This window comes from Lutjanus erythropterus, chromosome 12 (assembly GCF_056507025.1).
Source record: "Lutjanus erythropterus isolate fLutEry1 chromosome 12, fLutEry1.hap2, whole genome shotgun sequence".
Taxonomy (NCBI): Eukaryota; Metazoa; Chordata; class Actinopteri; order Lutjaniformes; family Lutjanidae; genus Lutjanus; species Lutjanus erythropterus.
In genome coordinates this window covers 10399165-10470166 of record NC_139328.1, presented here as the reverse complement: position 1 = coordinate 10470166, position 71002 = coordinate 10399165, and the positions used below count along the sequence as shown (strand labels likewise).

At 40.5% G+C, this 71002-nt stretch overlaps 6 protein-coding genes across 10 annotated transcripts in view; 5 read left to right on the top strand and 1 right to left on the bottom strand.

The window, feature by feature from the left end:
* Positions 1-18542, top strand: part of ptch2 (patched 2) — a 34072-nt gene extending 15530 nt beyond the window's left edge. The window contains exons 6-23 of the mRNA XM_084731499.1: positions 1386-1494; positions 1607-1693; positions 1807-1928; positions 2866-3013; positions 4178-4309; positions 4404-4559; positions 4725-4817; positions 4926-5051; positions 5865-6252; positions 6697-7221; positions 7744-7886; positions 8067-8247; positions 8570-8850; positions 10539-10676; positions 11246-11388; positions 14982-15387; positions 15489-16059; positions 16445-18542. Of these exons, the coding sequence (XP_084587625.1) occupies positions 1386-1494; positions 1607-1693; positions 1807-1928; positions 2866-3013; positions 4178-4309; positions 4404-4559; positions 4725-4817; positions 4926-5051; positions 5865-6252; positions 6697-7221; positions 7744-7886; positions 8067-8247; positions 8570-8850; positions 10539-10676; positions 11246-11388; positions 14982-15387; positions 15489-16059; positions 16445-16479 (3784 nt within the window). The 3' untranslated portion in view covers positions 16480-18542. The remainder of the gene's footprint in view (positions 1-1385; positions 1495-1606; positions 1694-1806; positions 1929-2865; positions 3014-4177; positions 4310-4403; positions 4560-4724; positions 4818-4925; positions 5052-5864; positions 6253-6696; positions 7222-7743; positions 7887-8066; positions 8248-8569; positions 8851-10538; positions 10677-11245; positions 11389-14981; positions 15388-15488; positions 16060-16444) is intronic.
* Positions 18543-40897: 22355 nt separating this feature from the next.
* Positions 40898-48067, top strand: kif2c (kinesin family member 2C). Of its 5 annotated transcripts, none has more exons than XM_084732855.1 (23): positions 40898-40961; positions 41167-41247; positions 41338-41432; positions 41617-41721; positions 42049-42097; positions 42184-42222; positions 42914-43057; positions 43147-43263; positions 43512-43609; positions 44013-44108; positions 44204-44258; positions 44350-44512; positions 44766-44856; positions 44946-45009; positions 45257-45348; positions 45464-45606; positions 46008-46221; positions 46432-46542; positions 46680-46747; positions 46844-46922; positions 47005-47085; positions 47179-47272; positions 47907-48067. In XM_084732855.1, exons 2-23 carry the CDS (start codon positions 41187-41189, stop codon positions 47966-47968), a joined length of 2121 nt encoding a protein of 706 aa, XP_084588981.1. In that variant the 5' UTR covers positions 40898-40961; positions 41167-41186; the 3' UTR covers positions 47969-48067. The 5 variants fall into 5 exon arrangements, with proteins under 5 accessions (XP_084588981.1, XP_084588979.1, XP_084588984.1 ...); XM_084732853.1 differs by having other exon boundaries at positions 42046-42097; XM_084732854.1 differs by having other exon boundaries at positions 40940-40957; positions 42046-42097.
* A 1008-nt stretch (positions 48068-49075) lies between these two features.
* On the top strand, positions 49076-56423 carry selenot1a (selenoprotein T, 1a). The gene is made up of 6 exons (XM_084732701.1): positions 49076-49247; positions 51491-51601; positions 53508-53634; positions 55238-55325; positions 55581-55744; positions 55887-56423. Exons 1-5 carry the CDS (start codon positions 49108-49110, stop codon positions 55700-55702), a joined length of 588 nt encoding a protein of 195 aa, XP_084588827.1. The 5' UTR covers positions 49076-49107; the 3' UTR covers positions 55703-55744; positions 55887-56423.
* Positions 56424-57701: 1278 nt separating this feature from the next.
* Positions 57702-61451, bottom strand: LOC146317628 (uncharacterized; the record flags this gene model as incomplete). The annotated part of the gene is made up of 9 exons (XM_084732482.1): positions 57702-57969; positions 58306-58531; positions 58688-58849; positions 59021-59103; positions 60320-60501; positions 60606-60667; positions 60793-61004; positions 61090-61194; positions 61296-61451. Coding segments are annotated over 9 exons (1455 nt in total), but the record flags the coding sequence as incomplete, so codon positions are not given.
* Positions 61452-63591: 2140 nt separating this feature from the next.
* On the top strand, positions 63592-65762 carry LOC146317627 (uncharacterized). Its single transcript, XM_084732481.1, has 4 exons — positions 63592-63874; positions 64003-64143; positions 64229-64347; positions 65175-65762. The coding sequence occupies exons 1-4, from the start codon at positions 63592-63594 to the stop codon at positions 65760-65762; spliced, it is 1131 nt and encodes a 376-aa protein (XP_084588607.1).
* Positions 65763-68530: 2768 nt separating this feature from the next.
* Positions 68531-71002, top strand: part of LOC146317626 (uncharacterized) — a 3188-nt gene continuing 716 nt past the window's right edge. Inside the window, exons 1-4 of the mRNA XM_084732480.1 lie at positions 68531-68826; positions 68944-69090; positions 69191-69309; positions 70137-71002. The exon at positions 70137-71002 is cut by the window's right edge and continues 39 nt beyond it. Of these exons, the coding sequence (XP_084588606.1) occupies positions 68535-68826; positions 68944-69090; positions 69191-69309; positions 70137-71002 (1424 nt within the window). The 5' untranslated portion in view covers positions 68531-68534. The remainder of the gene's footprint in view (positions 68827-68943; positions 69091-69190; positions 69310-70136) is intronic.

The following is a 71002-nucleotide window of genomic DNA, read 5'->3' as shown; positions in this document are numbered from 1 at the left end:
ATTCTTTTATTTCCCTCTATTTCTGTCTGTCTTCTTTCTTACTGTGTCTCAATGCAGAAAATTGGTTTCCTTGCACTAAATCACAAACTGTTGGCAATAATGGAGCATTTTAATTTTTCTTTTCTGTATTTTAGTGAAAAAAGTCACATGTATGAAGTGTCTGCCACTGTGTGGGTAAATGTTTATTTCCCAGTGACTTGAACCAGAAACACAGTTAGCTTAAGCTATTTTACATCATGCCCTTCTTAATGTAGATGAAGGTCTTTTAAGTAGCAGCAACAATATAAACAAATATAGGTTTCCAAACTACATAAGTATAGGCCAAAACAAGAGTTAGCTGTAAAATGCTAGCTGCAAGTTTTTGCTAAAACATAAAACTAACCTACAGAAAACTTGCTAGACTGATGCTAGTCTGGTTAACTGCTAATGCTAAGCTACAGTTGTAACAGCAGGTGTTTAGCAAGAAAGGCTACCTTAACTTAATTAACTTTAGTAGTAGAAATATTAGTAGGAGTTATAAATAAATACTTTTAAATTGGACTGATTAATTTTGTGAAAGATAAATACAGTAAAAACAAAAGCACATTTTCAAACCTTAGAAAGCTAGGCCAAAGCAGGAGTGCTAGCTGTAAATGAATGCTATAACAGGTAAGTAACCTCCAGAAAACAGTAGTTTAGTACAGTAGTAGATCAGATGAAAGCTAACGTTAGCTGCAGTGTTTTTGCTGCTAACTTGAATGGTGTGTACCGTCATGTTAACGTATTTAGCGAGCTAACAACTGTCACCTGTGTAAAAGTCTTTTGACAACTATCTAGCTACCTTATGATCAGAGGAAATTATAAATTTACCTTGAAGAGAAGTAGGATGGAGGCACAGGTGAGGCTCAGAATTAGCTTATTTACAGCTTATTAGCTTTTTGTTGTGCACCAGACAACAAACAGTGTTAGAGCTCCTCCTTTGCTTCTCCTCTCCTCCCTTACCTATTCCCCTCCCATCCATCCTCCAAACCTCTCCCCTTCCCTCCCTCCTTATCAAGATGTTTGGGAGGCAGAGGTAATCGTTATGACTCAGTGCAGGACATTGAGGAATGGAAGTGAGCAGGCAGCCACCGTGCCTTTTCCCTGGGCATTGTGGCGGCGTGAAACAGGATAATAAACGCTATTTTATCCTGTATCTGCAGCTAGCCTCCTGCGTAGCTGCGGCACAACGAGGGAGAGAGTATTAAACTGAACTGAAAGAATCATAGTTTCTCTGCACACAGGAATGCAAAGCCGCCTAGCCTCACAGACACAAAGTGATAAAATCTATTGTGCAGTTTCTTCTGTAGGTTATTGTCGAATATGTTTGGACTGATGTTCATCATAACTGTGTTTTTGCTCTGCAGAGGTATGCCAGATATCCAGTGGATGAATCTAGATCCAGTCAAGCTGATGGAGGAGCTGAGTCAGTTCACTTCACTGGAGGGATTTAAGGAGATGTTGGACAAAGCCCAGGTGGGACACACCAAATACACACTGACAGATTTACTGAATGAAATATGAACAGCCGTTTACTTGTCTGGTTGCACACTTGCTGAGATTTTTCTAACCTTGTTTGATTCTTCAGGTGGGACATGCCTACATGAACAGGCCGTGTCTAGACCCCTCAGACCCCGACTGCCCCCTCAGTGCACCCAACAAGGAGCAAGGAGAGGTAAACTCACACTTCAGCCATCTTACACAACAAGAAGTTGCAGGTAAATGAAAGTTGAGCTCACAACTACAAAAACACCTAACGTATTTGCCTGTGTTTTTCCGTCCATTCAGAGTCCTGACATTGCTGGGCGTCTCCAGGGTGGTTGCCATGGTTTCAGCCGGAAGTTCATGCACTGGCAGGAGGAGCTGATCCTGGGAGGGCGGGTCAAGAACAGCCAGGATACTCTGCTGAGGTGTGTGTTTATTACTGTAAGACATGTAAGGAGCAGTTTCAGGTGATTTTACAGAGTACGTCACAAGTTTTGGAAGACTGAACATTAAGGAGGAGGTTGCGAGCAGGCAGCGATCACAGCCCACCAGCTTGTGAGCCGCCGTGACTGTGGAATCTGTGTAACCCCTAATAACCCAACAGACACATGCTAGGAATGCCTCGTACCGAGAGGGATCGGTTTCCTGCATGACCCCAGTCCAGGATAGGCCAATTAAAGATGATTGACAGCCACATAAAGCCCCCCCACCCGGTTACACATTTGTTGTGTGAGGGACCAAAGACGAGCAAGATATAGAAGAAGGGGGAAAAAAAATCACTTTCTTTCTCTCTTTTTATAAGACTTTCTCCCAAGTTTTGTTTTTTTCCCGTTGACTTCAGCTGGATTTAAAAGCATGGAGTGACAGCACTGGGTCAGAGCCCAGATCATGACCCACATGAGCCCAGCAGAGCCTTGAATGAATGAAAGAGGATTCCAGTCCCATCTGCGAGAGCCACACTTACTCACGGGCGTGATTTATGATCATTTCTTTCACATTTTGAGCAGCACTGCTGTTCGCCGTGGCCGTGCCAAGAAAACCTGAGGACATCTGGGATCGCAGCCGAGAGACCAGCAGACAGACAGACTAGATAACACCTGCTTTTGGCTGTTTACATTGGCAGACAGACAGGCAGGCAGGCAGACAAAATCCTAGAAGAAACGGCACCTGCCTGTAACCATTCGCAGACAGACATGTTCCTGTATAGGTAGAACATCTAAACAGTCTGACTGGATGATTTTTAATGTGCTAGTTCTGAGATGGATGATGCAGTGGAGGTTTCAACTCAGTCGAACACACAATAAAGCATGTCTGCTGTCATGGCTGATGTTTTCTAAGCTTACATTTGTGGGTGTTTTTCAGTGCGGAGGCTCTCCAAACCATGTTCCTGTTGATGAGTCCTAAGCAGCTGTACGAGCACTTTAAAGACGACTACGAGATCCACGACATAAACTGGAATGAGGAAAAGGCCACCGCCATCCTCGAGTCCTGGCAGAGGAAGTTTGTGGAGGTGCGGACATACACACACATATTTAATGTATAAAAGAACTAAAACAAGACATTACTTAGGCACTGAACTATTGCTAGGATTGCGCAAACCAATAAAGGCTACGAGTATTAGCCAATCAGAGTAGTGCAGGTCATGACATGCAATGCTCACATACATACACACACAAATAAAACAAATGGACACATAAAGTTGGACCTAAGCACAGATTTTTATTTAAACCAACAAGACAAAGTAGGTGGTGGATGAGAAAAACGAGGAGGCATTTCCTTGTCCCTGTGCAGTCTTGTTTTGCTTTGGTTCACACACACACACACACACACACACACACACACACACACACACACACACACATACTGCATGGGACTTATTCTGCAGTGTCTGAATTCCATCAGTCTTCAGCTCCCTTGTAAAGTGAATCGCAGGGCAGACCAGGGCAGTAGGTGTGTGTGTGTATGTATGTATATATATACATATATATATGTGTGTGTGTGTGTGTGTGTGTGGTAGGCCAGCCATCTCTCTCTGTCAGAGCCCTAGTTATAGGAACAAGCTGTTGCTGTGATAGCTGACACCCACCACGCTGAGGGTAAGGAGAGAGGTAGGGAGGGAGGAGGGGTAACAGTCTCCCAACATAAACAGCCAGAGATATGACGACACTCATCCTGACATGTTAAACAACACGAACAGATCTTTTTGAGATTGCAAACGATGACTGAATATTGACAAGTAAATAGTTTTGGGCAGCTTTGGTCCATTCGTGGCAGAGATCGGAGTGGAGAACAGCCTGCCTCCTGGGTCATGTGATCCCATCCCTTTCACCTTTGACCTCACAACCTCTGGCATCTGTGCTCATTACTCCTCAGTTGTCATACACACACGCACTCACACACATGCTAGCACATGCAAAAACACACACACATTCATGCTCACTTTCATACACATGCACATTTCAAAGGGACGGGGGGCTTTTCTCTGTTAGAGGGCCATAAAATATGGGGCTGGAAGTGTGTTTTCATGTGGAAACTCAGCAGTTCGGTCCCTCTGAATTGCTTTCAGACTTATTTTTGATAATCTAATTGTTAATTGTGTAGGTAATTTGCTCAAGATTGTATATTTTTAAATTTAGCTGGACTTGTTGATGATTAATCGATCTTAATCCTTCAGGAGGTCCACCAGAGTATCCCAGACAACTCCAGCCAGTCCATCCACGCTTTCTCCACCACCACCCTCAACGACATCATGAAATCCTTCTCTGATGTCAGCGTGATCCGCGTCGCCGGCGGATACCTGCTCATGGTGAGCATAATGATGGTTTATCGCTTCTAAATTCATGAAAACGATTGAACTTCACCATAGAATATAACTCATTTTTATAATGTGTCCTCTCTAGTTGGCCTACGCTTGTGTTACCATGCTGAGGTGGGACTGTGCCAAGTCCCAGGGGGCCGTGGGGCTGGCCGGGGTGCTGTTAGTGGCTCTGTCAGTGGCTGCAGGACTGGGTCTCTGCTCCCTGCTCGGACTCTCCTTCAATGCTGCCACCACACAGGTACAGTGCAAAGGAAACTGCTTACAATCACTGTGCTACATTACTGAAAGTAATTTTAGCTTACTTTTTACTATTTATTGCTATATTGCCTCCTAGGTATCCTGGGTATTATTATTTTTAAGGAGCCGCCTCAATTGTTAATTCTGACCCTTTCTTTCATCCCAGGTGCTTCCCTTCCTGGCACTAGGGATTGGAGTGGATGACATGTTTCTGTTGGCTCATTCGTTCACAGAGGCTGGAAGTAACATCCCTTTTAAGGTATGTTCCTTTTCTTTTCTTTTCCTTTCCTTTCCTTTTCTTTTGTTTACTTGTGTTTCCTTTCCTCTCCTCTCCTCTCTGAACATTTGTCTGTGTTTTGTTTTCAAGGAGCGGACGGGAGACTGCTTGCGTCGCACCGGCACCAGCGTGGCTCTGACTTCCATCAACAACATGATTGCGTTCTTTATGGCCGCTCTCGTACCCATCCCTGCCCTGCGAGCTTTCTCGTTGCAGGTATGTTTTTCACACATACACGCATGCGCGCAGACAAAAACACATGTACACAATCGCACACCGAGAGGCCTGAGGCTCCTTTGAAAATGAAAGAGATAACTTAAGAGAGGTGACACTTATTCAGAGCGAGGAAAGCCTTTGTTCCCTGTTTTATTGCTGCTGCACCTACAGGGCCAACATTTTTTTGTGTGTGCGTGTCTCTGCGTGTGTGTATGTGTGTGTATATATATATGTGCATGTGTGTAATGTGGAATAATCAGAGTAAAGAGGGTGATGAACAGACAGAGAGAGGCAGACAGAGAGAGGGAAGGAGAAGGAGGGAGGAGTGGATCAGTATATCACTGGCCCGTCAAGGCGGTTTGCTCTGATCTGTGACTAACCGTGGGTGGTCTGAGAAACACACAAGCACACACACAAATACACACATGCATAGATGTACACACACTGGAAACCACAGCCAGTTAGAATGTCAGCTTCAGGGGCTGGGGTGAGTGAAGGGTGATGGTTTTGCTCAGACTCGCAACATATATATTCCCCTCCCTTCTCCTTTCTCTCAGTCTTTCTAGTAGTTCTTTCATTCTGGCTCTCTTTTCTTTCTTTTCTCTCCGTCTCCCTCTCCCCTTCTGGCTCGCTTAGTATTCCTGGCTGGTGATTTAGAGTAAGGCTTTTCTTCACTTTCGAGGCTGTGGTCTGAGATACTAAAAAAAAAAAAAAAAAAGGAGCCCTGACTCTCCCCAGCTGGGGTACGCTGTCTGTAATTTCACTGCTCTCTGCCTTTTCTCACATTGCTTTTCTCTCTGTTTCTCTCCCTAGGCGGCCATCGTGGTCGTGTTTAACTTCGCAATGGTGCTGCTCATCTTCCCTGCCATCCTCAGTCTGGACCTCCACCGGCGCGAGGACAAGCGCTTGGATGTCCTCTGTTGTCTGTACAGCCCCTGCTCAGACCGCGTCATCCACCTCTCCCCCCATGAGCTGTCAGACGCTGGAGAGCAGCCGCATACGCCCACGACAGCAACGGCGCACACGCACCAGTACACTGCCGGATCGACAATCACCACCAGCACCCAGATCACCACCACAGTGCAGGCGTTCACGCAGTGCGACGCAGCGGGACAGCATATCGTCACCATCCTACCACCTACCTCACAGATCTCCACCAGCCCGCCGTCCATCATCGTCTGTCCCACCTCACAGCCTCAAGGTAAGCTGTAATAAGTTTATGACACTTGACCCTTCCTAAGTCCCACCCCTTTTTGCTCTGTGCTCCAGTAATAGTTGAGCAAACTTGGAACTGAACTAAATGTTTGATAAGAACATTAAAACAAAACATCTGAAAGTTAATTTTAGTAAAATGTCTGGTAAAAACAATAAAACAGCAGCAACAAACATCTGGTAACTAATGCTAGCGAAATCTCTGATTGCTAATGTTACCGAAATGCTAGCTTACTAGCTAGCTAATCTACATCAACCATCAGCATTAGCTAACCTAAGATGTGAATATGTCACTTTTTCAGGTCCTCCAGCAATATATTCTAACCATTTTCAGCATAAGAGCACGGAGCAATGAGGGGTGTGACGTAGGAAAGGGCAGTTGTTATTTTGTCCAAAGCCTTCCCTAAACTCAGCTTGTATTTCCTTCCCTTAGCCATCACACCTTCCCCTACCACCACCTCTGTGCCAGATCCCTACGGCTCCCAGCTCTTCACCCCTACCTCCAGCTCCACACGGGACCTCCTCGCCCAGGTGGAGGATTCCAAATCTGGAAAGAAGTGCGTCCCGCTCCCTTTCCTGCACTGGAACCTGGCCAGCTTTGCCAGGGAGAAATACGCCCCTCTGCTCCTCAAGCCCAAAAGCAAAGCCATCGTTGTGGTTCTTTTTCTGGGCCTTCTGGGCCTCAGCCTGTACGGGACCACCATGGTGCACGATGGCCTCTACCTGACCGACATCGTGCCGCGCGACACCAAGGAGTACGATTTCATCAATGCCCAGTTCAAATATTTCTCCTTCTACAACATGTACCTGGTGACTATGGACGGATTCGATTACGCACGGTCGCAGAGACTGCTGATCCAGCTGCACAACGCCTTCAACTCGGTCAGATATGTGGTCAGAGACAGTGACAACAAGCTGCCCCGCATGTGGCTGCACTACTTCCAGGACTGGCTCAGAGGTACGAATCCAGGCTCAGGGATGTTATTTTTTTTTTGAGTGAGTCAGGTAATAACTTACCCTCTGTCCCCCTGAGGGTTTTTGATAATGATGTCAGAATCCGGTGGAGGGTGCAACAGGTTTTTTCAGGTGTGCTTTTTAACCAGTGAATGGACTAGTGTGTGTGGGGTGGGTGAGAATGTGCAAAGGGTGATTGAAAGTTCAGTCAGACTGTTTATCCTCATCCACCTGGGCTCAGGGGTGGTGCAGTACACCGGTTGGGGGTCATAGGTTATCTTTGCATGTGTGTGTATATATCCTCAGGCTATGACATGTCAGAGGCCCAGTCAAGAGGAAGTGATAGCTAAAAGGTCAATCAATGCCAGCTGAAAAAAGAGATGGAAACTTGATATTTCACATTTTCAACATCACTGCCCACATTGACAGACGTGCTGGAAATTTTATGATAATAGAAATCATAATATTTATAAATTACAACCGCAATAATCCTTTCTTTTCTGTGTGTGTTCTACCTCACACGCAGGTCTTCAGGCTGCTTTTGATGCTGACTGGCAGGCAGGCAGGATTACCTCTGACAGCTATCGTAACGGTACAGAGGACGGCGCTCTGGCGTACAAGCTCCTCATCCAGACCGGCTCCAAGAAAGAGCCTTTTAACTACAGCCAGGTATGTCCATGAACTACATAAAATACTTTAAAACAGAATCCACATGTCAATCCTACGTAAGACTCTGTGTGTGGCCATGTGAACAACTACATTATCAGCTGTCTTTTGACCATTTATTCTCACAAAAATTCCCTGTACGAATTGCCATTAAATCAGAATTTTTGAATCTCTTCCCTCTAGCTGACGTCGCGTCGGCTGGTGGATGCCGAGGGTTTGATCCCCCCGGAGGTGTTTTACATTTACCTGACAGTTTGGGTCAGTAATGATCCTCTGGGCTATGCTGCCTCCCAGGCCAACTTCTACCCCCATCCCAGAGAGTGGATTCATGACAAGTATGACACCACAGGGGAGAACCTGCGCAGTAAGTATGCTTTCTTATAATACTTTATTTGGCCAAAGTTGATACCACTGCAGTACAAACAGCAAACAGAAACTTCCTATCTTAACTATTTGGTAACCATGGTAATACAGTATAAAAAAGTATATTACACAAGCATCCTATCTTCCCATAATCTTAAACAAACTCTCCAAACTTGAGGATAACTGTTAAGCTGTCCTAAATTTCACTTAACTTAATGGTCGATAACAGTAGCTAACGCAATGTTTGCTAATGAAGCGAAGTTTCTGTGTTTCTGCTTAATGTGGCCCCTGATATCAATGTTCCTTCTCATCCTTTCTTGCAGTCCCAGCTGCAGAGCCCCTGGAGTTTGCCCAGTTCCCCTTCTACCTGAACGGCCTTCGCCAGGCCAGCGACTTCGTGGAGGCCATCGAGAGCGTGCGGGCGGTCTGCGACGAGTTCAGCCGCAAGGGTGTGTTCAACTACCCTAATGGATACCCCTTTCTGTTCTGGGAGCAGTACATTGGCCTCAGACACTGGTTCCTGCTGGCGATCAGCGTGGTGCTGGCCTGCTCCTTCCTCGTCTGTGCGATTCTCCTGCTCAACCCCTGGACAGCCGGCATCATTGTAAGCCAGAAATCATCTTCTTTTCCACCCTTGCCTGTTCCCGTCTTACATTTTCCACCTTGCGCTACCTCAACAACATCATTAGCCCCTTCCTCCCTCTCCTCTTCCTCTCACTTTCTTCTCACCCTTCTCAGCACAGCTCAATAACGCTGTCTAGGGGGCCCCTTTTTCTCCGTGGAGGGCCAGTACGCACACACACACATGGGGACCTTTGTCATTCTAATGTAGGCTGGGCCGGCCTTAGAAAAGGAAATGCAAAGGAGCAAGAAAGGCTTTGCCCTCCTGAAGCCTCTACCTCCAACTCCCTCGCTGCTTTTGTCAGAAGCAGAGGCAGAGACTCAGGGACAGGACAGATCTGCCCAGTTGCGACCTTGGCCTGCTCAACCCATCCATCAGGGATATGTGTGTGTGTGTGTGTGTGTGTGAGGGAGAGAAAGAGACAGTCTTGAGTGTTCAGCAGTTGGAAAACATTTCACACACAAGCTGGTGGGACCGGTGGTCCTTAAGGGCCCCCCAAACTCTGACACACACACATACACAAATCCACATATCCGCAACCACTGGGGGGGCTGCAGTGTAGCTCAACAACAATGCCAGTTGCAGTTGGAATGTGTTTAATTTAAGTCCCTTAGCAGCACTGATTGAGACAGCAACACAGTCTCAACAGACAGAGAGAGAGGCTACATGCATGTACGGTTTCCAAGCATCAGCCCGCCTGTGAAGGTCTCACCCAGCCTGTATGTGGTCGAGCAGTAAAACGGCTTTTATCATTTCCAATTTAACCGTGCCCCAACTCGGAGCCCCCGCTGAGATCAAAAGCACCCGTTGGCCGGGAACTGTTTTCTCTTTCTTGTTTTTTAAGACTTGTTGTTGCGGTTTACAGTCACATCGCTCATTCACTCTTGTAAGACATAGGTAAACTGACTAAGATGTTGCATTAAAAAATCGGAAACAATAAAATAAGCAAACAGGCTGCTATCTAGTTAAAAACAAGAGAATTTGTTTTCCGCAAACGGAGACAGATGTGTATGAATATGGTGACAGAGTGCCCACACTCTGTTGTCTTAGGCGCTGTCAATCACTTCAATCTCCTCTGGGAAGGACGAAGAGAAAGAGAGGGAAGGAGGGAGAGGTATTAGCCTCGGGGTGGGTAATTTGATGCCATGTGGTTGAGCTCCTCAGCACAGGGTCAAAGATTGTGTGGGGTGAAGAGGAAAAAGGGCTCAGGAAAGACATAGGGCTCCACAATATGCTAAAAAGTCATATTGCAATTATTTTGACAGATATTTGGATTGTGACATGATTCACTGGAAGCTGGAAGGATCATTTTGCATCACAGTTTTCATTTTCACAGCTCTTGTGATTTGGATATTGCACTCATGCTCATGCTTTTATTTTTGTTTTATTGTTTACTTGCTTGTTTCTTTATCATCCTACTGTTTCTCAAGCACTGTACATTATCCCGCTTATTACATGGTTACTTACCAAAAAAATTCAGTAATTTGACACAGGGATTTTATTGATTTGGAAAGGATTTTATTGCTCCTCCAGAGTCTATCATCAGAACTGTGTCCATAACAGCAGCCTGTTATACATAGCACTGTTCAGAAATAACCTGAGAGTTTAGAGCTCTGTAATTGACCAATCAGAACACTTTGTAACACTTTCTGTCCGTGTCTTCTCTCCAGGTGTTTATCTTGGCCATGATGACGGTGGAGCTGTTTGGCATCATGGGTCTGATCGGCATCAAGCTGAGCGCCATCCCCGTGGTCATCCTGATCGCCTCCGTGGGCATCGGAGTGGAGTTTACAGTTCACATTGCACTGGTAAGGCAAGACTCAGCACAAAGCGAGAGCACGCACACACATGGATTAACTGTTAGCCCCTGCAATTAAACACCTACTTTACTCGAAACCTGATGCTCTGGTCCGACTTCTATGTGGATTTACCTACATCAAGCACAAATTATATTAAACCAGTAATATTGTCACAACAAAATAATGGGAAATACAGGCAGAGGCCTGGTCATAAGTGATGATTGAACGAGATTATGTTTCTGAGTCTTTAAATTGTTTTTCTTGGAAAATCATGCACATTGTGCCTTTAATTATTGATTAAATGTATTTTTATTGCAATGAGCTGCACTTTTCAAAAAGTTTTAGTTGCTTTCTGTGGCTTAATGCCTGAAGTGGAAAGTGCTAAAGGTAAAATAAGTGTGATTAAAGATTTACTAGGAAGCTTGTGTAGCGTAGTGATCCCCAACAAAACCCAAATGCAGGAATTCTCAGGCGTGCCAAGCCTCACCACAAGCACAAGTTTTGTGTGATCGGCAAGATTTCCAACTCATTTCTCCTCTCCGCTCCCCTCCTTCCCCCCTTCTCCTCCGCCGCCGCAGGGCTTCCTGACAGCGATTGGCAACAGAAACAAGCGCTCCGCAGTGGCTCTGGAGCACATGTTTGCCCCGGTGGTTGACGGAGCGATCTCCACGCTGCTGGGCGTTCTCATGCTGGCAGGCTCGGAGTTTGACTTCATCATGAGGTGAGACGCTGTGTGTGCGTGTGTGTATGTGTGAATGCATCTGTGTTTGTGTGTGCGTGAGAGTGACAGGACTCACTCTTCACCCTCCACAGCCCATTTGTTACCTTCAGAGGAAAAAGCAGTGTTTTGGTTTTACGCCATCGGTGTGTGTATGTGTGGAGCCAGTTGTCTAGCCTCACTCGGGGACAGGGAAGAAGCCTTGTGGGGGGTCAGCGATGCATGCAGGTGGAAATGTTATACCCCTATTTATGCACACACACACTCACACACACAGAGTGACAAATATGCACCTGGTTCTGTCACTCTAAGCACACACACATCCGTCTACCCCAACCTCAGAGCACAACAAATGGGGAAAACATCAAGGGTGTGTAGCAGCTGCTCGTAAACATGGAAGTGTTCTGCTACCCACTGGGTGATGTCTCTCTCTTTCTCACACACACACACATTTACACACACACGAAGGGAATCTGTAAAAATTCCTATCATCCGTTTGGCATTCTCTGCCTCCATGTTGGGTGCTGTAGTAAAAAGTCGAGCTAAATTTGAACTGGTCAGCCAGTCAGATGGTCTGAAGCCCACCAACAGACACCACTGTAACTTGTGTGCGCTCGTGTGTGCGTGCGTGCGCTTTCTACCACTGTTTCATGGTCAGAGTGGAAAAAAGGCGAATAGCTCGATGTTTTTCAACCGAATGTGGTCCAGGCCCAAAACCCGAAACCACAACCTTGAGCTCACAGACTGCAGCAGGCCTCCATGACATAAAAAGCAGTTTTTCTGCAGAAACAGAGACACAGGCAGAGGCGGAGAAGTGCTCTGAGGGTGGCTTCCTTGCAAGGATATTAGGTCCTGGTGGGTGGGTGGGTGGGTGGGTGGATGTTAGATCCTCCACAGTGTTGAATTGGAAAGATTAAGAGGTGCAAACATGTAGGAAGAGAGAGAAATTGAGAATGAATAGGAATGAGCATCTTGTTTTTCTTCTTTCTTCTCCCATGCCTGTGCGAGAGATCATATTCAGAGGATGAGGGTGAGAAACAGAGACAGAAGAGGCTAGTATCTCTGTTGGAGGTCTTGTTTAGCTGAAGCTGTAGCTGTGGTCGGGTGAATGGGGCAAGCCAGAGCTGGCTAGCTGGGGAGCAGCATAAATATACTGCTGTAAACATCTCCTGGCCTTGTAATGCACTGAATAAACAGCAAGCCTGATTCAGCTCTGCTCACAGCCCTCGCGTACACACTGCATGCATGCACACACATGCGGGACACACATGCATGCACACACATGGACACACACACACACAAGGAGAAATGCACATATGTACAGGCATGTAAACACTTATGCTGTCTTTCTCACACACGGCTCCCCAGGCCCTGACAACGAATGGAAAAGATTACAGTTTATATAAACAACAGAATTCCTAACAGTGAGACACTGTTGGAGGTCCCACCAACGTCTCACTCTTTTCGCTCTGTCTCACTCTTCTCTTGTTTTGTTTTGTTTTTTTCATCACGTTGAAGTGTAGATCTTGAGGAAAACACGGTGATGACCGATCTGTGATTTCAGCATCTGCATGTGAACATGCTTTAATTCAATAAAGCACGGCGATTAAATATCTGCGTGTGGTTTAAAGACAGTCACGGTTTGAGCAGACAGCAAGAAATTGGAAATATCTCCCTGAAGTGTTTTGTCAAAAGCAGTTAGGATGACATGCTTCTGATAAAGGAGAAAACAAGGACAGCGGTTAAAGGGATTGTTTAGATTATTTGAAGTGGGGTTGTATGAGGTACTTATCCACTGTTAGTGTAATGCCCTCAGTAGATGCCGGCCGACATGCTCCCAGTTTGGTGAAGCAGACAGGAGTGCCAACACGAAAGCTAATGTGGACAGGGTCAATAGGAAAACAAATCAACATTGCTTTAAGAGTGCGCTATACTTAATATTTTCACTGCTTTACCTTGCCATCAGACTGCTTTTTCTAATGGAAAACTGCCATTATATAAATCAAATATTGCTCTGGCTCGCTGAACCAGACTCCACTGGCAAAACTGGCAAAAACGATCGAGGCAGTTGTAGACCAGCATCCGCCATGTTCTGTGAGGTAAAATTACTGAATTTGCGTATGGAGTTTGGTCGCTTTGGAGAGAGCAATATTTGGCTTATATAATGGCAGTTTTCCATTGGAAAAGGCTGTTTGACAGCAAAGTAAAGCAGTCAAAATATTCTAAATGTACACTTACACTGATACTGACTTTTTACGTGTCTAAAATGAGCTTTGTTGCTGACGCCGTCCACAGCAGTACATTGCTTATCTTCCATGCTGGTATTTCTCTCTGCTTTGCCAAACAGGGGCCATGCTGACCACCATCTACTGTAGGTACTACACTGACTATGAATAAGTACCCCATACAACCCCACTCAAAAAAAACCCCTGAACTATCCCTTTAAAGAGAGAAGAAGAAAATATACCAGAGAGAGCTGGCATGTATGCGAATAAGTGTTGTGAAATTATACCTAACATGCAAACCATGAACTTTTTCCTGCAGAGTGACCTTTGTCAAGAGAAGTAGTAGTAATAATCATCTATTCAGAGAGAAGCATGTTTCCAGAACACTACGCAGCTATTATCCCTGTCCTTGTTGGCTTTTTTTTTTCTTCATCATTCCAACAATCATTTTTTTCTTCCTCCCTCTTTCCTTTTACCTCTTTAAGTCTGGCTGGTGGTTAGCATCTCACTGTCTCTCCCTCTCTCTGCTTTCTGTTAGTGTTTAAGTGGAGTCCTCTCTAATTTTCTTGTGGAGCTCTTTCTTGTGGCCTGCCTCCACCCCTGGCCTCCTCGGAGCTCCACTGAGATGCACGCACACACACCAAAAAACGCACTCGCACACACAGTGTGAGTGAAAAACAGAGCAAGAGAAAGTCTTGTAGCAGCAGCAGCAGCAGTGGAGGCATCAAAGCATGTTTTAGTTGGACTGAGCAGGGAATCAGATTTGCCCCCCCTGCCTTTGATACACAAACACTGGGCTTTCCCTGACTTCTTCCCCTGAGCTACTTCCCTTCCTCGTGTGCCAGCTATGTGTGTTTGGGACCGTGCACATGCATGTGTGTGTATGTGCGTTCCCGTCCGCATAAAACATCAGGCCACTTTCGTCACATTAGGAGAAAAACTGAACAGAAAACTGTCAAATGTTAAATGTCGTCCAGTTTGTGTTTAAGCGTTGTGAGTTTGGCTGACGATCGAAATCCAGCTGAACTGTTGCCAAATCCCTAAAAACCTTAAGATGCAAAAGAAAATAAGATTAAATGGATTGTGGCTGTGTGTGACCATGCATATGCACTTACCAGTGTGTGTGTGTGTGTGTGTGTGTGCATGCAGGCCAGTAAACACAGATATGCTTTGGTATTGCCTGCAAAATCCGACGGATAAGAAAGCCAGAGCTGCAATGATTAGTTAATAATAATTTATAAGTCGATCAAAAGAAAGTTAGTTGCCAACTATTTTGATAATGGATTAATAGTTTCTGTGATTTTTTTTAAGCAGAAAAGCCTTCTTAAATGTAATGATTCAAACTAACATCTTCATCTCTCCATCCTTCAGGTATTTCTTTGCTGTGTTGGCCATCCTGACTGTTTTGGGCATGCTGAATGGCTTGGTTCTCCTGCCCGTCCTCCTGTCCATGATGGGCCCTCCGGCCGAGGTCACCCCGGTCGACAATGCCAGCCGCCTGCCCACGCCTTCCCCCGAACCCCCACTACCCCCACCGATGACCCACCACGGGTACTACACGGGCCACCACAACCCACGCTCATCTCGTCAGCAGGCTTTCTCGGAGTCGTCGGACTCTGAGTATTACTCAGAGATGACCACCACATCAGGAATCGGGGAGGAGGATTATAAGTACTGTGACCGGAGTGCGTACATTGCATCGCATACCAGCGCTCCACCTGCAACATCTCACATCTTGCTGGAAGCCAGCAAGAACCCCAGCTTCCCTAAGCTCACGGTATGTCACACAGATATCTAGAAACCCTTCCTGTTTGTTCAGATTTTCTTCACATTCTTGTGTTTTTCTGAAAGTAAACAATGACATCTTATATGTTGTAGGTGGTGAAGCCATTCAGAGAAACAGGCACAGGTGCAAGGATAGAACCGTTGAATGAATCTTCCCACAACGCACAGTCACCTCTGGGCTCCCAGGTGACATGCTGGGATGGGAACAAGCGGGAGCAGCAGGGCCTCCAGAGGCTCCAGGGGCAGCCCGGCCAACACTTACCCAGCGACAGAGCTCACTTCCCTGGGAGGACTTGTCAAAGCGGCCCCAGGCTGCAGAACGGCAGAGGGCCTCAGCCAAACAGGACTAAAGGGCCCAGCTATAATAGCAGTAGCAGCTCCACCCTGCCAACGCAACAAGGCGGCTCCGCCGGGGGTCCCGTTACCATGGTAACGGCCACAGCCTCCGTGACGGTGGCCGTGCATCCGACCTTGCCGGGGGCAGCATACCAAGGCTACATGCATGAAGGTTTTGACACGGACACCGAGTCGGACTGTTTTGAGGCTGCTAAGAGGACTTGTAGTGACAAAACAAACTTTTCTTCATGTAAGAGAGACTCTCTAGAGCTCCAGGACTTGGAGGCAACTCAGAGCCAGGCAGAGCATCAGCTCAGCAAGACACAAGGTGAGTTAACAACCAGACAGTCTCAGGTTTGTCTGACCAGAGCATTTAACATTTAAGAAATACATGTTTTTCAATGATGATACAATTAGTCCTTCCTAAGTCCTGCCCCTTTTCACTCTGTGCTCCAATAACAGTTGAGCTAGCTTAACAGAACCTCTTTTTTTGCAAATGGTTAAAAGATGTTGCCGTCATCTGTAAAAGTGACATATATATTAAGTTAATTAATATTAGCAAAATGCTTGCAAACTGCTTATTTAATGATTGATGTAGATTAGCCAGATAGCTTCAATTTCCAGTCTTTCTGCCTTAATTTTCTTTAATGTGTTTAAATTCCCGTTTAGCAACGCCTAATCATTTTCCTCTCTTCTCCGTTTTTCTGCTGCAGGTGGTTTGAGGATCCAGGCAGCCAAAGATTGCTAGACTCTCTCTCACACGCTCTGCCTTCTGCGGCTGCTTCCCAGAGCACCTTGGCGCCCGCGTGGCGTCACATCACGTCTTGAACTCTCAAACTGTACATAGACTTCACACAGAAAAAAGGAGAGGATTTATTTCAAGGACATATTAAGAAAAACAAATGACATTTTAAGAATTATATAAATCTATGAGTATATATTTTAATACTAAAAAAAGAAGGAAGCTATTTAAAAGAGTACTGTATAACTTGGGTATACTCTTGTGTAAAAGTTCAGATGTAAAAGATTATTTGTTTTTGTGGGGTGGTTGATGTTTTTTTCTCCCCCCACAGTGTATAGAATAAGAAATGTGCTATATGTAAAAAGTGTCCACAAAAAGTGAGATGTTATTAAGATATTAGAACATACATGTCAGTGTCAGTGTTTCTATTTGTATTGTTATGTTCTTTTTTTTTTTTTTTTTGCTGCTACAAAAAATAATTTTAAGTGATTTGCCTTAAAAAATGCAGTACCCCCTCTTCCCCCTCCGGTCTAAGTCAGTATAACTTTGTGTCCTGACACACTGACACACACTCTGTTGTATTTTTAAGCGTAGAACTTCTCTGTCGCAGTGAGTACTGTAAAAAAAAAAAGAAAAGCAGAGAATTACACAGCAGATACTGTTTTCTTAACAGTAGTAACCGTCGTGCCTTCAGTTTGTCCCCTTTTCCCTTGTCGTCACAGCATTCAGAGCTCAGTATTATGTTCTCACTTTACCTGTTGTGTCTTGTCCAGACGCAGAATGTTTGTCACAAAGCAGTAGCAGACCGATGTTTGTCAGTTATCACCATCATCTGTCCACCTGATTCATATTCCATGTTCAAACTTTGTCCTCTGCAGTTTTAAACTACTTGAAGGAGCTGTGATAAGATTCTCTTTTTAATTCTGCAGTTTTTGTAAGCTCTACAGCGGGTGAAGTTCACATTTGTCACTTTGTGTCTGACAATTGTTCACCTTCTTGTTTTATTTTGAAAGGGAATTATAAAATCCAATGCAAAGGGAGTGATTATATTTTATTTTATTATTATTATTATTATTATTATTATTATTATTTTCTCCTTTTTTTCTTTGCTGGCTGCTTATAGGGTTGTTACATGTTCAACCTGCTGACTCACTTTCTAATCTCACTCTTCTCGCTAATACAAACCTCATGTATGCCACATTATCTTTCATTCTTAGGATTTTCATGTAATTTTGCTTTACAAACTTTCCGTTGTTTTTGTTGTTCAGTATTGGTCTCATCACTGCCAGGTTAAATTGCAGGGAAAAACTCGCAGATCTATGTTTTAAATGTCATTTTGTCAAAGTGGCAGCTTTGGTTTCTTTTGTAAATATGAAAGAAAAGTTAAGTAGCTACTGTGCAGTTGTGAATAATTAAGCAAAAAAAAAAAAAAAAAAGAGCAAAGCACCATTTTACAGTTCGATCTGACCATAGACAGCCAGCAGGTGTTGTCAGACAGTGGTGAGGAGTTTAATAAAGGGAGGGTTGGGGGGGTTGAGGGGGGAGCTCCTGCATTGGTTTGTAGTTTATTTCAAAAAAATTGTTAATGTCATGCCATATAAATTATTTATATTAAAATTTTATTTTTGTAGTTTGTACAGATGTTAGTATCTAGACTGAAGTTCTATTTTTAAAGAGTGAATATATATTATATATAAATATATCTATTTGTTGGCGAGTTTGTTTTGTTGTTTTGTTTGCATTTTGGGATGGGGGGGTCGTGGGAGGGAGGAGTTGACAACACTTTAGAGCAGAGGCCTTTTTTTTTTTTTTTTGGTGGAGTAAAGGGGGCAGTTGGGGGACCATGAAGGAGAAGAAGGTGTGTAGGATTGTGTCACTGTTACACCTTGTTTTTAAGTTTCCTCTTGGCCCTTCCTTCTTCATTGTCATTTTTTTTTAAAAGATGTTCTTGTCCATGTCTAAAACACTGTGACTTCTGAAAACTATGCTCAAGAAAACCCTCGTGTGACCGTTATGTTCCCTCACCTGCTATAGAAATTTAACTAACAAAATAAATTGAATGAAAAGTGTTTCTGTGGTCCTTGTCAGTCTTTACCAGTGTGTCTTTATCTGTGGTGGAAAGTAACTAAGAACATTTAGTAACATTTTGAAGTACTTGTGCTTTATATCCAATATATGCCACTTTATATTTCTACTCCTTTTACACTATAAAAACAAAAAAAAGTTGAGAAAATTCAAAATTTCAAGGCAACTTACCGCAATAGCCCAACTCAAACTTGATGTAGTTTTGAAAAAGTTTTACCAACTACTAATATTTTGTTGAGATAATTTCCTTTTCTTATTTTGATCATTTTGAATCTTTGAGTTTTAGAAACTATGAAATAAACAAAATTATTGAGTAAACTCATTGCAGTGAAAGTGAAGATTCAAGAAAAGTAAATTAAGATTCAAGAAAAGTAAATTATCTCAACTAAAGATTATAGGTGGGCAGAAGTTTTTTTTAGTTTATTTCAGAACTCACAAAATGTTGAGTAATATATTTCAGAGCGAAATATGATACTCTTTACTTCACCATGTATTTAACTGCTATAATTGCTAGTTACTAAGATCCCAAAAATTTTTTTTATCTGGTTGCATACAATAATAACCGGTTTGTACATTTTTTTCTCTCATATTCGTAAGATACAAAATGTAATCTTTGGAAACCTTGACAGCTCCATAATGAAACACTCTTGAAAGGATCATTTTGCAGTTATTACATTTCATTTTGTTACCTTAAGTACATTTTACAGGTAATAGTTATGTATTTTCACTCAAGGAAAATTTTGATTGCAGGACTTGTACTTGTAGCAGAGCATTTTTAAATTGTGATGTTGTTATTTTAACTTAAGTAAAGGATCTGGGTGCTTCTTCCACACTGGTGTTTGCCTGTCACCCTGCAAAGAGCTACAGGGTCAAAACTGTTATCAGAAATGCCAGCAAGCTAACTTACGAACTGACAGTGTTTGCTGGTTAAACAGACGGGTTAAACAAGTCAACTCTATTATCAGGGTGCATTGTTGAGGCGTCAAACAAAATGTTTGATTTAAGTTTGTTGATACTCTAAACCCAAATTTATCCATGCCTTACATGTGAATTTATGTTTATACCTGGAAACATGACATGACGTAAAGTCAGGGTTTTAAGACAAGGGTTCCCAAACTTTCCCATGCTAAGGTTCCCCAAATATCATTAACTTTATGGTCGGGGCTCTCCTTCTGTAAGTTATCTTTTAAAACCCAAAGTCAACAGTTTTTTCAGCCACTTCTGGGTGCTTTTGTTTCAAGCGTCCCTGAGGTTTAGACGGTTTAATACACTCATCAGAGAGGGTCTCAAGGCAGAGAATGCATTTGGGGCCCTCATAAACATTTCTTACCTGCAGCAGTAAGTCCGTACTTTATGTATTTTGCATCATTCTTGCGAGCTTTACATGGCTGGGAATTGTTTGGATTTTTTTGCTGCTGAGCGGTTTGTCTGCTGGCCTGCTTGGTCTGCTCCTTTTTGTTCTCAAAAATGTGCCCATTTTTGTGACTTAGCAAAAGCTGGCTAGCTAAATTTCAGGAACAGAGCAGCTTCGTGGCAGGCACAGACAGTCCAGGTCAATACTGACGACATGATGAATCAGAAAGATGGGCATGTCAAATAAAATGTCTATATGTGATAGTATGTTATTATAAATAATATTTTATATCAACACACATAATAATGCTAATAGTTTGGCTGAGGTCAGATATAGTATCATTTAGATATAGCCCAATTAGACAACTATTTGCCTGAGTAAATAAGAGCGGCTTTAAATTCTGTTTTATTTTAATTTCATCATGCCTTCCTGTCTTCACCTGACACCCACTGAAAGACCCACAAGACTGAAATAGGAAATAATCTCTCATAATTTGTCATTTTACTGTCACGTTCCTGCTTGTTTGATAAGATTTCTTATGACATTGATTGATGCAAACATTTTGGCAATACGTGATTTGTTATTGCAGCGTTTAAAACGTCTCCACTTCATGAACAATGAATGAGCACAGAGAACCGCTGAACTGGAGTGTTGAGCCACCTGGAAAGTGTCTGGGATCACTGGCTTCCTGGATCATTGTTGTGACTCGTCTGTCTAAATCTCCACCATTGTGAATGCACACACACACACACACACACACACACACACACACACACACACACACACACACACACACACACACACACACACAAGCGTACGCACTCACATTCATACAAACATCATGCTTATGTGCACTAAACATTTTTAAAAACTCAAACACAAAACAAACTACATACTCACACACATACACACCCCCTTTGCCTGCTCATACACAAATATACACATACACACATACACACACACACACACTCTCACGTACACACAGGCCCACCTGTGTAGATGAAAGGTAGATGCTGTAAATTCCTTCGCTTCTCACACAACAGCTCCTCGTTTGTCAGCCCAAGCAAAGCAGCCCATGTCTGAATCTGATACCTCGGTCTTTTGAAGTTACTGTCATGCACGTCCACCTCTAAACCAAACCTCATACACACTCACACACACACACATGCACACACAATGTTCACACACAAGCTGAACTTCAATCCCATTTATTTAGTATGTGATCTCACAAACAAACCCAGGGCAGTAAACAACACGGGTGAAATTGATTTAGTTTTAAAGATGTATGAGTCAGAGGGTTGCACTACAAAGACCCATTTTTTTAAGTCAAGTTTAACTTTAAATTATGTTGCACCAAACTTTAAAACGGTCTTAAAATTGAGGAAGATTAATCCTAACCCTCAGATTAGTTTTTACTCTAAAGCTAGTTTATTTATTTAGGTATTTATGTATAGGCCTACAGTGCAGCTGAATGTTTTTCTCCATCACCTTGTAGTTCCTGTCTGCAAAAATCTATAATTTTTTAAAATTAATTTATTCATTTTATGGCCAGTTTGGTTAAACTCTGATTAGATCTAGATTAAATCAATCTTTGTTGGGGCAACCCAGTTGAAGTGATGTCACCCTGGGAGCACATGTTTTAATGTTACAGTATTTAATGTTACAGCTCAGTGACAAGAAAATGAAAACATGCTGTCCAGTCACGGGTCAGAGCGGGGCTGGAGCCTATCCCAGCATGCATTTGGTGGAAATCAGGTAAACAACTGTTCAGACTAATATTCACAACGATGAACAAAGAAAACCAGGAGAACACAAGGAGAAAAACTCAACATCCACTCAGAAAAAGGCATGATTACTTAGGTGTGTCTTGCTGATCACTCAGCCACTGTACCACATCTTTATGGCCAAAATACTTACTCTATTTTATGTGGTTGCAATACTAAAACATTTTAATTTTAGAGTACACTGAGGCAAGACATAAAATTTCTACAGCACCCATTCATTTTCTTCTAAATGTCCCAGAGTTAAATTAATGAAATAATCACAAACAAATGTGATCACACAGGCTGGTTTCAATAGATGTAACACACACACACACACACACACACACACACACACACACACACACACACACACACACACACACACACACACACACACACAAAACTCTGGCATATTTGAGTTTCCCACGGGCGTTAGGTATTGTAGGGGGTATATCAGATAAGAAAAGAGAGATAACTTTACAATTTTATGGGGTTGACCTGAACTTTTCTTTGTGTTTGGGTTCGGAAGAAGATATTCAGGTTTTTGATGGGTGGTGTAATGGAGAAACGATACTTGAACAAAGGAGAAAGACACTAAACCTTACAGCTCCAGGGATGTTGTTCTGCATGTCTGACTCTGACGTTTGGGAGGATATTTAACTTTTTGTCCCCTTGTTATCATAACGTCTCACAGAGTGTGTTGTGAATGAAAAACCACGAAAAATATTCTGACACGACATGTGTTCTTTTATGGCTGTTGGGAAGCTCCCCAGATGTGTCTAATAGAGCGCCATCTGCATTCTCACGATTAATTAATGCGTGTGTGAAACAGTTTTGATCACATTCATTTAATTTCTTGTCGTAATTGAGCAGTAAAAAGCCCAATGTCAGAGAAATGATCCAAAGGGGAACAAAAGGAATCTGCAAGTATCTGTGCCTGTTTTCACATTACCATAAAAATACCTTTTCTGTCTTCATCATCTCTCTCAGTATTTTCTTTCATCTTCCCTCTGTTTGGCACAATGATTGCTAAAACACTTAATCCAAGAAACAGAATTTGGTTTGATGGATACACTTTATGGTTTTGTTAACTGTCTTCCGATGACTGTTAATAAAATCAAGCGTGTAATAGATCTACTGATCCACTAGGACACCGTGTCCATGTGAAAACCACATGCATATATGAAGATGCACCGTATAAAGACCAAGAAAGTCTGTATGTGGGGGGTGAGTTTGTTTTAATTAGTTATCTGATGCTATAAAAAGCAGGTTTCACATCATGATTGACAGCTGAGCTCTGCTCAAGACTGAGATGGACTACTGTATGGGCAGGAATTCAAATCTGATGCTCGTCATGACTGCACAGACTTTGGCGTCACCAGTGCAAGATGGCAGCACTCACATCTGCGATATTTTGGCTTGAATGTTTTAAGGCAGTGGTTCCCAAACTATTTAGGCCATGCCAGCCCTTCTACATTCTGACCAAGTTGATGCACCTTCAGTCCCCAGCCTTCTTAAAGCCGTCAACACGGTGTAAGAGGTGTATTCAGGTGCTATCAGAGATATTGCAACAATTTGAATTAAATTGCAATAAAGATGAGCAGAAAACATCATCTGCCATGTAAAAAAACAAAGAAAATGACACATGCATCGGCTCAGAAACATACAGCTCCCACTAAAAGAGGACAGAAAGAGGGATGCATGAAAAGGGCACAGGAAGAGCATTACATTCTTCCTCTTGAGTAGGGATGGACAATCCTTTTTATGGGTGGGGGTACATGAGAAATTGATCGGGCTGTCATGGGCCAGACACAAATATGATAAAACATCCTAATAATGGCCATGGTATAGTCATGGTATATGTTCTATATAAGGCACACTGATATGTAAATGTCTGTGAGCTAATACCTGACAAACACAGTAACAAACTTCTACTATTGGTCGTCTTTTCTGAATCGTCATGTGATGAACTGTGGGCTAATTATTTTTGTGGGCAGGGTCCAAAACGTGAAGTTGCACGGTATGCCATGCATGCTGGATGCAGGTCGCAACAATAGTAGCAGCAACAGTAGAAGAAGAACAATATAAGCAACATGGATGTACTACACTGAGTGAATAAAGTTACACCGACCCCTTAAAAAAAAAGGCCCAATAATGGTCTTAAATTATAACTGTAATATTTCCAAGTGCTCGTCATGTGGAAACATTCAGTGGGCCAGATCTGGCCCCCGAACCACGTTTTGCCCAGGTCTGCCTTAGAGGCAGCTGGCACAGTCGAGGCAAAACATGACACTGTCGCTGTTACACGCTACAAGTTTCTTATTTTGTAAAATATCTTATACACAGTTGAGCGCTGCTCCTTGAAGCTTTCCAAGACAAATTTTCAGACCATTCATCAAAACTGAAGAAGGGTAACACAGAGGACAGACTCAAATACAAAGTGCTATAATAGCGTAGGCATATCTGTGAAGGAATGTAGACTTAAGAGCAATAATGGAATATCACAGTCAATACATTACAGCATCACAGACAGCAGGAGCATACAGCCTTACTGTAAATCTCCATCATGTGCGCTAGTACCCAGTAATGTAAGAGCAGTGACGGTGGTTTAAGGAGCTCCCCCACTCCTTCTGTGTGTGGGCCCAGATAGCAGCTGATAGTCCAGATAACACGATCTCCCAGTGCCAACTCCTGACCTGAGTGTGAAGGTGAGATCAATGGAGGAAAAGAAAACACAATGAAGGAACAAAAGACTGAACTCGTGATCTGGTGATGCTGGTGTTAGTATGTGTGCATGTCTGTGTGTGGGTTTCTGTGTGTGTGTGTGAGTGTGTGCACTGCTTGGGTGGCCCAAGGATGAGCGCCCATTGTTGCTGGAATTCAATAGGGCTGATTAGTAAAGAAAAGTGTGTGTGTGTGCGTATGTGTGTGTGTGTGTGTGTGTGTGTGTGTGTGTGTGTGTGTGCAAAAACATGCACTGGCATGCGTGTCTGTGTGAAGCAGGGGGTGGTGTATGTGTTTGTACTTTTGCACTAAGCGCAGCAGAGAAGAATGGGGGAATTAGCTGTAAAGCCAGTGAGAAAGCAGACTTCAGGGTGACATACCACACAAATCTGGGGAATGGGGATTGTTTCTCTCCACATCCACAGCAATGCTTTGTCTCAATAGAATAACTCTCCCGCAGCCACAATACAGCGAGAGATAGAAAATAAATACGTATGTTTTGGAGGAGAAACACTGTTCATGAACTGACAAATATCTGCTAAAGAGTTCTTGTAGGATTTGAAAATTAAAGCCACAATAATCCAGAAGTTGAAACTCAAACCATCACTGGAATTTTAATTAACTTTCAAACCCATCAAGTGACCCCATTTCCAAGTTTCCTAGAACTTATATTGTTTCTGCTTCTTTGCTAAGAATGAGTTTGATACCCCAGAATGAAATTAGGAAATGCAAAGCATGTTTTTATACATGACATCTCATTACAGATAGAATCCATGAAGTAACATAAATGTACATATAGTAAAATATAGAATAAGGCTAATAAAACACGTGCAACTGTAAGGAATCCGCATCATGTCACCAAGTGTTGGAAAATACAGGTTTTGTCATATTTTTTTGGGTTGTGTCAGTAAATTAAACTGTGTGGGGCCATTATTTGTCAACGTTCTCTCAATATTTTACAAAATGTCATCATCACATCACAATAATCCCGCTCAGTCCATTAAAATTTATATTTTTTGTTATGTTTCGCTGCTTTTGTTGTGTGTCTAGACTAAAGGGACTAAAAAGGTAAATTTTGATGTACAACCTTCACTTGTAAAACGATCATTAAATGAACCCTTGAGCCCTCGATCCTTGAACATAGCACAGTTATTCCTTATGAATTCTAATATTGTTCACAAAGACTATTAAACTCCAAAACTGTGTCTGTCAGTAGATGACCCAGCCCCTGAAAAATTCAGAAATGTGAAAATTGATTAAATTAAACATGGCTTGTTACATGATGTGCAAATATTCAACCACTGGCTTCATGTATCTAATGCCAAATATCTTACTAAATTCCATATCAAAGAAACAATCTGACAATTTGGGAAATATACTTATTCACTTTCTTTAAGAGAGTTTGGGAGAGAGTAGAATGATATCCAAGTCAAAAGATCGTTAGCTTAGCTTAGCACAAAGACGGGGTGAAACATCTAGCCTGACTCTGTCAACAGGTTTAAAAGTCTGCTTTCCAGCACATTTAAAGCTCACCAATTATGCTGTTATACCGCCTGTTATAGTTCCAGTTTATAACCCTGCATAAAACTGCAACCTCTAGTTTTTATATAGATTAAACAAAAGAAATATAACATGTTAATTAGTGAGATTTAGAGGTGCCTGTAGGGGAGATTTGTTACAGAAGCAGCCTTGCTGTTTCCCCCGTATTGAGTCTTTATTGCTAAGCTAACTGTCTCCTGGCTCTAGCCCCAGAGTTAAAAGTCAAGTCTGTAAGATTTATGGGGATCTATTGGCAGAATATGGCAGAAATGGAATGTAATATTAATATATATGTTTTCATGAGTGTACAATTACCTGAAAATAAAAATCGTTGTATTAGTTACCTTGAATGAGCCATTTTCATCAAAGCAAATGATAGTGGCAGTTCCCAAAATGTTGTAATATACCTTTAACACTAATTAATAATTAATTATCCCATTTACTTACTTATTTGTGGTACAAATGTTGGCTTTACAATGAAGCATTTCCTATTCAATCTTGTCAAACAAGCCTGTAGCTTTCATACCTTTTGCCACATAGTTTGATTGTATATAATAAATATTTCTTAAATATTTCTTTCTTAAATATTTCTGACCGTAACAGCTCAGACCAACAAACATGAGTTATCATTTACAGCCTTTTTTCAATGTTGGCAATGTTCCAAAAAAAATCTTGTGTCAAATCTTTGATTAATCAGTCCACGCACAGTCATTTAATCACACAATCATCTGCTCTCTCACCATTCTGTGCCTGTGGAAAACGTCCTTTGAGAGTCGGGTTTCTCTGCTGCCTGCCTGTATTTATACGTGTTCCTGCCCTGTGATTGCACACTGCAGCAGATTGTTGCTCTGAGTTCTTCTAATCAACTCTCACAGTAACAGAGGAAGAGCGAGATCAATATTTACTGAAAACGCTCTTCAACATAACAAATGTGTTTGTAATCTATGCCCTCTGTGTGTGTGTGTGTGTGTGTGTGTGTGTGTGTCAGTGTTTGATATACCTTGGCCGTGACCGGGCCTATTGAGGGGTGGCAGGAGGAGGAGGAGGAGGAGGAGGAGGAGGAATACGAAGTTCCAGGCAATCATGCAGACAGGCGGGAGGGCCCGTATAGTGTAAACATGTTTTAAATAAACAGGAACCAGCGTAATGCCCTTTTAATTGATTCATTCTGTGCTTTGCTGTTTACAGAAGGGCCTAAATATGAGCCTCGTAAGGCAGAGGCCTTGTGTTTATAAGTGGTTTGTTTGGTTCAAACAATAACAGTTTGAACACCAGACGTAGTTGTGATGTGTAGTGCTGTGCTGCGTTGCATTTTTTGTTGTGTTTTTCATGTTCTCTTCATCACTCTCTTTGTACATGTGTGTGTTTCCATTTTGGAGGAGAATAAAGGAGCTAAAGCAGCTCTCTACAGTACCCCACTGTCTCCTCTTTACAATTTGCAGGCCAGCCAGGGTATGTTGGTGTGTGTGTGTGTGTGTGTGAGTGTGTGTGTGTGTGTGTGTGTGTGTGTGACTGAAGTTTAAATTGTAGCCACAGTGTAATGATATGGTGGCATGGCATTGAGGGGTACTCCAAAGGAAAGGCGGGGGTTGGTAATTAAACATATGCAGACACAGACACATACAGAGGGTGAGACACACACACACACAGGCAGACACACAGAGAGGCAAAGAAAGAGAGCAAAGCTAAACACATCCAAGTGGGGTAGTAAAAGCTAATGAAGGCTCAGCGCTAGGCTGGCACAGACAGCCATTTCATGTGGTGAAGAGGAGAGGAGGAGGAGGAGGAGGACTGGGGCAGGCTGGGGAGCAATAAGGCACAGCCTTACTCGAGAGCAAGTTAGGCAAAACCAGAGGATAAACTATAATTGACGCCATGCAGAAGCCTGGTTTTTCAATATCGTTTGTTGTAGGGTCTGCAGAATCATCGTATATGCAATGGAAAAGGCAAACAATGACATTAACACGTTTGGGGAGCGCGAACAATAAAACTAACACTGCAGCGGAGGTAGCTTGTTAGGGTACCGTGAGAGTCAAGTTCATTAGCCAACCAGCTCACGTCCACTTAAGACAAGCACCCAGTAACAGGCTCGGGAGGGTTAGTTTCAAAATGTACTCGGATACAATTACTAATTACCTGTTGAAAAATGTAGTCAGTAACCTAATGCAAGTATCACAACATTAAAGGAATGTGACTTGATTATTTTGTGTGGTCATAATGCACATTTTAATGTTCTTCCTTAAGCCATCAATATGTACAGTGATGCAGCGAGGGGTACAGCTGTGGATTGGCAAGTATTGATACGGGGCTTACGCTTCACTATACTGTGATATATTGCAATACTGCAAGTACTGCAAAGTTCACTGTTTTGTGCACTCAGAACAGTGAGGATAGATAACCACACTGCTACAGCAGTTGTCCAGCAGTTGGAGGGTTTAAACACAACACAAAATGAACCTCGGCAACAAATCTTTGTATGTATCGTGAGATCAAGATACAGTGTTTTTACAAATCAATGCAGTATCACAAAACATGATATCATAATACTCAAGATAGAGAAACACACACTGTTACCTTGAATAAGTGATGGATTTCTCTGTGTTGGAACCTTGGTTAAAAAAAATGTATGTAAGTACACAACTCAAAAAAATACAATACACATAAAAAAAACATACATCTTTTTTGAAATTTTAATCTCAAAATCTTATAGTATAGCTTTAAGTATGCTATTTACACTTACAGTTATTCTGGTCTGGGGCTTCTGTTTTTATCCACATATTATTCCGAACACTGCATACAGTCCCAAAATATTTTTTAGTCGTAGTAGTAGTAGTATTGACAAGTTAGTTGGCAACTGGACTTCTGTCTAGCTAATGTTAGCAGTTGGTCTTATGTGTTTCTTTTAATTAGATGTTGCACTGTACTGTGATGTTGTTCCCCTTTCTACACTTAAAGACAAAATAATGTTGAAATTTCCTCCCAGTTATTATTTTTTTCAGTAGAAGCCAGTTGTTGTAATCCTGCTAATACTGAGTCCCATGTTTCTTAATTGTATCTGTAATGTGATTCTATCTTTCTTCCATGTAGTCACCTTTTTCTGTGTCCAAATTACATAGCTCTATTAGGATATATGTAATCCATCCATCTCAATCTCATCAATCTCCAAGCCTGCCCAGCAATGATTGCAAACAAGAGTTTTTCAAAGTGACATTGTTAATGTTTGGATAAATTATAAATTTGGGAATACTATAGGACGTCACAAGGTCATGCATTGAACCATTTAATTTAGCATAAAAGCAATGCAAACATATGTATGTAGTAAGTAGCCTTCACCAACACTAAAATGACCCTGTGTCCCTTTGAGGTTTAAGTGGTAATATGCAAGATGACTGTTTCCATTCCTATGTTTTTAATGATGGTGACATCTTTGATGCTAAACCAAAGTTTGCTCTGGTGTTTTTTAACCACACGTCAGAACTCACAGTGTGGCCACTGCTGTGGTTTCTTTATTTCTGTAATTTTTTGTTTATAATTGTTTTCTTTGTCAGTTCAGCTTTCTTGTTTTGCTAACTATTAATCTTCTATTCATCTCAAACCAAAGACTGTTGCTGCTTTTCTTAACAAGCAGCACATTACTTATCATGAGTCAGAGCGGTTCTGCCAGAAAAAAAAAGGCAACCGAAACTGTTTTGTTTTACAAATCATCAATGCAAGCAAACTCTTCATCCAATTACATAATGTTTTGCATTTTGCTGAACCCTACAAGTCTTTTCCTAAAACAGGTGATACACTCTGCCAGTGGAGTAAGATTACTTCAGCCTGTTTCCAATACAAGTCAGCTTGTTTCAAGACCTTTGTATAAACCAGTGTCAGCATCTTGAAGGAAGACAGAACGAGGCAAATTGTTGCGCTAGATTAAAGGAAAGTGGTTCATATTCTTGTAATGCTTTTGAAACAAGTTGATTTGTAATGGACATTTTTTACATTCATCTCATTTTACTGGTACCTTTTTCCTGTCATATAGGAAATAAGCATTTTAGGACTCAATAATAAGCAAAAATGACTTTGAGTTTGCAGTGCACCCATCGCTGTGGTTTCAGAGAAGGTTGTAAAACTCTGGGTAGAGGTGTAGTTTGTCTTTGAGAACTGTGGGGTCCACATGTTGTACCCTGCTGCACTGTGCGAGCTAACATATGACTTCTCTGGCGAGTCTCGTAAAAAGGAAAAAAGAAACACTGGTGGGTTTTGAGGATTAATTTCAAAAGCACACTGACACATTTCTGCACGATTCATGGTTTGTGGTTTTGATTGGTGTCCCCTTAAAGAGGTCGTGTGCAGGCCTGTACTATCTCAATCTTTATGGTTCATATAAAGAAACTTATTGAATTCAAGAATAGAATTTATGGGCTAATTTTACAGTCATGAATAAACGTTTGCTTATTTTGTCACTTAAGTTCCAATGGAAAAATTTAAGCTAAAATTTAAACAGAAAACCCTGTTTTACGCTCTTAATTTTTGCCATGAAGTCGCCTTCTTTGCGGTCTATAGCATGAGATGGAAAACTGATGAAGACCAACGGGGAAATTGTGAGTGACAGAGTGGCCCTGTGGACTAGTTAGTGACCAAACGGAGAGACAGAGAAACCAAGAGCTGCAGTCTGTGACTGAACACTAATGGCATTCAATACTGCTGGCCACAAGACCTTAATATCCTAAAATGTCCTATAAGTGTCCTAAAAGTCTACATGTTATACTAAACATGTCAGATTATATCACTTTAAATGTCAATGTTGGTGTTGCCATTTTGCAGTTGGTTATATAGGTCTTGCTACTCGTGCATTGATATATATTTTGCCTTATGCATGACTCAAGTTTTAGCATCCGATATACACACTGCTGAATGATATGGTAGTGACTATAGTCTGCATCAATAGAACATCTTAAATTGCGAATCAAAAACATGATATATTTATTAAAACTGCAGGCTGATGGAAAAAATTTTAAGCTGTTTGTGTCAAACGATCACAGAGGCCAAAGAGGAGGACTGGTCATACGGTATCTTTTGAAATGGACCATAATTTCACCCGCCTTGATTCATCCACCTATCCATCCAGTAGCAGGAACTAATCCTTGGGTCTGAGGCCAAACAATCAGTCACCTCTACCTGGTTATCTGGCTGCCCTGACTGTGATCTCCTCTACAGGGAGTCTAGAGGTTCTCACTCTAACCATGTGACCACACCGACCTACACATGTTTTGACTTATTTTGCACCCACACGCACGTTTGTGCACGTGACCACACACAGCCACGTGAATATTCACAGACATGCATTTAACAAAGTTCAATACAGCACTGAGTCATTAAAACCAAAACACACACAGTCATAAATAGGGCTGCCCCCAACTTAATATTGTTGACTAGTAGCTCTAAATTCAAGCCATTAGTCGACTAGCTGTTGGATGTTTATGATATATAATTATTTGAATATATATTTTGGGGGCACAAAGCAAGCAGCCTCTTAAATGCAAACAGCAAAAGCAGTAATGTTTCAACCAGCAAGGAGACTCAACGTTTTGTTAATCTATTTCAATGCAGTATAACATCACACAAGTCTCATTCAAAACATAGGAATAAATAACTTCCAATGACACAAAAAGAAACACAAAACTGTAAACACAATGGATGATAAAGACTGACAAACTTGCTCCTTAACCACTTCACACAACCTGCTGTGTCCTCATCGTCCCCCGAGTCAAAGTTCTGATCAGAGCCGCTGTAAATCACCTCAGTACTGTGAAACTGGCCTCCATCAGTTTTGGAGGCTGTGTACCCGTCAAGGTAGCGTGAGCTAATAGGATCGCTGATTGAGCTAATTGTGAATGGCATCTGCAGCACAGTTAGCAGCAGTGCTGCACAGGGCTGCTGTGCTAGCAGTGTAAACACACACCGACGCTCCCTTTGTTCCACTTCAGTACAAGTGCCCAATATCGCCAGTGACTTCCTTGCTAGAAGAGAAAAGGTCCACGTTGCCTGATACTTTAATCCCATCTCTAACAACAAGGTGCAGCTCCTAAATGTAGTTTGAGGTGGTTTTGGTTTCTGTGACTAATGGATAAATGACAACTTGGTCTACTAAAGCAACCTTTATGCCTCTTCTACTTGGGTAGTTATGTCTGACTTAGAGGTAAGAAAGACACCAAGCATAAATGTATATGTAGATGCCATATTGATCGCTTCGGCCTGTTGCTGTAATATGCCAACATCGCTGCGATCGTGGATCGGGAAATGACCTGTGAACAAATACATGTAAATGGAGAAACTGCCATTTTTCTGGTTAAAGTCACTATTATTCATAAGTTATTCGGGTTATAGGATCTACATGAAGTAGGAAAAAAAGTTTGTTTTTTTCCTAAATTACTTCACATAGTTCATGAATCCTTGAGTATAAAAATGACTCACTGAAATCAGTTGAGAAATGTAAAAGTTATGAGTAATTTAATTTGGAAAAAACACAGCTCCCCTATTTGTTTACTCGTGCTTACAGGCTGTTCTTGCCCGTATTAATATGGCAGTGATGTTGATATACAATCCAGTGGCCGATGCAGCGGCTACATATGTCTGCGACACCATGACATAAAATGCAGATGACCCTCGTTTGTACAGAGTTGCTGTAATTAGCTAGTCACATGCTAGCTAACCCTCAACAGTTGTTTGATTCAGACTGGGTACAGCTTAAAATGAAGCAGTTTGAATTGATTGCTATCAGTGGAGGTGTTGTAGAAGTAACCAACCTGTGGACAGACAGGCCATTCCCGTAGTGTGACTGCAGCTGTGTGTACTGCCCCCCCCCCCCCCCACCCCCCCAGCACACTTTACTGCAGAGACCAAATAAATAAACAAAATTACAGTTGGAGAAACAAATAAAATTTGCCAGCTGGGCAAACTTAGGTGGCCGTTGGCACGGGGCCGGGGCTGTGTGGCAGAGCTCAAAGGTGAATAAAACCGCTTACTGAACTATTTCACTGCTGGAAATGATGTGTTTAAAGAGTAAGCTTAGTCTATATGGCAGCTTTTTCTTAAATGATGGGCCGGGAACCAAAATGGGTCACTGGCATGTTTCAGAGGATCCCCACATGCCAAGAATACTAATATGCTTTAATGAGTGAATGTTCCAGACTCACTCTGTATTTGCTCAGTTTGGCTCCTTGGCTGGAGAAGTTTTAAATCCCCGCTGTAGCTGCGTTGGACCCACACTAAGTTCAGTTATGAAACAATAAATCACACCAGACCATCAATTAGCTGAAACTATAGAAAAGTACATTATAGAAAAGTTATATTCTAATATTGGCTCTCATGTCTTGTTAGTGCTCTTATTTCTAAGTGCAGTTTGCTTTATGTTGCTCCCTCTGTTTGTAGCTATAGCGCTCTCTGCTGGCTGTGTTGTATAATGCAACACTGAGATCCTAATGCAGAGGTTCTCCAGGTTTCACTAAATTAAATTTATGACCATTATGCAAGGCAGTTTAATACATATGTCATGCCCATACTGACAAAAAATACAAAGGATATGCAGGAAAATCAGAGACCAAATTGGTCTTGTTTTGTTTTGCGTTTTCTTCCCCCAAAAAACACATTTAAAAATGAGACCGAACAGTAACTTCATATTTAAGACTTATCAAAATCATATTTAAGACATTGTAGGACATTTTAGATTTTTTTTAAAGATCTGTGGAAACCTTGTAATCTTACAGAGATGTGAGATTCCTTTAAATATGATGCAAAAAATTGATAAATAACAACATACATGTTCTTACTACAGTCATATGTAGTCTAGCATCAGTGTGAGTAGTAACTACTAAAATTAAAAGTCAACCAGTGGTGAGTAGAGAAAATACAAACGTACCTAGTTAATAAATTACTCAAAGTACAAGTTTGAAAGTAATGTTAATGTTGCAAAGTTGCCATTACATGGGGTTAACTGCTTTCTAAAACACAATTCAAAAGCCCAAAAGACAACTACATCAAAGATTAATGTTACACATGAAAAACTAACATAGTTGACATCAGTTAACCAACTACATTTTAGCCTATATGTGCAACTTATGGAGTTTAGAGAAAGAGATTAGTTTAAATAAAGATAGAAATGGCAAATATAGTGAAGTGTAACTGGTCAAAAATATATATGAGCAAAAAGTAGAAGTACAGTTTTAAAAAAGGACCATGTGAAGTACTCATTTCTGCTTTTCATTTTTAATCTCTGTTTACTCATATGTATTACTTTTAACACATTCTTACTCACCCCTGAAGTCTACCCTTCATTTGAGAGCCAAAATCACTAATGCTGGCCCCAAACTAACCCTTTTTAAGATCCCAAATGTTAGAGCCATTCCAAAGACCTGGATGTTACATATTTTTTCAAAGCACTACATAATTAATTTTCACTGAAACTGAAATAAAATGACAGGAGACTAGGAGAAACAGTAGTTCCCTATTCTTCTTCAGTCTCTTCTTCTTTGTTCCTCTCAGCGCTCCTCAACCTTCCTGGGTGGTTTGTAAGTGTGCTCAGCTCACGTACTGTATGCATGTGTGTTTATTTAGTCTGTATAGGGGAACAGAGCCACGGTCTCTGCCAATTTTCTTTACACTGAGAAAATATGCTTTTGGACAGATGGAAAAAAGGGGAGCAGTTAAACAGACTCAGGGCCAACAGATACAAGACCCCTTCTTCCTCAAATCAACCACCACCGCCACAACCAGCCCTCCACACTCAGAAACCAGCGCCTCAAAACTGTGCTGCCGCTTTTCCATGACTGCACAGCAACCGGGGAGACCACTATTTAAAAATGAACCGCTACCAGAGGTCGGACCAAGTCACTGTTTTGAAAATCACAAGTAAGTTTCAAGTCTTTACACTCAAGTCTCAAGTCCTGAGCTTTGAGTATCGAGCCCTAACTGAGGTATACCTCATGCCAGTAGGGGTCTCTCTCACATCAAAGCAATAACAAAAGACATAGTGTGATGACGTTATTTTGACTTTTAAACAACCACCATAGCTGATGAAGTACCTGACTTGACTCAGACAGAAATCATGATCATGTTCATGTTATGTTTAGTCACTTGTGCCAACTTCCTTCCCCAGTCTTTAATGTTCCAGACGTTTCCTGTTTTCCTGTAAGTTACAGCAACAAGGCAGCAGCAGCTAGCAAGACATAAACTATTTCTTTGAATAAATTATTGATTTCTCTGTTTGAATATTGTTACATATTATAGCTTTAACATTGCGTCATTGATATACGAAGTTACTTAGCTGTTAAGCTAATGTTAGCTAAGCATTAGCTTGCTAACTATGTTCATTTTAACTATTATCTTGCCATTCTTTATGCAACTCTAAATGTCAGGTGAAGTTGGCAGTTTGGTGTCTTTGACCTGTATGTTCTGCAAATTGCAATTTATTTATCATAGTTTTTGTTCACAGACAAAACTGTCTTTGGTATATATTTTTTTCCTACTCTAACTTACTAATGTAATGTCATGGCGTGTTCCATTTGAACTGGGAGGTCAGAATTTAAAAGCACCCAGTTGGAAATTCAAATAAGATTGTCCCCTGAAGTCAGATTTCCAACTCAGAAAGTCAGAGGAACCTCACCGACCCAGAGCTCAAAATCCAAGATGGATGCTGTGTTGATCAACAGTAGTGAAAGCTGCTGAGCACTTGGGTCTCGTTAAATCAGTCATACACACAGTCGGCCTATTGTCCACGTTCTATCTGCAGACATGTTCCTAAAATACCACAATACACTAAAAAGTGTTTTTCCCCCAACTTTCTTTTACCGTCATTCCCAGCTCTGACTTCCAACCTCCAAGGTAAATGGAAAGCACCATTAGTTCTTCATGGTTCTTCAGCTTGCTGGGAATGAAAAGCGTTAATGTCAGCTGATTCAGGATACGAAGGGAAATCATTTGACTCATGGCACAGTTTTTAAATAACATACTTTTTAATCCTTGGGTTATTATTTTTAGTATTCTCAAGCCAAAAGTCTCAAGTCTAAATGAAGTTACGAGTCATTGGTGTTAAAAGTCGAGTCTAAAGTCATCAGATCTGTGACTGGAGTCCAGGTGATTCAAATGCACGCCTCTGACTTTTGCTGCACTAATAGGTTTCCCCCCAAAATGCTGAATCCTTATCAGCATGAACACATCACTGTTTGAGTCTACTGCTCAGCCAAACAATATATTTTTATCCAGTGTATCGATCAAAAGAAACGATTTATGAGTGGTTGAGTAAGATACCAGTGAAATACTCAAATGAGCGCACGCAAAACTTCATGTAAGAAGCTTTAATAAAGATAAAGACCACCAGAATACTCAGCTTTGATATGGACTCACAAGAGACAAGCATACACATGGAAAAACTTCAATGACTAGCTTGAAACCAATGAAGATCATGATTGATTATATAACTTAAAAGTTCAAAGTGACAGTAACAGCATTTAAGGATACACTCACATCCACAGATGATTTATCTCTCTCTTTGTAGTCTTTAATTTGACCTGCAGGCTAGACTCAGTCTGCCCTCTCTCATCTCTCTAACCAGTTTAAACAAAAGCTAACTGATGTTTTTAAGACAAAATGCTCTTTATTTTAAATATAATAAATTTTGTCAGACACTTTCTGCGTGCATTTAACCTCTTCTGTTGATGCATGGACATATGTCTTTTATTCTGTTCTTTTTGTGAGGTATTGTATTTTTATTGTATGTATGTGCTCGACATGCACTCGACTCACTGTGTAACTTTTCTGCCTTCTTTGCCACATCTCCAGTGAGAAAGGGTTTTTATCTCAACTGGATTTTGAATAAAGTTTAAATAGAATAAATCTAAATTTAAAGTTTTACTCCTAGATTTCATTAGATATAATTTCAAAGACAAATAAAAGAGATGCAATTAAAGCTTGGGTTATGTTATTTGTAATAAGGAAATGTTTCTGTGGATGTAATCAGGCAACAATCACTCCTTTATAACAGTAGTGAACAACTTGAGGTAAATTATGAAGGTATAATGAGCTCAAGTGCCCACATGGCACCGTTTCAAACAATGTCATCACAGTTTATATGTATAAAAACACGCAGACTAACTTATTTCAAAGCAGCACACCAGCGTTTAAAAAACTTCCTTCGTCCACTCAAGGCTGGTGAGGAAATGTTTAACCGAGGACCGAGACTGTGAGAATGGATGGACCAACTGACTGGAAGCGAGGAACAGGGGGGAGGAGCGTTTGGAGCATTGACGGGGAGAGGAGGGTTTGAGGAAGAGAGGAGAGGAGGGTGTAGGAGTTTGGGGGATGAGAAGGAGGAGGGGAATACCACCCACTAAGCCAGTTGTGGAGAGGTTCTGGGGGTTGGGCTGCTCACAGGAAACAGTTGTGGCTCCATCCCAGGCCTCACACCGAGCAGCCCTGGGCCACCCAGTCATCGACAGACAGACCTACCAAATGGCCTGGCCGGGCCAAACCGACAGGGATTTGTTTATTTTTCATCCTTTGGTGGTGGGGGGAAAATTGTTCAGCACAAGCTGTTTATTAGACCTTTGATTTGTCATGTGTCAGCGTTCGCTTGCGGGGAATGTGTATACATAAGTCCAGCTTGTGTATAGTTAGGAGGTTTGGAGGCTCAGAGGGTGTGGGCACGGTGGAGCGGGGAGGCTGGGGGGCAAAAAGAAAAGACGAAAAATGGGATGCCTCCCACGCTGAAGGCAAGGCTGAACTGCATTATGGGTCATTCTCCAGCTGTCCCTGATTGTTGATGTCACGGGGGACTGAACTGTTGTGCCTGGTTTGCAGTGGGTGTGGGGAGAGATGGAGCATGTGGACAAACACAGATTCCTGTGGTCACATGGATGAAATGCAGTAGGATAAATGGATCAGCGTTTAGCAGAATTTGGCCAAAACTGTGGACTGATAAGGAATCAGCACTTGTTAAAGGGACGGTCCACCCCAAAATCAAGAATACATATTTTTCCTCTGACTTGCAGTGCTATTTATCCATCTGAGCTGTTGAGTTTTGGAGATATTGGTGGTATGGATGTCCACCTTCCCTCAAATATAACCAGAGGCGGCAAAAGCACAAACATTCTTTACTCAAGTAGAAGCATAGATAATTGTGTTAAAAAAAGACTCTGGTAAAAGTAGAAGTACTGATTCAACTTTTAACTCAATTAAAAGTGAAAATGTACAGGCTCTGAAATGTAACTCAAAGTATAAAAGTAAAAAGTTACCCTCATTTCATACCCTCAACACATTTCTAATGACTGTTTCTGCACAGAGTGCCTATGTTTCATTTTCATTTCATTATGTCTTTTACATAATTTTTGTCTTGTTGTATCATTTTTGTTGTTACGTCTTTTAAGTTGTTTTTGCTTTGCTACATCCTCTCCTCCTTCTCTTCCAATACATTAAAATGAAAGTAATGAGCCTGTTTTGAAAATGTAAGGAGAAGAAATTATAGATATTTGTGTTAAAATGTAATGAGTAAAAATAAAAAGTTGTCAGAAAAATAAATACTCAAATAAAGCGCAGATACCTGAAAACTCTACTTAAGTACAGTAAGCATTTGTACTTGTTATTTCCCACCTCTGAAGATCACACATTGTTCAAGTAGAAGTACAGATATTTGTACAAGAAAAGGCTCTAGTAAAAGTATAAATAATGATTTTTACTTTTTTACCAAGTAAGTAGGTAGTGAAAAGGCACAGGCTCTGACCTGCACTCAAAGTAAAAAGTAGCACTTTCTACCAGCTGTTTCTGTGCAAAGCTAAAAGAACCTCACCTTTTCTCAAAGGTCAAGTCTCCCTCTCTGTCTGTTTTGTCTTCTTACGTCTTTTCTACTGCTTTCATCTCGTTACATCTGTTGTGCGTGATATGATGGATGGATGAATACTGATGGATATCCCTCTCGATGCTGGGATGTAATGATACAAAAAATTATGCAAAGAAATGATTCCCCTCAAGTGCATTAAAACTAAAGTAACAAGCCTATTTTGAAAATTTAAGAACAAAGTACAAAATATAGAGAGTGAAGGTAAAAAGTTGTCAAAAAAATAAAGATGTAAAGTAGTAGTAAAATTCTGCTAAAGCACAGTAATGAAGTATTTCAAATGTATGTTTTTGGCACTTTGAGCACCACAAGCCGAGTACCACACGGTACCATTATACTTGAAAGAAGTCAGACATCTCTACGGCTGATAGCTCCAAAACTCGGCAACTCACACCGAAACTACCTAGTTGGATAAAAAGCACTACAGGTTAGAGGAAAATGTGCAGTTTTGGTTTTAAGGTGACCTGTCCATTAGAAGTTACTGTGGAAGTAATAAAGTCATGAATTCAGAGCATTCCTGAAACAGTCCTACTCACTGATTTCAAGTGACCTGCAATCACAGATGTTGAAAAAGTGCACATAGTCATTGTATGTGTGAAAGTGAAATAATTTTGGCATGATATTATTAATATCATTGATTAATTTTTTATCAAAGAAAATACCACTGGATCCTAAGCTTTTTATTCTGGGTATATACTAGAACAACCCACACTTACTCAAAGCAAAGAGTTTAAATTTCTAGACATGTATATTAAACTTTGAGAACAGACTACTGTGCAGTTTGGGGGCTTGTCACTGACTTTGGCAACTTTCACCTCCATACTGCATGTCAGATTTTCCAGCTGGACTGATAGAAGTCAGACTCATTTGTAACACATGTCCCCTATCTGAAACATCATTGATTAGTAACAGGAAGAAGGAGATGGTCAAGAATCACCATGAGAAATCATTGGCTTTCTCCACCAGCTCTATCAGCAGAGACTCATCAGACAGAATCCTTTACCTGGTGAAAATTAAAGCAGTTGTCATACACGCTACATCCATGATTGTAACACTGGAACATTGGAGACAACAACACAGAACCATTTTTAAGTAAGTGTACTACTGAGGAAACTCCCTTTATACTTATCCAGATGAATATAATGTAATGTTGTTTCACATTTGATTTTAAGCATACTGAGTGCTGTCTAAATATAACTGAATATATTTAATAAGTAGGCACTGGGCACACACACACACACACACACACAAACACACACACACACACACACACACACACACACACACACACACACACATATATATATATATATATATATATATATATATATATATATATATATATATATATATATATATATATATATATATTGATGGATGGATGGATGGATGGATGGATGGATGGATAGATAGATAGATAGATAGATAGATAGATAGATAGATAGATAGATAGATACACACAATACATCACATGTACCTTATATTCTTATATTGATTAATTAATCCATTAGTTAATTAGTTGAATAATTAACTAATTTCAGTGTATATGTGTATATGTATATATGTATATATATATACATATATATATATATATATATATATATATATATATATATATATATATATGTATATATATATATATATATATATATGTATATATATATATATATATATATATATATATATATATATATATATATGTAGTCCCTTCCTGCAAATTGGTGTCTTAGACACCAAAATAGAGTAGTAAGGTAAAAATGTATGCCTTTCTCTGAAGTTTACTCTCATGATGCCAAAGTATATGTGTCAAAATGTATAGAGAACTTGTCAGTATGATTCTGATGGGTCAGCACATAAAACTTTAGAAACTGCTTATCTACATTAACATGTAATACAACACTTTTATTCTGATGCGCAATAAAGGTCATAATGACAACGACGGGTAGCCTTGGCTTGGCAGTTATGTTTTCATTACATGGGTCATTCCTAAGTGAACCAGCTGGTGGCAGTATAGGATCAATGTGGGTTTAAGTTTAGAAAAGTCGTAGAAGAAGAAGACGCAAACGATGACATGACGAGGGCCAATCAGATTCCTTAAATCCCGGAAATAACACCAGTTTAAATCTTGGGCGGCGTTGAATTTGGCACGTAAGTAAGTTTGACTTTGTCGTTAGTCAGAGAAATAAGATAAACAAACATAAAAAAGAAGATTACGACTACAGGTCGATCATATATCGGCTAATTTATCTGTGAATGGAGGATATATCGACCGCACTATAACTGGTAGATAGCGTGAGTTAGCTCGTTAGCAAAACGCTAACTATCGTTACCTGAATTTTTTGATTTCTCCGTTACAGCCACAGAGAAGGAGGTAAAAATGGAGAGCAGCCTGTCAAGACTTCTTGTTGGACTCTCTGTAAAAATAAGTCGAAGCGATGGTGAGCCGGCGTTTTCTATTGCAGATGTTACAAATAATAACGTTTCTTGTTAGCTTGACTTTGAACTGACGTTTGTTTACGTGTTACCAGGTCGAGTGCATCTGGCGACAGTGAAATCTGTCGATGCGGTCAAGTCCTCGGTTATGGTAGAATGGAACGAGAGGAACATCTGCCGAGGAAAAGAGGTCAGTAAGGCAATAAAGACAAAGAGGACTGTGTTACATTATTAATATGAACCAACTGGACATCTCTTAAACGTTCATCATAGCTGCCCTTTGATATATCTTCTGGTTTTAAGCAAGCTGACATCTGATTTAAATTAATGTGTCACTGCATTTCTCCTTGTGACTGGCTGTATTTGCGATATAGGTTGAAGTGAGTGACTTATGTGCACTCAATCCGGAGCTTTTGGACAACATAAATGCTGTCACCAGCAAAGCTGCTGCTGATCCACCTCTTCCTGCTCCAGACAAGGTAAGTTTTACCTTTATGTTGATGTAACGTGTAGGGGGTGGGGTCGGATGGGTGGGTCAGTGTCAGGTCAGTGAAGGTCATGGGCCTTGTTGACAAGGCCTGCTGCAGATGGGAAGAAACTGTTCTTATGGCGAGAGGTTTTAGTTTTGATGGACTTCAGCCTCCTGCCAGAGGAGAATTGTGACACACTTTGTATCAACAAGTATTGGTGCCAATGAGCATTATCTATCAATATCAATAAAATCATAATGATACCATCCATAAAGCATGAAAATGAGTGAAGTAAGCACTTTCTTCCCCCCCTCTCTCTCTTTGTCTCTTCAGCAGAAGTATGAAGGTCGACTGCGCTCATCCAGGATTCCTGCCCCTGTCTCCTGTATGTAAATATATTGTTCTCATATAGTGCTATTAGATTGTCATTTCCTCTTATTTGTCTTGTAACAGCTTGTTTCCTTTTAAAAGCCTCTGCTCCTCCAGCAGTTACCAAGGCTGAAGAGTCAGGTCGGCATGACATGCATGTTCCACAGTCTATGAGTCATATTTTCTAATCACTCCTTTGTTAATGGGTTCGGGGGTGCAAGTTCATAAACGCCACAATCCTTGGAGAGCTGATCTTTGTTTGCTTGGCCCTGATTATATATAAGTATTCATTAATTTAATCAGTGGCACAGGGATGCAAATGGACAACTTTGGGTAAATCTGGGCACGTAGAACTATTAATTTTTGTCCATCTGCTCTAAATTCTGGGTGGGAATAAAGAAGGGAAAAGGAGTGCTCCGTATCATCACTAATAACAAAGGTATAGCGTTTGTACCAGTATGTTTATACATCTAGGATAGAGTGGACTGCGATGATACAGGGCACTGCTTTTTATTTTTCAGAACTGAGTGAAACTAATTCTATTTAGCAATATTTTTTCTATGCAAATATAATCAAAATTTAATCACCTGCTGCACTTGAGCTTACACTGTGTTAATCTCTCATGGCTTACTTCTCTGTCACTCTGGGTCTCTGCTGTGATCACTTTTGATTTTGCAGACTGCAGCCATGTGCAGTTTATCTTTCCATTGCAACAGGGTTTGCATTACATGTAACCAAAAAAACAACATTGCCAGCAGTAATTAACAGTACTTATGTTAATACACTGACACTCGTGCTGCAGCTGTTTGACTTGAACTTGTCTGACTTTCAGTTGGCAGTCGGTCTCAGGTCAGGCAGACGTGTATGTTCCAGGCTCAGGCCGCTGATCCAGCACCAGTCCCGACCTCTGAGTCGTCTCAGGCAAAACCGGAGATGATTTGCCCCGATCTTCCTTCATCGGTCCTCACAAACTCTGGTTGGTAGCAATTATATTTCATGTTCATGAAGTAATTTTTGAAATATTGGTCATCTTAATAAACACAAGTGTTCTTCTGCCCTCTCTAGCGATTCCCAATCAGCAGCGTAGAAAGAATGAGACCAAATCATCACTGTTGCAGGCGCGGGAGGCAGCAAAGGAAAATGATGAAGTAGAGAGAATGCCTCCACCGGCTGCAGTCAAAGGTCAGTAACACATTTTACACTGAGGGGACATTATGTGTATCCGCCAATTACTTAGCTCTACAGACTTACCCCATACATGGTTTCCTCACATGTATATTCAGTCTCACTTCTCTCCTGCAAAGGTTTTATTTTAGAAAAAAGAGATGGTGATTATGTACACAGATCGTATCAACTCCTTGTCGGATATTGCAGTGATGACAATGAGATGTGATGTTAAGAAAAGTATAAATCGTCTCTGTGCACTTCAGGTAGAAGAAAATCAATGGCTCCTCAAGAGCTGAACAAAGGCAACAAAAGGCTGTCATGTGTTGTCAAGCCCCCTGAAATGCAGCCCAAGAAGGGAAAGGTGAGTTTTTTGTTTTTTTAACTCATCAACTTGCAAAAATTTGACTTGTTTGGAACTTTTTAGACACAAGAGAATTTCTTGTCGTCATAATACCTGAATTTTAAACTTTGATACAGTACTATTATAAAAAACATGATACTGGATACTACTTTTAATACCACAGCAAAAGAAAATGCCCATGGCCCATATATTAGGATAATTTTCTTTCTTTCTGTCTGTCTTTTTCTTTAAATGAGCAACCTGCACACAGAAAAAGTCACTGAACACTGTCTTTACATACTTATGTACTTATAAATCATGATGTTGCGATGGTAGAGGGCTCAGTGGTCGATGACTGCAAGGCATCATAATGGACGATGGCATCATCCATCAGCCCAACCCCATTCCCTTTGTTTCCTTTTAGTTTGGAGAGGCTACTCGACCAAACCAGAAGTTCTACGACATGATCCAAGACTTCAGAGAGACCTTGGAAGTGACCCCCATATCAACTTCTGACCATGTAAGTTCTTACTGAAAAACCGCTTGCCTTGTATGAAGCTAATTGCTGGCCTTCTGTTATCACCCATACTTAGAGCACATCTTGTGTTTTTATAGATTGAACCTCAGAGAATCTGTGTGTGTGTTCGCAAGAGGCCCTTCAACAAGCAAGGTAGGTTGGGATTGATGCCTAATTTCCAGTATACAGTATGAATAGATTTTTGTTATTTAAATGCTGACTTTGACCCTGTTGTGTTTTCCAGAGATGAATAAAAAGGAGATTGATGTGGTGTCTGTACCTGGAAAAGGTGTTCTGCTGGTTCATGAGCCAAAGCAGAAGGTGGACCTCACCAAATATTTGGACAACCAGGTCTTCCACTTTGACTACTCCTTTGATGAGACCGCTACCAACGACCTGGTCTACAAGTAATCAGCTAATTCGTCTTTTTAACAATGATGTAGATCCGATTGCATTTTGCAATTGCAATTTTCTTTTCCTTCAGGGGGGATGTGATTTAAAGGCTTTGTCATCTGTCTAGTGTTTTATTTTTAATTTCCCACAAGCTGTAAATTACTTGGTAGTGTAGACAGCAGATGAAATTTTGGAAACCGAAGTTGTGTTATTTTTCTAGATTTTTAAAGAGTTCACTTTCTGACAGATATTATTTGTTTTTTTAAGGTTCACGGCCAAGCCATTGGTGCAGTCCATTTTCGAAGGTGCTATGGCAACATGTTTCGCTTATGGACAGACTGGAAGTGGGAAGACTCATGTAAGTCACTGCCTGCTGTAAAGGGTTAACTTATTAACAGTAATTTCTATAAGTATTATTTATTTATTTATTTATCTTTTCCTGCCTAGACAATGGGAGGTGATTTCACAGGGAGGCAGCAGAACAGCGCTAAAGGAATCTATGCCTTGGCAGGTAGGACTGAAACAATCCCCAGTCACTCTCTATGCACTTCACATAGAAGGAAATAGTTCATCTGGGTTTTCTAACAGGAATCAGTCAAAAGCATATTCCATGCTGTTTTTGTCTGCATTGGTTCCCATCAAGTCTCACTGCATTTCCATACCTTTGCATAAAAATTCACTCGGGATTGACTAAATTGGTCTCTTCTGAAAACTTCACTTTGAATCTGTGTTGTTTTGTTTTAATCTTTTCCCTCCAGCCCAGGATGTTTTTGCCTACCTCAACCACAGGAGGTACACTAGTCTGGATCTGTCTGCCTACGTCAGCTTCTTTGAGATTTACAATGGAAAAGTAAGGGGGAAAAAAAACTTCTTCCACCCCCATGAACACATTTATTGTGACTATTTGACTGCAGTACCAGCATATCTAAGTTATCCTTAAAGTAAAATGTACTTTTTGGATTTAGGTGTTTGACTTGCTGAACAAGAAGGCCAAACTCCGAGTGCTGGAGGATGACCGGCAGCAGGTTCAGGTGGTTGGCCTGGAGGAGGTCTACGTGTCCACAGCAGAGGACGTCATCAAGCTGATACAGATGGGCAGTGCATGCAGGTACGTGTGGGTTATTATCATGTTCTGTACGATTAGGGTTTGGCCAATATGATATGTAAATAAAGCTAATGAGGCTAAAAAAAAAAGACAAATAGAACAAAATGATGCTGCCTACAAATAAGTTCCACAAGTAGTGCCACAAATCAGACAGATCTATCAGGCATATACACGCAGATATCAGTATAGCTGTGATTGGCCCATGTTGGCCGAACAATACATCCGTCTGGCTCTAATTGCAATTCCAAGGTTGTTGCTTCTTCAAAATGAACTTTCATTTACTCTCTAAACAAAATATTGACTGAAAGAGCACTTTTTTCCCATTTTTCTTACATCGTGTCATTCTTCAGCTCAGAAAAATGTCCTTTAACGTGGCTGCTTTCTCTTTCCTTCTGTGTCTCCAGAACATCAGGCCAGACCTCTGCCAACGCCAACTCATCCCGCTCTCACGCCATCCTCCAGATTGTCCTGCGACGCAACGACCGCGCCAACACGCTGCATGGCAAATTTTCATTGGTTGATTTGGCTGGCAACGAGCGCGGCACAGATGTCAGCAGCAATGACCGCAGCACTTTGGTTGAAACTGCCGAGATCAACCGCAGCCTGCTGGCTCTCAAGGTAGCTCACATCTGTGAGGAGCTGTGCACACAGCAGATAAATAACTAGCTGCAGGCTTCAAAGTGAGAACAGTCCGTTTGCTCTCTGGCACCTCAGCTAGGGTGCAGATACAGTAACTAGGACTCAGAACGCTGTCTAAATGTTAAACATCCTCACAAGGAACTTAAAAAGATGTTTAAAATCACACATGTCCGCTCTTGTGTCCTGCAGGAGTGCATTCGTTCACTGGGAAAGAACAGTGATCACATTCCTTTCCGTATGAGCACTTTGACCAAAGTCCTCAGGGATTCCTTCATTGGAGACAGGTCCAGAACCTGCATGGTATGTCCATGCTCTCAAGTCTTTGTATGATGCATTACTATTATTTACATTATAGTGGATGATGTAGATGCACACTATACAATCACAAACTGTGGTGTAAAAATGCAGTGCATGTTTTCCCTTCTCTTGTTGCATAGATTGCCATGGTGTCTCCAGGCATGGCTTCATGTGAATATACAATGAACACACTACGTTATGCTGACAGGTACATATTTAGCTCATTCTTCTTTTTAATGGAGAATAACTGACTTTTTATTATGAAAAGAATATCATGCTTGAAACGCTTTTTGCTCTTCGGCAGAGTGAAGGAACTGAATGGTAACTCCACAGTTGGCGGTGCAGCTAAGGCACAAGAGCCCATCAACAGCTCCACAGAAGAGGTCAGATTGCACAATATATGTCCAAAATCATAATTAACGTTGATTACATCATGTATAATTTGTTTTTCTGTGTGTGTTTTAGGAGTCTGTTGAGGATACGACTGTATATGATGCAATGTCTCAAGTGGCAGATCTGGAGGAGAAAGTTTACGTAGAGCTCAAGGTAGAGTTATGTTCTTCTTTACAGCATACAAGTAATTTTTGGAAAAAAAAAAAAGTAATGCAAGTCCTCACGCGTCTGTTATTTGTTTCTCAGAGGGTAGATGATTTCGTCAAGGCGATGGAGCAAACCTCGTACAACATCAAGGCAGAACTTCCTGACCTGGTGGATCATACCCGGAAGATACTGGGTTTGTACAAACCACAGCTTGATTTTGGGTTTCTGTCCATTAGTGTAGTAATGTACTCGGGGTTCAGGCGGGTGCTGGAATTCCTTGAACAACTGAATTTAATGTAGTGCTTGAATTTGACTTTGGGAAAAGGTGTAGAATGGTGATTAGTTCTTAAATATGACACAGCTTATTGTATCATTATTCTCACTTAGTCTGTCCACATAGATGATGGAGCTTTTCCATTTGTGGAAAAACCTGACAGCTGACTGAAAATATATTGACTACAGCCGATCACCTTGTCAAAAAAGCTAGTTTTCAACTGTAATCTCTGGGCAGGTGAAAAGTTAGCAGCCTGAAATCAAGCTAAGGAACTAAAAAAATAATGTAAGACCTGTTAATTACAGTAAAACCAAAGTAAAGACAAATGCGGCAATAAAAGGAGAACAAATCCCAGTTCAACAAAGCAAAGCAAACACAAGCAAGGACAGACATGAGCAATGGTAAACAAAAATTTAAATAAATTAAAGAATGATACAGTATGTAGTAGTGTGGGACCAAGGGGAAACACAAGAGAAAACTTGTGCTGGCCAAATCAAAGGTCAGAACAAAATTGCTGTGTTTTTATTTATTCAGTCTTCTCTGTGATCCACAGACACGTTACTGGCTTTGCAGTCTGCTGTGGAGCAGGAGAGCCTGGCCATGATGAAACGCTGAGACAAACCCACTCACAAAGTCCGTTTTACCTTTTTATTTTAATAGCGATCTCTTGATATTATTGTATAATGACTTGAATAAAAATGTATTCAGACACTAGCTCATTGAAAATGTTGCAAGTCTCGTAAGAAACCTGGGAACTGTTGGTATATGTGTATATGTGTATGTTGGATGCAACACTTTTTTACTGTGGATGTTTTGTTATGAGGAGAGCTTGATGCCAATGTGGAAACAGCAGAAGAAATTCTATTAAAAATAAAGTGTTTCATTCTTTTTTTTATTATTAAAAAACACAAGGCTACTTTCAGAGGCATTTCTTTTCCCAGACATTTGACAAGAGAGTGCACGTCCCGCTGGTAAGGTATTTAAGGGATGCACATTATTTAACTTTTGGATTGGAGTACTTTTGACACTTTGATATAAGTGTAACAACAGCTGAGAATTAAAATTGAGGTGCATTGTGGGAACAAATGATTTTTGAAACAGTTTGTAGTTAATAGATTTGCACTAGGGTTGAAATAATACAAGATTTTTATCGAACAATAAAATATCACGGTATAAAGTTTCACATATTTAGCAGTTACAATGGACCTTAAAGGAAAACAGAACTTTTTTTTGTTGTTGTTGAACAAATGCTATAATTTCACAAACTACAAGTCCTGACAAATAGGAAGCTTGATATAAGCTTGAATTATGTTTTAATAAATCTAGAGTAAAATTCAATACTGTGCAGATAAGTAAATGTACACAATATAATAATTTTCATACCACAGTATACTGTGATACTGGTGTACTGTTTCAACCCTAACTGGTATCTACACTACAACTGAAAGTAATAAATGATGGCCTAGGACACAACTGTCAACTAAGTATTCAGTTAAGTACAGTTACAATTTCCATCATGATATATTATATCAATTCAAGAAAGAAAATGGCTTTAACTCATCCCAAAAATTTAATAACTGTAGGTGTTTGTGTACAGCCAGACCAGTGGGTGGCGCTAAATGCGTGTGCCAGCTGAGTTCAAAATCCCAGATAAACAGCAGAGTAACGGGACTGACCAATCAGCATCGAGCTGAACAGATTAACCCTCCTCCTCCTCTCCATCTGACGGACTGAGGAAACAAACCCCGGAACGGATGGCGATGAAGTGGCTGCGTTTTTCGCTCCTCGTCTTGGGGGTTTTCTCGCTGTGCTGCGCCTCGTCTGGTGACAGCAGCGGCGTGAAGAAGATGAAGATGCAGTTTGCTACGGGACCCCTGCTCAAGTTTCAAATCTGGTGAGTTATTGTTCGGGAAAATGAGCGGAAAATCTGGCGAGTCATTGCGAGCTAGCGTTAGCTAAACTCCCCGGCTAACAACAACGCAGGCCGAAAATCGATAGAAACTAACATGAGGGTCGTTTGAGTTAATATGTTAAGGGAGGAGCCTTCAAGTTATGCTAGTTATGTATTAGCAGAATTGCTCAACCGCTGTTTAAACACACGGGGAGAATACATTTTCTGGGATATTTTCCCGTCGAAAACATGGCCCCCCCGTTTCCTTCCGCTGTCAAACACGCAATTAAACGTCAAATCCAGTAGTAGACTGTTTATGTGCGTCTTTTTAAAAAATAAATCTAAAATAAATTTCTTTTATACAAATACACACATGTATTTAACTCTCTCTCTCTGTCTTATGTAACATTAGAGCACTTTGTATTTCGTTGTTGTTAAAACGCGCTATATGAATAAAGTCGCCTTGCCTCGTTTCGGCAGGTTAACATCATGTTCTCTGTGGACAGTGGGTTTGTGTCAAATCCTGAAGTGCTCCGTCTGTCAAGAATTAATGCAATTTAATTTTGTATGTGAAGCATTAAACAGCTAATTTGAAAGGCTGAACGCAATTGTATTGAAGCAAATCCGTACCTTTGCTAACTGCATCTATATCATTAGTATTACGTGTTGTTCGTTGACCTCGAGGGGCTGTGACGGAAGTCGCGTGATTTCAAGTTGTTTAACCTTAGTCCCACTGACTGGGGTATCCGCAGACTCCAGGGGTATAGATCATATCCTATCTCACAGGTGCTTTATTATATCATTTCAGTTTGTTCCTAATGGCTTGATATTATTGTTTTAAGTTTTTATTAGGTGAAGTTCCATCTGTGAAAAACTATTGAGTTCATATTTGCTATGGGTCTAATTTGGGCTGGGTGATATGGCTTATAACTAATATCATGATATTTTTAGGCTGTACTTTAGAGTTGCAACCATAAATCAAATAATCATTGAGGAATTGATTATTGAATTAATGGGCAACTATTTTAATAATTGATTAATTAGTTTTAGTTATATTTTATGAAACAAGACTTATTCTTTGATTCCAGCCTCTTAAATGTTTATTTTTAGTGTCTTTACTCCTCAGTGACAGTAAAACTGAATATTGTTGGGTTATTGACAAAACAAGACATTTCAGGACCTCTTCTTGAGTTTTGGGAAACACCGATAGACATTTTTCACAATCTTCTGACATTTTAATGACCAAATAACCAATTGATTAATCAAGAGAATAATAGACAGATTAATTGACTGTGAAAGTAATCATCAGCCCTACTATACAGTGCTATATGATGTATACCTTGATATTACACATTTCTTCACATTTTGTAGTCCTATTTTAAAGTATTGCACATATGATAGTATATTATCAATAGTAGTAAAACTGACAGTTGATCAGTAAAACAGTGAACAGTTTAACTTACATGCAAACCGCAATGTAAGCACATAATGAATATGCCCTGGCTCATAAACAGCCTATCATATCCCTTAATAATGGAGCGTGCAACGAGTGACACATAAACAGCCAACCATTTAACTGGTGTGTTCACATGTGACACAACAAAAGAAACAGTGTGGAGTGAGAATATAAGTGCAGATGGTAAGGGAATTGTGAATAAAAAAAAAAACATATATATTGCTGTTGAGTTTTTCAAATGTATTTGAAAAGCCGAGAGCCATCTAGTTCCATTATATTGAAGAAAAGGTAGCCATCTCTACAGCTGATATCTCTAAAGCCTCAACAGCCAACAGCCAACACCAAAAACCACAGCTAAGAGGAAAAATTGGCCTTTGTATTTATAATTTGAATGAATGAAGTATAACCAAAGTAAATAAGAACCTAAACCAGACATTTGCATTGTAAATTTTATGGCTACAGTGCCACAAACAGTGCCATGCAGCACCACACAAAGAGTACAAAGTAATGAATTTAAAGTAGGCTAGCTCCGATGAAAAAATGATGTACAGATAATTATGGAATTCACATGTGCTAGATGTCAAGGTTACATTCACAATCTCCCCTTGAGATCACTGTATTGTTGTGGCTTCCTTTTCTCTCTGTTTGTTCTTGCAGCCGTACACTGTGTGTGTGTGTGTGTGTGTGTGTGTGTGTGTGTGTGTGTGTGTGTGTGTGTGTGTGTGTGTGTGTGTGTGTGTGTGTGTGTGTGTGTGTGTCTCTTTCTAACAGTTTGTTTGTCCTCACACAGCATTTCCTGAGGGTACAAGCGGGTGTTTGAGGAGTACACGCAGGCCTTGTACCAGCGGTACCCGGACATCCGCATTGAAGGGGAGAACTATCTTCCTATACCCCTCTATCGGTAAGAGAGAGATTTTCTGCCTTGTTACAAGTGGATTATATCCAGCTTTAATAAATCTGCTTGGGATTAGCTGCGATTCGACGGAGGAAAATGGAATTCTTATGCAGTCAGTCTTATCTGGCCATGGAGTTGACTTTGGTAGTTTTATAGACTTAGACAGAACTATTGGCCTTACAGTTGTCAAAATTTAGGTCAAAGGTGCGGCATCTTAGTAGTATTTTACCATAAATAAGCACATACTCTACTATGTATTATTTGAGCTACTTTTTTTTCAGACTTTGACCAGAGTTCGAGGGAAATGTCAGTATGATTTACATACACTTACATACATGAAAGTAATGCATTCTAACGTGTATTGGCAAGAATCTGGTAATATAATTCGTATCACAATACAGGGGTTTTGATTCAATATTTTATAATACTGTAAGCAAGGTGATGTACTGATATTTTTTTTTAACTCTAATTCAGGAAAACTGTCAGTATAAAGAACACACCACCATTTGAATACAATCTGAGTTAAAGGTTCACATTTTTATACAATCAGAACACCACTGCCATGAACCTTTGCATGTGCCACGATGTCATGGTACAGTGTTTTTGAGAATTGATACAGTATCGCATAACATAATATCACAACACTCAAGTGTAATTTCTTGTTTTAGAGAGGTGTGACAGTTGTCCTACCTAATAAACTGGCAACTGAGAATATTACCAACATAATGTGATAATATACATTAGTACTTTGAGTTCTGATTTCCACCACTGTGTCACTTCACAATTATCTAACTTTTTATCATCATAATTAGAGCAACCCAAGAACTAATACATCTATTGAGCGCTATTTCAGTGTATTCCAGCCCCCTTTTTTTAGTTGTCCAGGAACTATTTCTGTTTTGTGTGTTGCAGATAAAAACAATTTTATTTATTTATTTTCACTATGTACCTGTTTTGGCAATTGAAGCATGTTTCCCAAGCCAATAAACCCCATTTGAATTGAATTGGACTACAAACTACAATTTTGACTCCAACATTTTAAGACCAGAATAAAGTGAGTGTGCTTAGCATATTTGGATATATTTGGATCGGGGGTTGAGACTCGATGTGAGACTGGTTTGTGCAGTATATTCCCAGGAGCTACAGTTAAATCTGTGATGTCAGTGAAACCCTGAGGTCCTCATCAGTTGAACTCTTAATAAACACACCAGAGATTTGCTCCATCAAAGAAAAAAGGACACAGTATCATAGCCTGAGCTTCATATTCTCCAGACAGTGTTCCTGTCTGTCTGGTCAGTCACTGTAATAATAAGCTCGTGCCCTCTGAGAGCTTACAGTTCAACCAGTTACACATGTTTAAGTTTACAGGTAGTAAAACCAGAACAAACAGGATGCTGGATCTGTGTTGCAGAGTGATGGCATTAAAGATGTGTCTTAGTTTATTTAGAATTCTGCAAGGGAAATGTGTACCTTTTTAAAATAATGATCACTGTTGAAATGGATAATAATTATGCCTGTTCATACAGGAGGATGTGATGAAGCTACACAGTCGACTCCCAGTGGCTTAATTTGTTTAAATCGAGGTCAAGCCCTTCTCTCTTTGGCTCAGTATTCAACTGAGGTGGTTGCAATTTTCTCAGAAGTGAAATCATATTTTTATTAATTTCATAGATGTTAAGATGAATTATTAAATCTACTGGTTATGTTTTGAACCTTAAATGAATATGCTTACTTTGATACCAGAGAATTGGGTTTATTGATCATGACTGACCTAACTTAAGACAAAGTAGAAGCCCACATCTGTCCATACAATTGTGATTTATCTTGAAGGCTTTGGACTGATTCTGTATCTACAAAAGTCTTCATGTCTAGGAACTGTATTAAACCCCAATTTCTTGTTTTATTTCCTCAGGCACATTGCTTCCTTCCTGTCTATGTTCAAACTGCTGGTGATTGGGGTGATTATTATCGGCAGGGACCCATTCGCCCTCTTTGGTATGCAAGCCCCGGGCATCTGGGAGTGGGGCCAGGGAAATAAGGTAAGGTTTACTTGAACTAGAAGACTCATTAAAGCCCCAGTCCTGTGGGAGAGTTTGCACCATCATGTTCATATGTAACAGTCTGTAAGAGGATGCAGTCAGGACTGTCAGTATGGTGCAGTGGAGCCTTTGTTTCACAGGTTATCACCACAGATATCACATAGAGGCATGGATTGAAAACGGAAATGTAGGATCCTTTAAGTGCCCTCGAAGTGGCCTTTAGTCTGGCTGTGTTTCTAACATGGTTGTGCACATACTCACTTGACAGACTGAATTGAAACCCATGGGATTTCATTAGTGGTTCATTGAGGGTCTTCAGGTTGTGTTGTTAGGCATTGTTTTGTGTGGATCGGTTATCCCCAGGGTTACAGACATGCCAAAGGCTCAGAGGGAGTATGGCCACTGATGGCTAACATCAGATATTTTGCAAATGAAACAGTCTGTCCTTGTGTTATAACAGAAAGCTGAGGCTGATAAATGTAGCGTGTTGATAATAAATTTGCATTTTCTTTTTTTAATCAAAGACACAAGTTGATTAGTCTGATGGTCTCTGGTTTGTGTGTGTATTTAAAGCTGCTATAGGTATACTTTCAGAATTATTTTGGTAGTATTTGGTTTAATATATATTAAATTCTGACAGTTATCAATAAATAAAATGACTTTACAAAATAAACTCAGACTCATTGACTGGTAGAGGCTCTGCATTTGCAAGTGCATAATCGTTTAACTGCACCCTAATCTCATCAACCAATAAGGTGAACTCTGTTTTTGTGTCTGTGTTACACACATACAGCTCAGCCTGTTTCTTATTACCCTGCAAACTGCAAGCGGAAAGAAAGTATAAAGGTTTTAAGAAGAAACAAGTGGAACAAAATGACCCGAGTTACAAAGTTATTTTTCACACATCCTTTAGAATCCAAACTCAGGTCAGTAGTTTGACCAGTGTTTGGTTACTGAAGCGTTGCTGCAACAATGTCTGTGTGCAGGAAATATTTGAGTATGTCCAAAACAACTGGAGGCCAAACAATGCAGTTTGTTTGAGGCTGACTTCCGTTTTGAGCTAATACAAAAAAATCTGATGGTGGAGTATAAATATTCTATTCTTTCAGCTTCCACCTGCTGATGCATCAGCTGGGCTCCAATAACTTCTAAACTTTGCTTGCCGAGATGTGCTTTGCATAAAAATGTTTGGCAGTTTTGCACAACACTAACTGTAATACAAGGTGTCTGCTGCTGCAACAAAAAATGCAAATGACTATTGACGTAAACTACCAGATTTTTTTTGAAAATAATAATGACTGTACATCTTACTGGTAATGTAAGAACAAATGTGTTGGCAGTCTGGAAAGATCCAAAGTACTGTAATTGTAAAAATCCTGGACATTCATTGTTACTTTCATCTACCAAATTTTGTATAAATGCATGTGTTTATATTGAGTTGTTGCTCACTACCAGTATAGCACCAAAGTGCACTGCTCTTGTAACCCATTGAGTGAGCATTATGCAAGAAAACCTGTTAACATAACTGCCAGTAAAAAAGAAAATGCGAAAGTATTTTTTGTGCAGAACTTTTTAACTCAAGTTTCTCTCATGCTTCTTTCAGATTTATGCCTGCATGATGGTGTTCTTTCTCAGCAATATGATTGAAAACCAGTTGATGTCTACAGGAGCATTTGAAATCACGTTAAATGGTGAGTCTGTGATTCACGGTATTGGCATACTAACTGATCCCAACCTGGCTTAAGATTGATTTCAGTAAGCTGCTACCTCTCAAACATGGAGACATGTTGTGGTCAACAATGTTTTATTTTTCAGCAGTTACAAAAATTTCAACAACTTGTAGTGGAAACAAGTTTAAAGAAGGATGTCTTTGTAACATAATATGAAAAGCTGAGCGGTGATGGAACAGAATACAGTGAATTACAGAGAGCGTTGTCTTTCTATAGATGTTCCAGTGTGGTCCAAACTAGAGTCAGGTCACCTGCCCTCCATGCAGCAGCTTGTGCAAATCCTGGACAACGAGATGAAGATGAACGTTCACATGAACACAAGACCACACCACTCCTAACCCTACTCTTCAGATCCTGGCTGGAGCTAAAAGCCCCTCCATGTAAGTACAGTGGTGTTCACAGCACTGTTTTCACCAAAGATCTTGTCTTTTTTCTAATCCTAGAATCTTATTTTCGTTACCCGTGAAGAATATTGACCAATGAAAATGTTGATGCTTAATAATTTGTTTTCTCTGTGTCCAGGTTTGAGGTGGGTTTCTCACTGGGCTGTGAGGTGATGTTTATGAAGGTCTGCGCTGAAGGCAGGAAGACTGCTAGCACAGACTGGATGCCCCCATCATTCTTCACCGTGCCCCTTTGAGACTTCCCGCCCCCGACGCCAGAGTGGGAGCCATGGCAACAGTGCCGGCCATTCTGTAATTTTCTTGTACTATTCATACTACTGCAGATTTCATCCAGGTGACATCAATGGTCCCATACGGAGATATTTAACATTGATTACTTATAGTCTTTAACTTGTTGCATACAATTGGTCTGTGTGAGTAAACAATCGTGTCATTTGTACCACTGAGCCATATGTAGAATTTTAAGTTTATTGTTCTAAAAAGTAGCTTAGCCGTGTAGAAAATGCAACACTTAAAATCTGTCATCACTGTTGTGAAAATAACATTGGGGATTTATGTCTTGGTATGATCTATGAATAATTTTTATATTTACAAACTGTAACTTGGAGAAAGCTGAAAAGATTAATAAAACCTATTGTAACTATTTAACTGTGAAGCTGTGGCGTTGAGCTTTACTGATTGATATGGTGACACAGGGTGTTAGAAATTAAACCCTGATGCATTTGTTTGGCTGGATTGGCTGCCCTAAGTGAACTAACCAAATGTCCGTTTGGACTCGAGGATGAACTGGTAAGAATTTGGTGGTCAAGGGTCGGAGCCACTGACCTCACTAAGCACATTTTTGGCAACAACTGAAGAATTCAAACTAATTTTCACATAAATGTCTAATAAGATAAAATGACATTTTGTTGTGCCTCTGTGCTGGCATCAGTTGTGGTTTGCATAATTATGGGTTTTTCAGATTGTCCTTTTCTCATCTGTCCCATTCTTGTGAATACAGTATTTCCATAATGCCTTGTGGACTGGCTGTTTCAGTCCTCTGTACTCCAGTCTCCAGTCTGTAGTGATAACTTCCACTTCACCAAAAAATACACTCAATACCTTGTTATTAAATTCCTTCAAAGTCTTCACTGCAGATACTGAGTCTGGACAGACATGTCAACTGCAACCTGGCTGGATGGGGAGGCATACAACTGCGAGCCAGTAATTCCTGGTTTTGTTTTGTTTTTGAAAAGCAGAGAACCTCATGAGTGGTCATCTTTGAGCCATCTGCTCAATCTAATGTTATTAGGACGAGCTGGGGATCTACACTGATTTGATTAGAAGACACAAAAGAGATTAGGCAGCAGGACTAAAATACAAGAGAAGTTACAGTGCCATGTTATACAGTACAGTTAGATTTTGGATATTTCTGGCAATGAGTAAATGAGGTCACGTCCCTCCATTATGAGTTCTACCAGTAACTGATGGAAATTTGGGTGATAACGCCTGTATTTGGTCTTTTTGTAACCAATATAATCCAGTATGGACAAAACTAGGATGAGCCATTAGAGTATTCCCTGTGGGTTTTAAGAAACCCAGATTCACTTTGGACTTTTTTCAGTTTTATTTAGAGGTGATTTGGGCATTTTATATTTTCTTTTATCCCCAGACATGGTAACAAGCACCATCCACAAGTGAGAAACAGTGCATGTACTGTGATGTAAATGCTATTATACCTCCTTAAATCCAATTAAGAGCCTTAGAAGGAACCAGACAAGACATGTCAACACACAAAAGTACCCAGTACATTGATGTGGTTTTGTCCCTCAGAATCCTTTCAGTTACTGTTAGAGGTTTTTGACCTGTCCTGTGAAATATGATTTAACATATATGCCTTTATACCTCAGCAGAGCTGCTGTCATCGTGTCGCAGTGTACTGTATTACTGGCACATCAAAGACAGTCCTGAAGGCACCTATGGATAAAGGCTCTGTCACTCTCACTCATCATCACATCAGCACTGACGGCCAGAAGCCTTTGTGCAACAACACGAAGATGAGGGGCAGGGGTGGTCTGTGGCAGCCGGAGACTGGAGGGCGTCGTCAGGTGCTGGTGAAGATGCTGAATGGCCCGGTGGCTCCTGATCCTGGCTGCCAACACAAACAGCTCCTCCTTAAATACAGATGGTGCCGAGGCAGCCTCGTCTGTTTCACATTCACTCTGGGGAAAAAAAAAAACTTTTTCACAAGCTCTGAAGTATGTTCATGAACCATAAGCCATGAATCATACTCTAATAACTTTATCCTTACTTTATTTTACTTTAACTTTGACTCATTTTGTGTCAATAACTACGGCAGGTTGACTAGAACCAAAGAAGAATGTATAGAGAGAATAAATGAGATCCAGCATAAGTTAAGCATTTGAATGGCAAAAACAATAAAACTAAAGACAATAAGAACTACACTGAAATGAGCAAACTCATTCAAGCAATAATTCCACAGCAGAGCTGGAAATGAACATATAGTCAGATAATAAGAATAGAAAGCAATGTTTCACCTGAACGCAGCAGGTTCCCACACTGAACTTTGCCTGTTGGCCTCCTGCCAGGAAGGAGACAAAGACTTGTTCCCTCCCGAGGACTCGCACCCCGACGGTTTTGTTGAGGGACAGGAAGACGGGGTGCAGGGGAGTGGGAGGGAGGCTCTGACTGCTCCAACTCCATCGACGAACTCTGGCTCCCTCTTCATCCAAACACTGACCGCCTGATCTGTTTAAGGCCAGCCTGAAACATAAACACACATATAGATTATTATTGAAACAAAATATTAATCAGCCTGATTTCTATTTACCTTAAAACTAAATAATGAAATTAGCTGTTTTATTTAGAACCAATATAATACCAGGCAAGTAATAAACATTTTCAAGAAAGAAATTGTACCATATGTTTCCATTACTGTGATAACACGTTGCCCTGCCATCAGACTGGAACATGGCTCTAATTGGTTGGTGGCCGGGGGTATCGCTGTCATCATACACGATGCAGACCCTTCCATTTTCTTCAGTGACCACGACAACGAGAGCCAAGAGGCCCGAGGGATAGCTGTTACTATGACGATAAGGATGGGAGCACCCACTGTAAACGTTGTATTGCACAAACAATCTGACACATGGCTCTTCGGTTATTACATTTGCGCCGCCTCTCTTGGTCAGAGCCGACTGAAAATCTAATCAGATGACACAAATCTACACACATTACGTTGTGAGTGGATACAAGAGCTGAGCAGAGCCGTCGGGGAACACAGTGAGGAATTTCAGGCCATTGGAGTAATATTTCTGAAATGATTCTGCCTCATCCTGTAAACATATGAGATCAAACAAGGTTTTAAAGGAACGCTCATGTATTTTGTGGTCTATGCTGTGGAGAAGGTTTCCAAAATCTGAAAAAGTAACAGTAATTGCCTGCTTGGGCTTTGTGACTACAAATGATGATGTGGAGATTGAAAAAAACATGTGAGCATTTGATAAAGAAAGATACCACCATAATAGAGAAATGTAGGATGAAGTATTTTGGGAGCCTGACAAGTACTGTACTTACGTACAACTATGAGGTACTTGTACTTTCCTTGAGTATTTCTTTTTATGATACTTTCTACCTCTGCTCCACAGCATTATTGTACATTTACTTTAATTTAATAGCTTTAGCTACTAGTTACTTTGCAGATACACATTATTAATCTAAAATATAGATGGACTAATAAATTATGATATATTATAGGTTGCCCTACCCAATATATAAATTAATTCAAATTAGCTCCACCAATACCAGTTGCAATATTAAAGCGATGTACACATTAATGCATCTAGAATTACAATCCAGTCATATGATTCTGAAATTGGTTATTCTGCATTAGTAGAATAGAACAAAGTAGCAATAATGTGGTGTAAAAATAGTTACAAGTGAAAGTCAAACTCCTGCTAAAGTAAAAGTATACAAGTATTGACATTAAAATATAGTGGAAGTACCAAAAGCAAAAATGACTTAAGTAAAAGACCTTTTTTATTTAAATTCTATTATAGTTTTTCCACAATAAACAGACTCACAAGAATGGCAATAAGGAAATATAAGGACATTGCTATTATTATTATTGTCATTATCATTATTATAATCCATTCCCTCCCTTGTCCAGTTATATCAGAAATAATGCAGTTTCTTCCATGCTTACCAAAGTGAAAAGTTGAATTACTTTTTACACTTCTAGGGACAAAAATTAAAAGGAGATAAATTGGCCTAAACTGCTTCAATTTGGAGATTTTTCAAATCTGTCTCTTGCCTTCTACTTTATAGAACAAACATCAAATTGCTTGAGTGACCCCTTAGTATCCATCCATCCAGTGTTTATAATCAGCCTATGTACTATAAGAAAATCCTTACAGTTGTAAACAGCAGCTATTTCATGGTTTTATACCTGGATCAGCCACATGGGGGCAGTGTATACATTCATATTATAAAAAAAAAATATTTTGTGCTATATGGGTCACGAAGGAAAACATGGTAGTAGTTTGCGAGTACCTGGTGATGACATATGCCAAACTGAAGTGGCTTGTGGTCACAAAAAGGGACCGACACCTGCTCCTCTTCCTCTTTCATTTTCATCTGCCTCTCAGTTGTACCGTTAACGGGACACACTGTCCAGCATCCCTCTCCTGCAGCACAAGAGAGTCGGAACCTGAGCACCCGTGACGTTGGAGCAACTGAACAAACAGCACAGAACAAAGTCTGTCAGACTCATGAAGCTATTTAAAGTCACAAGTGTTCTGTTTCCTACCAGTGATGTACATGAACAGCAGTTACTCACAGGTTTCTGCTGCAGGTAGTTGGATTGAGTAATCCTCATAGATTTCTTCCTCTGATTGTTCTCTAATAAAGGATACAGATTATAATGAACTTCTGTAAATTTCTGTTCATTATGATTAGCAATTTACCATTTTGGTGTCTGTGCATTGGACAAAAAAGTAAAAACTTTTAATAATGAAAATTTATACCCAAGTCCACTCGGTAGGTCCATGATGAACTTGTTGTGATCCTCCGTCTCCTTGCCTTGGAAGTGAAGCTCCTCTGTCTCTGCTGCTGGTTTGTCTTCTGGTGATGTTGGAGCACTGCTCCTCAGGTCACCAGTCCCCCAATCCAAACGTCTCTGCTTCATCAGCATCTCGCACATCTGCTGCCACTGGGCACAGCAAAAGAGTGGGGCAGTCTGTGATGGACAGAAAAGAGGATGCAAGGAGATCAGCAGTGCATCACCTCAGGTATGTTTGATGAGCTGGGTTTAGTTTATTCACCTTCTTTCTCATCTCAGGCCGCTGTAACCAGGTTAGATCCAGTGAAGGTTTGGCCTTTTCTCCACAATACTCGCATTTCACTGGGTAATCCGTCAAATTCTGGGCCTGGACAACAGAATGTTAAACTGGACTAATAATCAGTAAGACAAAGTCATGTTGCTGTAGATAGGAATTGATAACAGTAGGCAGGAATGTGATCTTAGTACAACTGGAAGAATGGTTGTTAAGTTGATCCTGTGGTTGTCAGACTCCCGATTGAACCTCAGGACTCCTGCAGCGCCGATACAATAGATGGGCGGATCACTGACAGACTGCAGACAGCCTTCTGGTGTCCTCTTACCAAACCCAGAGAAAAATACAAATCAGATGAAGTTAACAAGTAATTAATCCTAGACTGCAGTAAATGAGATATTTATTGATTAAGATCAGGACTAAAAATTAAAATGTATTTTCTTACATGATCATCCAGGACAGGTAGTGGCTCACTGAGGTCACAGTCTGATGCAGCAGCAGCGGCACCTAACAGTTCAAGAAAAGTTACTGTGGCATCACTGAATTAAACATGTCAAACATATTTTGGTTCATGGGTCATATACAGCCCAGTTTGATCTCAAATGGACCAGACCAGTAAAACCACTGCAAATTAACCTATAGGCTTGAATAACAATACCTCCCAGATTTCCTCCTTATCATTTTTACTGTAAAGAAAAGAAGCATTCTGAAAACATTCACAGGGTTAGGGTTTATGAAACAGAAAATTAACAACTGGGGATGTCTAATAAGTGCAATATAAATCAGAAATAGCAGTGCATTGTATTGAAAAATCAATTGTTGGAATGACTTCTGTTTGAAACCCCTGAACTAAGAGAAAAAAAATACTAGCTGGAATAAGATAAGAACTTTCATTTTCTAAGAATTTTATTTTCATCTTATTCGGAGTGCACTCACATAGAAAGCTGGATTTCATATTTTTTTTCTGACCACTGTCCACTGTCTTAAGCGTTATTGTCCCAGGACAGAATAACGGCATTCATTACTTGTGTAGGTTTCTCTCCTGCTGAACGAATACATACAGCAGATAGATTAGAAGGCAATCAAATGAAAAACCTCTCAAAGACTCACAATCAAACTGTTACACACCATAGCAGCAGAATCAGCCTTACATTTAATAAAATAGGAAATCAGAGACTGGACAGGTTAAGAGAAAAAAAAAATATGACAAGGCAATATGCAAATTAAATGTATCTGCTTGTCCAAAATATGGTTGTAATTTGGGTTGGATATATTACAGTAAAATAAGAACACAGCAGTAGTGCACTCACCTCAATGCCTCTCACTTGCCAGTGTTTGTCAGTAACCTTGGAGATGAAATAGCTACGTACAGCATTGTGCAAACATAGTAGCAACTAATTTTAGTTGCTGGCTGACTGGTTTTAATACCCACAAGAATTGTGAAACACAGTTATAATATATTGTGCAACACTGTCAGTGCTGACACACACAACTTGGTCTGCAGAGGAGAAGAAAAGGGAAACCTAAAATCTAATGCAGTGGTTCCTAACATTTTTCCTTAAGGGATCCCTTTTCTATCAATCACCTAACTGACAAGCCTAAAAGTGACATATTTTATGGATATTGCCATATTCTGAAGTAGTGTACACGTAAACATAGCCACTGATGCACATCATTTAGGGCAGTGGTCTTCAATAGAGGGTCTGTGACCCCTACAGTGTCTTCAGTTGCTGCAGGGATCCTGAATATAATATTTTAACTTTTATGAAGTTGGAACAACGAGAAAAAAATAAGAATAGGCCATTTTGACTGATTGTAAGTTATCCTGATCCTCGACTGATTAACTAAGACTACTTTATCATCAAACCTAAAAAAAAAAAAAAGTAAAAGTAAAAATTACTCAGAGGGGATTCTTAAGGCAAACTTCTCTCAAACAGGGTTCCCATGGACATCGAAAAGTTTGGAAAGTCCTGTTCTAGAGCTTCTGATCACATCACATAAATCATCAACATAGGAGTTCACTCCCTCTTTGACCTTATTTTGTTTTTCCAGTCCTTTTTTCATACAGTGACATGTTTTAACACCACTTGACCAAAAGATGGCAGAGTAGTTCTGATTTTTTTTTCCTGCTCAGTTGGCTGTCTGGGTTAGAATCAGCCTCTGTGGGCTACTTTCATTTGTTTGTTTATTTTTATTAACTTATGAATAAAGTAACACTGATAAAATCTTATGATGACCTGCCACTGATGTCCATAAACCTACACACCCCTTTTCTCCTCTGTCTCTTGACCTCATTGGTTTCACCTCATTACCCAGGTGAAACCAACGTCAGCTGATTAGAGGGCAATCAATTACCCCACCTACCTACCGCAGCTTCTGATTGGCCGTTGCAGCACCTGCTGTACCTGCCAATAAAAAACCTCACAGCTCAAATAGCTGCGGCAGAGCAGACTCTGTCACTTCTGAGCGATTCCAGGAGTCACGATAGAAATGATGCATGAAGGTAAAAGGAAAAGCGCAACTGTGTTCTTGGCTGCAGCTGTTCTTCTCTCGTGTTATTTAACGGGAACGATAGACTGTTATCGACTGAGGAAAACGGAAAGACGGGAAGGACGAAAAGGAGCCGAGGCGGCCACAACGACAGGTGTCCGAGAGGGGAAAATTGTGTTCGGCAGAGTTTTTGAGAAGGGGTCCGGCCTTTCATCGCAAGATGGCACTAAGAAGTCAAACTCTTCTGGGGAGGATGACGCTGCGTATCAAGCCGATTCTACAGGTAGACATCTCTAAGTGTATTGGATTCCTAATCTTTTTTTTTTTTTAAGACTAGTTCACGTTATCATAACACTTTGAAATAATCTCACTGGGTCAAAATTGGTACACCAAATTCAATATCGTTTTCAGGCTTTCCACACAGTCAGACATACCCAAATTCCAAAGAAGCCATGGCATGGGGCCGCATGTCGCCCCACCTGTCCTGTGATGCAGACCGGCTGAGGTTCAGAGCAATGGGACCAGGAGCTTCACAGTTTGCGGTCGAACAAGGTAAATTAATATATTTAACTAAAACGTATGAGCTTTTAGCTCCATCAATTATTGCATGGCCACACTGACTGTGTTCTCTCCACAGCTCATGCTCCTCCAATGCCCCTGTCCCACGTTCCCTCCACCTGTGGCTACAACATGCTGAAGAACTCCTTTGCACTTCTTATGCTGGTTCCCTTTGATGGCTGCAACATGCTTCAAGAGGTAATGTTTTTATTGAATGCAAGATGTTACTTTTGTGTTTAATTTTAGCGTGGGTTTGCTCGTTTTATATTTAACTACATAGTTTTTCATGTTATAAAATATGGCAGTATTTGGAGGCTCACAATGGGTAATGAAATATAGCTTTGAATGCTATTGATGTGGTATGTGTATATCTCAGTAGTAAACATAAGCCCAAATATCTCATGCTTGTATTGATGATTTGACCAAATTGTCAGAATAAAATTAAATTCCTGTATTTTTAAGTACAGTAATTTTTCTAGTCACTTTTTAAATTTCAGTTGATTAAGAACTTTTTTTTGCTACTCAGCAATTGCCGGAATTCACTGATAGTCAACCAACCATTCTGAAGATATTCTACAGTGTAACAAATCTGAACAAATTTGTTAAAATTTGCAAGTATATTTCTTCCAGCCAAATGCTGAACACAGTTCCAGCTTCTCAAATATGAGGGTCTTGTGTCAAATTATATTAAACACAGGCCTGTTTGCTTTTTAATCTGGCCCTGCACAAAAAGTGCAAAGGGGCCAGTTGCATTTCATATGCATGACCTGTAAGATGGGAATTTAAATGTGTGAAAGTCGCCTTTTCTGCCCACTTTCACAATTGAAAAGGCTTTAAGCACAGGGAAAAACGGTGCATACAACTGAAATAGAACTGGTGTACTGTACAACTTGGATTTTGAAGGAATATATTTTGGCCTTTTCTCTTATTTTGGATAATTCAAGCAAATCTGTAAGACTTAGTAATTTATTTTGTCCTAGTGTGCCTGGTTTGTAACTGATGTGATTTGTTTTCCTCTTTCCAAGGGTGGAAATTATGTGCTCCCAATGCGTTGGCAGGGAATTCCCGTATCACTCTGGTGTCCAAAACCTGGTGCACCTGGTCAAACAACTGCTGCTCCCCAACCAACAACTGTGACACCAAGCCAACCAGGAGTGCCACAATACCCACCTATGTTCCCTCCTTTGCCCATGTTCCCTTTCTTTCCACCTTTTCCAGTCACAACAGCACAAACGACAGCTGCACCAACCACCACCCAATCAACTTCCACAACTGCGGAGCCAGCAACTACAGCTCCTCCACCAACTACTGCTCCTCCGCCAAAGTTTCCTTTTCCCATGTTCCCACCCTACTATGCCCCCTTTCCATTTCCTCCTTCATATCCACTTCCTCTTTTTCCTCCTATGCCTTATGTTCCCCCGTATGCATTTGAGCCTGAAATGACAACACAAACTACCACACCAACTACAACCCCAGTGACTACAACTACTACAACCACTGCCACTGCAAAAACGGACCCCCCAGTGCCTCCTCATTATCATCCACATTACCATGGTTATCGTTTTCCAATGCCCTATTTTGGCCCACCGTATGGCTTTGGTCCAGGCGTCTAGTCTGCTGAAACGGTTCTAATAAATGGCTTAAAAATGTAAGCACCCCTGTCAGTTCCTTGTATGTTGGCTAAATGGCTCACAATCTTTATGTGACCTTAATATGAAACGGTTGCTGCAAATGCATCAACTTGCCTTGCATTTAAGGGACAGTGGAGGGGAAGAACTTTAGTTGTATGGAAAATTGGTCCTAAATGTTTGGTTTTTAGACTTTTTTAAACTGCTGAATGGCCTCTAGTTTGTAAGTGGGTCTGTTGGAGCATCCACATGGTGGCACTATGGCTCAACCATTTTGAATTTGGATAATTTTTGCTAGATCGCTAAAGTGTGCTTGTGCAACAGGAGTTTATGGTCTAGACATTTTAGCCAAAAGTGGGTCAGCTTCACAAACTCAACAGACTGTGTTCTGAAGAGTGAAGTGTTGCGGAATCGCACAGGAAAAGTTTTGCCTAATCTAAATCTGATCCTACCAAACCAAATGTTAAGGGTTAGTTTATACCCTACCAATGTGGGATAATCAGGTTGGTAAACATTTAAGTTTTCTATGAGAATCTTTGGATATGGTTTAGAAATGTTTTTGTATTTGAAGGCATTTCTTCAAAGGCTGATGTAGTTATGCTGAGTTTTAGTGTGCTCTTCCATGCATTTCTCAAACTGCAATAGAACTGGTACCAAGCAGAGCATTGACTGTTAGTCTGATTTACACCATATATCAGACAAGAAGACATGCATGTTTTTAGCATGGGCAGCAATGAAAAATTGTATCGCCAGTTTCAGTATTTTTCAATACTTTTACCCTCCTTTATTAATGACACATTTGAGACTAGGACAATTTAAAGTTTGCAATTTGTGTGGGGTTATGCAGTATAATGTCTGCGCTATTTTCTTCAACTTTGGTGTTAATGAGTGATTTCTCATTGTGCCAACATTTAGCAGGTGTGGATTGAGATCAAACTAACCTTTACATTTAAATTGTGCCACCTTCACAGAGAAGCCAATCCAACCTGCCCTGTCAGTCTGACCAAATATTAAACCTGGCCATAAGCGTTCATTAAACAGATTTTATGGGATTTAAATATGGAGCAGCATTCAGATCTTGTACTTAAAAGTAAAAGTATACATACAAAAGTATTGACATCAAATTATGTATGTGAAGTAATAAAAATTTAAGTGTTCATTATACAGAATGGCCCATTTTAGAATAATTTGTACTATATTCTTAGATTATAATCATTGATGTATAAATATGTGCATTAGTTTAATGTTGCAGCTAGGGGAGGAGCTAATTTCAACTACTTGATACACTTTATCTGCTGCTGGGAAGTTTATGAATGTTTTTATTTTGTCTCCTTTGTAATATCACATTTTTTGACTACATTTTACAATAGTAATCTGAATTTGCAAAGTAACATCGGTTATCTAATCAACGTAATGGAGTAAAAGGTATAATATTTGCCTCTGATATGTAATGTATGAAGTATTATAAAGTGCAACCTCAGTTCCAAAAAGTTCCAATGATTTGCAAAGACTTCAGTTTATCGTTCAAACTGATAAACATCATTCTTTTTGTAAATATACATCCATATATATCCATTTGATGCATGCAACATGTTCCAACAAAGTTGACAGCAGCAACAACAAAAACAAGGAAAGTTGTGAAATACTTAAAAACGCCTGTTTGGAACATTCGAGGTAAGCAAGTTAAGTGGTAAGAAATGACAGTATCATGATTGGGTATGAAAGAGGTGTCACTGGAAAGCTCAGTCATCCACAAGGATGATTCAAGGTCCACTACTTTGTGAAAAACTGTGGGCAAGTAATCCAATGGTTTTAGAACAACATGTCTCCATGCACTCTGCAAGGTATTTAGGGATTTCACCATCTATAATCCATATTATTGAAAGATTCAGAAAATCCAGGGAAATCTCTGCACGTAAGGGGCAAAGCTGAAAACCAGCTTTGAATATCTGTGACCTTTGACCCTTTGAATCTCAGGCGTCGTGATTGCAACAATATTATTAAATGTGCCAGGGAACACTTAAGAAAATCGTTGTCGGTTTGTTGCTGAATCTACAAATGCAAGTTAAAATTCTACCATGCAAAACTATCTACCATGGTTGAAAAGGATTTGCAAATCATTGCATTTACATTTTACACAGACATCCAACTTTTTCAGAATTGTGCTTGTACCATTAAATGAAAAAAAAAAAAAAAAAAATTACAATAAGCAGTCACGTCAGCTTTGCCCAGACACATACTGCTTTCTCATGTTAGGTCTGCATCATTCTTGTGTCTGCATTTTCACTTGAGATGGATGTGAAACTGAAGGGCAGCTCCGTACAAACAACACTGCACTGCACTTCTTCCTGCATGTAGCACTAGCCATAAAATAGGATTGAGGAAAACTGAAAAACTATTCAAATAAAGCCACTAAACTCCCTCAAACATTTAACTGAACACACAAGACAAGGGACTGTACTCCAAATGTCAAAACCATACCACACTGGCAAATCTAAATATTCACAGATCTTGACCGCAAGATAACCTACAAAACAAATGACATGTCTCAGAGTTGACTTTTTCCATTGACCTGAGACAACAAATTAGACATCAAAGGCTAATAACGAGCACACCTGTCGCAGGCTGAATGAACACAGGTGCAAGCTGTAGCTGGTTCCTTCTGACTGGTTGATTACCTCCTGCCAATAAGTGCCCAGTATTAAAACCATCAGTTGTTCCACTTTAGAGCAAAGTGCCCTTCATTTGTGCAGCCGGATGTGCAGCTCTAGTATGGCAGGTGATGATGGAAGGGTACGCCGATCATGTCAAACTGTAGCAGTCGTATTAGTCCTGTGCTCTTTGGCTCCAAGTTTAACATGTTTTAGCTTGCGAAGGCTGGGTGAGAACGTTGAGCAGGATAAGGAAGTTAATGAGGCCACAGTGATGGAAGTAAGAACAGGAAGGATTCTTTTCAATGGGAAAGCGCTTGACTCACAGTCAAAATCAGCCTCTGCCACAGAAAATGATGGATCGCTGTATGTTAACTTGGATCACTCAGATGGTACAGGTAAGATTTAGCAGTCTAGTTATCTGATAACTTAATGTATTGCATGGAAATTCAGCATGATAATCAAACCAGGGGATATGGTCAGATCTCCTTCATATTTGGACCTTTTATTTAAAGGGAATTGGGAGCAGATGTCACAGTTGGAGGATGCCACAGCTCATGAAGCTGAATGGAGGCGCTTGAACCCTTCCCTCCACTGTGGGCAAAACAAGATGAAATTTAAAGCCATGGGACCTGGAGCTGCACACTTAAAGCTACACATGGGTATCATGACACAATCGCACCTTTATCATGTGGGTTTGTTAAAACTGTAAGTGCCTGATCAGTTGGCGTAGAATAATGGTCTCTTCCTCTCGTTTCTCAGGCAATGCACGTCCCCTGCCTTTGATCCAGGTGCCTGAACCCTGTGGCTACTCGATGAAGCAAAATGCAATGGGCCTTGTTTTGGTTGTGTCCTATAGTGGCTGTAATGTGATTCAAGAGGTACGCCTTTACTGCTGATTGCAATAATAACTGGCTAAAAGCTTTGCATGGTAGTGAAACTTGTTAGAAGTTGAAAGGGATTGATAATAGGTAAAAGCATTGGTATCAGTTGGTCAGACTGCTGCAAAAATGAGTCTAAAACCTGGAAATGAGTTAGCATATTAGCACTTTGGTTCTCTAGTCTCAAACTCAGTGGGGTTTTCTTAAATGTTTTTGGTTACATGCCTGAAGTAAGGTCAGGTTTAAAGCTTCAGATTGTCATGTTTTGCTCTACAAGTGAAAAATGCATTAATATTTTGAAGCTTTTACATGTTGTGGAAGTGGTTGCTGAGGAGGCTAGATGATACTAGAGGTTAGACAAATTTTGTTACTCTGAACACTAGTCACTTAGTGGTAGTGGTATGGTATTACTTTGAAGATTATCTCTCCGGGAATAAAAAACTGTACCCGTTACAGGAACAAAAAAGCCAATGTTAAAGTATTGAGAAACTACCATGTAGGATTTTTGAAGCATAAATTCAATTTTGTTCCCACAGATCTCATTTTCTGCATGAATCCAATGGAAAAATCTCACCAGGGTTTTGTAGAGAGAACCAGAGTAATACTGACTTCCAGTTTGGTCTACAAAATGAGTCATCCCTGCAGCATTCTATGAACACAGCACTATGAATACAACTTGAGTTTAGCACAAGGCTTTTTATGGTAGCTGTCCAAAGGAGAAAAGGCATTAATCTTGCTGAACTTGATAAAGCAAGTTTAAGCCAACCTGTACAAATTCTGAACATTTGCTTAAATATTACAGCTCAGCTGCTTTTATCTTGTTTCAGAATGGAAACTACGTATTGCTGATGAGCTGGCTGGAGACTCCAGTTAAATTCACCTGCCCTATACTGAGTCCCTCTTCAACTAAGCATATGCCTGCTCAGCAGCCTTGGAAACAGCCTTTACCTGATGGACTCAGGAGTCTGAATCGTCATAAGCGTCAAACAACACAGTCCCTGCTGATCAGTGATCCTCGCAGTCCATATTTTCCCTACTGGTATTACCGTTACTTGTATGGGATGACAACTACGGCAGCCCCTGGCATGACCACGACCACTGCCGAGCCGGACACGACCACGACCACTGCCGAGCCGGACACGACCACGACCACGACCACTGCCGAGCCGGACACGACCACGACCACGTCCACTGCCGAGCCGGACACGACCACGACCGAGCCAGACACGACCACTGCTGAGCCGGGCACGACCACTGCCGAGCCTGACATGACCACTATTATGCCTACTCAAACTAGGCGTCCCGTGTATCCTTACTACCCTTGGTTTCTGTACTACCTTTATTCCCCATACTATTATTATTACTACTATTATTATTATTATTATTATTATTATCCCTACTATGCTCTACCAAATGTTCCAGCGATGACCATCACATCGGTTACTACACCACCACCACCGACTACCACTGCAAATGCTGCTACTGGACCAACCACTACTGAAATGGCTACTAGTGCCAGCATGACCACTACAGCTCCAGCATCAACTACAAAGACTCCTCAAAAACCACAAGACCCATACTACAGACCCTATTACTATCCTTATCCCTACTACCCTCCAGGGGGACAGGTTCCAGGAATGCCTGACAATGCTGACATTTACTACTACAATATTATGCAGCATTACTATGGAAA

Excerpts from the sequence above, each read along its gene's own strand:
- kif2c (XM_084732853.1), top strand. The coding sequence starts at position 41,187 with ATGGAGAGCAGCCTGTCAAGACTTCTTGTTGGACTCTCTGTAAAAATA. Across the intron at positions 41,722-42,045 it reads CTCTTCCTGCTCCAGACAAG|CAGAAGTATGAAGGTCGACT; the intron begins GTAAGTTTTACC and ends TTGTCTCTTCAG. Across the intron at positions 46,748-46,843 it reads ACACTACGTTATGCTGACAG|AGTGAAGGAACTGAATGGTA; the intron begins GTACATATTTAG and ends GCTCTTCGGCAG.
- LOC146317627 (XM_084732481.1), top strand. The coding sequence starts at position 63,592 with ATGATGCATGAAGGTAAAAGGAAAAGCGCAACTGTGTTCTTGGCTGCA. Across the intron at positions 64,144-64,228 it reads ACAGTTTGCGGTCGAACAAG|CTCATGCTCCTCCAATGCCC; the intron begins GTAAATTAATAT and ends TTCTCTCCACAG. Across the intron at positions 64,348-65,174 it reads GCTGCAACATGCTTCAAGAG|GGTGGAAATTATGTGCTCCC; the intron begins GTAATGTTTTTA and ends CCTCTTTCCAAG.